The sequence below is a fragment of the Haliotis rubra genome, unplaced genomic scaffold, assembly GCF_003918875.1.
Source record: "Haliotis rubra isolate DU_JTF1 unplaced genomic scaffold, ASM391887v1 Scf419, whole genome shotgun sequence".
NCBI classification, from domain to species: Eukaryota; Metazoa; Mollusca; class Gastropoda; order Lepetellida; family Haliotidae; genus Haliotis; species Haliotis rubra.
Genome location: NW_025767101.1, coordinates 905,515 through 977,603, shown reverse-complemented (window position 1 = coordinate 977,603; position 72,089 = coordinate 905,515). Strand labels below are relative to the sequence as shown.

General features: G+C 42.5%; 1 protein-coding gene across 2 annotated transcripts; it reads right to left on the bottom strand.

The window, feature by feature from the left end:
• Window positions 1-29,705: 29,705 nt before the first annotated feature.
• LOC124288479 lies at window positions 29,706-61,361 on the bottom strand. Of its 2 annotated transcripts, none has more exons than XM_046725000.1 (4): window positions 61,305-61,361; window positions 47,609-47,931; window positions 44,248-44,603; window positions 29,706-29,778 (listed from the first exon to the last, which is right to left on the bottom strand). In XM_046725000.1, exons 2-4 carry the CDS (start codon window positions 47,919-47,921, stop codon window positions 29,740-29,742), a joined length of 708 nt encoding a protein of 235 aa, XP_046580956.1. In that variant the 5' UTR covers window positions 47,922-47,931; window positions 61,305-61,361; the 3' UTR covers window positions 29,706-29,739. The 2 variants fall into 2 exon arrangements, with proteins under 2 accessions (XP_046580956.1, XP_046580955.1); XM_046724999.1 differs by lacking the exon at window positions 61,305-61,361 and adding an exon at window positions 60,724-60,808.
• Window positions 61,362-72,089: the final 10,728 nt, after the last annotated feature.

Genomic DNA, 72,089 nt, shown 5'->3' with positions numbered 1-72,089 from the left:
GCATACTTTCTGGCATCGTTGCGCAAGCGTATTACTTTACCAAATGCCAGCCCGTATCGTCGCCACGAAATAGCAAACAATGAAGTAACGCAAAGCTGCTCCACCTGCAGAACTTCAAAGCCGCAACGACCGCATTGTCGGCCAAAAACGTAGCCGTTGTCGCGCGTACCACGCACGAGTCGCGCATGTACTACCGGGTACTTCATACAGCGCAGTCACTCGTCTCGTCCAAAATAACAGTACAGTTCATCCCGACTGGTTTTATTGCCAATTTTCAAAGTATTCAGTCATTGCCGTTTTCAGCCCAGCCGCGTTAGAAGGTTGATGGTCGAAACAGGCCGCTATTTCTAAAACGGTCCGATGCCAACCAGCGCCTTCATAACACACTAACGTCAGAGCTTTGCCGCGAAAATTTCGTTCTGAAGTACGATCTAACAGAGCCTTCGATATCGTAAACGTAATTGAAGTACCAAATTTTTGATTGCGCGTAAATAGCTCGTGAACAGTTTAGGCCTGACGGGCAGACATCTTTTGCTCAATTCCTTCGACTGCTTCATTTTAACGGTTATCAATCAAAGGTTGAACTCGTTGTCGGGAGATCACCTTTCCTTAGGAATGTTATTCGAATTATACTTCAGGCTCCAGTCGTGTTTTCCGCTACGGGACGGTACTCTGTCAACCAATATGGCTATTCGCCGGTGCCACATTAACGATGAAATTCGGCTGAGTATAAAGCATAACCGGCGTGAGTAACTCGTAAGTAACATAATACGATATCAACAGCGTACCGTTCATAGTATTTGAAGATGAACAACGAGTTCGCCACATCAATATCTTTTACAGAATGTCGTTCGAATGCGGCCAACGTTCAGAGAAAAAGTTATTAATGAAATTCCACGAATATCGCATTTGTCGCAGCTTACAGTATTTTCTGGTATGCGACCAGCCGTTAATTTAGCCGATTGTATTCGATATACTTCCACCGAAATGGTATCAATGGAAACAGCATCGTTCGTCGTTCGGTCACCATTACCCGCGACTGGCGACGATCCGTCTCCGTTACAATTTCAGGAAGATAATATGTTCAGCCAGGGTTATCAGTCCTTATGGCGTCAAAACCAATGTCGAGGCCAGTAATGGACTATATTTGCCCAGTGAGAATCCGTCACGTGTTCATGCCGAAAATAAATTCACATTGATAAAAATCTCCATATCCCCTTCCGACGGATGGTCTCTAACAATAAACGCCTCAGACTTTCACGTTTCAGGACCCGACGCGCCACTGTCAATTGTCATTACCGCAATCAATACTGTTGATTTAGCATCGCTGTTCTACTATGCTCACCACCATAGCGTTCATCGGCAGATTCGCACACTTCTCGTTAAGATACCCAACCGCTTTAAAATCGAGTATCAACATCGATCGCCGGCAACATTGTCGTTCTTAATTGTTAATAGAATGATTTCGTGTCACTTTTAAAGACAAGATATTGAAGAGGGTTTTCGTCAATGAAGCGTCGTCATTTCGACGGTATCACGTCAACAGAGGTTATTGCGCGTCAACTGTTCGGTCGTTCATATCGTATCACATAGACGCATATTGTGAAAAGCCGTTCTTTCGGAGAAATAGAAATCGGGTCACGAGCTCCCAAGTCGAGCAGCGACATGGAAAATGTTCGCCTGGCACTACGGTTGCGGAAATTCGATGAAGTCAATACTCGTCTAGTTTGGGGATCATCATCTTCAAAACATGCCCCGCCTTCTGTCAGCGCAAGAAGCCTGGCGACAAAGCGTTGCCGTCACGGCGTCGGCTCAACAATGTGTTGGCCTGATTTCGCCGCCAGACGTTGAACAGCCGTTAAAAGCCAACCGTCAGTTGCTTTCCAATAAAGCCCGAGGTCATGTAGCCGTTCGAGTTACAAATATTTACTAGCCCAGGCGTCATCACCTGGTCGAATAACTCACCCCGCCGCATTATTATCACGCCATGTTCCGCCGCTGACGGAAAGCCATATTCATGGTAGTCTAAGAGTCCGCATACTTTGCAGCAGCCATATTCGCCCTTTTCATAATATTCACGATAGAATAACATGAGACGCGCCGAAAGCGTTGGCGAGAACGGGTAATTGTGCCATGTTGTACTTATTAACTCCAACTCTTCAATACCCTTTCGTTTAGTGCGGTATTAAAATATTATCGCCGTTTTGACGTTGGTGCAGGCAATGTATTCAAAACGCTGCGACGCTGACCATATCGCGCGAAGTGCCGTTTCATTGGTGACGATGCCGTTAGACTTAAAGACCGGAGTGCAAGCGAACTGCCGCCAGTTCTATAATACCAGTAATTAAACAACGGTTTTGACGCCGGTTGAATGGACGAGGGTTTTCAACAATAAAGGCCTATCAGCGTGCGGTTTCATGCACGTTCTTTATGAATCCTACTGGTAATATTGGTGTCGAATTGTCGGGTAATTCTTCCATGAACCAGCATTTACCGCAGTTCTTTTGCGCTGACCCTTCTTTAACACCTTTCACTGAGGCGTCAAGCCAGCATCAATCTCTGTAATCATCCTCGGTCGCCAAAAGATTTACAGACAGTCGCCTTCATATCTAACTTTGTGCCGACCACGCAAGTCATTTCGGTTCAATAATTTAAATTCTTCGACTGAAAAGGTGGCAATAAATATCGCCTTGGGGAATTAACGCCATAGTGGATCGTTACGCCGTAATTACGTTGTCACGTCGGTTAATAATGTCGCTGGTTTCGATAAACCATTTAATTGGTCGAGACAGATCATCGTGCCAGGCATCTTCCATATCGTTCTTTTAGATTTCGAAATTTCATCTACGGAACATAAACATCATCGTTTCCGGACAGTAAAACATCACATACGTTAAACGTTCGCGCCGACAAATTACCGGCCTTTTACCGCTGGCCATGGTTTATGTTTAGCATGTTCGTCAAATGGTCATCGTTTCTTTTGATACCGGCAAAACGCGCATTCACGAACACGCTATAACGCATAATGTTCGTAATCACGTTGATCAACCGACAACAAAATGTCGATTGGCCGGCTTTCACATATGGTAAGTGAATAGGGTGTTCAGGCGTTGGCGGGCGAGGCTCATGCAGACGTACGCTAATCAAACGTTACGCTTCCGAGTTATGCGGTGTTTCCACAGTTCTTTCACTTTCACCCTTCGACAACAGCGGCCATCTCGAAAACCCGATACGGTAAGCATCCAACGCCAGTTGGTGGCAGACGTCATTTATCGTTCAAATGAAAATCATCGCGCCGGTCGAAGCCATCAGTCGTCGTCAGCAGGGTGCCGCCGTGTTAATGTTAGTTCAATCTTCGTGAACCGAAAGTCACAGCTCTCGATCTAATCGTCGCCGTCAGCCGAAAACGCGTCCCCATTGTGTCGGTATTGCTCCATTCTCCACGTTCTTCGTGCCAAACTGGCTTCAATGAACCAAACTGTCGGCGCAGCAAATCTTAAAGGTGGTTGCACGGGCTGCGTCTCGACTTATCTCGAAACAGCTTCGTTCAAACGCTTCGACCGTATTTACCGGAACAGCGCACAATTTACCAGTAAAGAGCGAACGAAAACGCGCAGTAAACATCGTCGTAAAGCGAGTACGAACTAAACAGACGAACACTTTCAGCCGTCCTCACAACGTTCAGCCATGTCGTCGACGCGAGCATAGAAAGCGTCAGCAGCTCTTTCGCGTTCGCTCATTAAATGAATGATGGTCGGTAGGCTTTTTATAGCGATACGGTTGCGCATCAGCATCCTATACTTTGTTCGGCAATTTCTTTATGACGCATTATACGTTTTCAGCATTCACGAGCAAGCATTCGCAAGATTCTGAATTCGCCGTCAGCGATAGTCGTCCATGTTACCGGTGCGGCATCAACACAAGCTTCTTCAACACGACAGCAGGCAAGATATGCCGCAGCTGTGCGCATGCAAGCCGAACGGTACGAGTATATACTTCAGCATATTCTCAGAATGGCAATAATAACATTGCGCGTATCGTGACGTCTTTGTTAAAACGACGTATTACTGTTTTCGTTTTCACAACCGCATTTACTACCGAAAATGCCAACACTAAAAACACGTCCTTCCCAATGCAATGACTAACCGACGCATCGCTCAAAGCATGATGCCGTTCTAATAATACACGACACCACGACACTCGCCGTCATTAGTCGTGTTCCATACTACTGCTATGGCAGAACGCCGCCAGCGGTTCAAAATTTATCACTTATCGTCATTCAATAATGCACGGTAAAGATGTGACAACATTAATCTCTTCCAGACCACAACAGAAATAACAGGCCAATGGACTACGATCCGTTCGTCATCACGCTGCTGTCGTCGACACAATACGAAGCCAGATGTCTATCTGCTCTTCCTTCCTCGTGCCGTCGCATGCTAGTTTTTCTTCGCTTGTTCTTCGTCGGTTTTCTCGGGCGCGTGGTTGCGGTACGGCTTTCGCCATCGATACCTGGAAATGTCGCCGCGAGCTTTCAGAGCCGTGTCGGTGCCTTGTTGTCGTGCCATGTCGTCGTTACGCGCGGCGTTTGGAAATTTTGTTATGGTCGTTGATCGCAATTATTTAGGTAATGGCAGGGAGCAGTGAGAAAGGTTTCATTAAAGCCAACCGCCGTGCCTTTGCAGGAGAGCGATCGTTCAGAATTGGCGAACAGCTGTGCGCCATTTCCAGCATTAAGCGAGCGGGAGAGAAGGCCGCCAGTCACGATCGCACTGAAAGGTTTATATCGGGTCGCATCATCAATGGAATGGCGTAAGATGCAGATGTAGCCGCGACATACGCAAGTGCCATTTTGGGAAAATCGATGGCGACGACCGTATTGCATATCTGATTAGCAGTTAAACAATAACGATGCACGCAGGTTATTTTCTATATCGGGTATCAGTACCCATGAAGAAAAGGTAAGACGGCGTCGATGAAACGATTGGTCAAGCGGCCAGATAGTAGCAACAATAGCGATAAGCCGCGGACATGGCGTGCAAGAGCGGAATAGGAGGTGATTACCAGCGCCTAGCGTACACAGACAGCTACGGCTGAATGTCGTCCAATTCATCTTTCATCGATAATATCACGTCGTTCGTTATCCATTGCTGAATGGTCTCTGACCATGGCGGTATAATAGCAGATAGAGGCGGCGAAGAAGAGATCGAATATCGACGATCATCAGCAGACAACGAATACGGCCCGAATTTTAAAAATCGTTCACAAAGAAATTCGGTAGCTCGTCGCCGAGAAACAACATTGTTTGGTTTACAGCCGGACCCATTCGAGGTGATTTCAACGATTTGTTAGCATAGTTCAATATTACTTCCACCAGCGTATCGACGCCATGCCGAGCCAGACGGTACCGAACTGAAAGATAGGTTTGACTATGAAAATCAGTTTAGCGACAAAGTCAGCCAGCCGTAGAATCAAACCGATTTTACTGAAGCCAACACAAATAGCAGGGTACATGCGCTTTTACCAGCCAGCACATACCGCATCGATAAAGTCATGGATAACGCCATATTGAACTCATATTCTGCCGGATAAACGAAGAAATGTTACGATGATGCGATTTGAAAACCGGTGATGGTAAAGAAGTTAATTAACGCATCATGATCATCGTAAGTCCATAGCTTTGCGCTGATTTACCTAAGTCGTCGAAACGATCAGCCAGATCATCACCCGGTTGTTCGTGGAACATCAGAAACGGCGTATACGGTATGGTTTATCAATACGAAATTGGGGACCATCTTCCATTAGGAGATTAGACGGTATGCCATATGCAACAATCATGGTCGGGCGATATCAGATATCGCCAGCAATACGATATGGCGTACAACATGATTATCTCGAGTCGGGTTTGAGATCAGCGACGAGGACGCCCAATCGAGCCGCCTTCGGGGATCATTCATTCCATACCGATCGATCAATAAACATACCAAACACATCTCGACGTCCGTCGAAGCTCTTAGTTCGTCGCCTCTCCGGACGTAACGCAGACGAGAACAATCACCACGCAGCGCTCGGGTTGGGAGCCGTTCGCCGAAAGTTTATGTCAGAAGAGCGTTCGCGTTAAGATGTCCTTCGTTGCCGTTACCCGATTCGCATGGACGAGCAGAGCGATGGAAAGAGCCGCAAATCCTTTCTTCATCGGGGCGGCATTTCAGTCGGCGATTCCGGGTCATGGTTCACAGCTTTTGGTGGTTTAACAAAATTTCGGTGAAGTATTAAAGTTCGGGTGTTTGATGTTCACCTCGCCGGTAAGATGCGTAGTTTGAACAAAGAGCGTTCAAAGAGTTGCAGTATATTTTCGATAGATCGCCCGACATCTTTGCCGTATTTCGGTGAATATTGTATTGTATGAAGCCAACTGGCGGCGTGTTATGAGCGCCTGTTATTGTTTGTTCAGTAGTTGTAGAGCAGCTTTGTTTGGCGCTGGCCTTAGATGACACCTCCTTCCGATATTTAGTTCACTAAATATGATACGAGGTGCAATTGGCACCAATTTCAGCCATCGTTTTCACATTCCATTGTAGAGAAGACGCCGTGCGATTAAGAGCACCAGTAAGATATTGCGGTTCAGTATTGCAGAGAAGCCATTACGACGTTAACAGACTTCAGTTCCCGAAACCTCAACATTATTACATTGATGACAAACCGAATGAATTTGCTTCGACGACGAAATCTCCATTTCGTTTGCGTGATCATCGGTAGCAGTCGATGTCGAATAGACAATAGCCGCGGTATTTGACGCACACGCGTCGGTATTTGATCATTCTGAAGTTTGCGATCGTTATAGGCCCGCGATCAAAGGGCAGTAGAGAATAAAAGTCATCATCGTTCGTTGCAGATCTATCGTCATTTATCAGTCAGTATATTTCGAGAGCCGAAAGTCGACGTTACGTCACCCCGTGCCGTTCATACTGAGGGCTTTTCGGTTGATTTTTCGAAACGAACATCACCAGTCCGAATAGACCATTGAAATACGCATTTTCTAAAGCCGAAAAGAAATCAAGCAATTATTCATTAAATTGTTCAACCATGCTCGAATGAAATATTACCAGTTTGCTTCGGGGAACCGCCCATTTTCGAAATAGAAAGCTGTAAACTTCACTTAACAGACTTTCGCCAGCTCATCGGGGTTAAAGATCGAGTTGAAACAAAGCCGACTTTATTGTTTGTTCCGGCAAACAGCAGCGATCCGACTAGTCAGCTCACTCGAGAGTCGGTTTCGCCGGTATCGCCGCCCCAGCGTCGCATCAGTAAAGAGACCTGATCATACGACCGATTTTATCAGCCCGAGTAAAAACGGAAGAACAAACAGAAAAGCAATAATATATTTTACGATAGTCAAAATTGTATCGTAATAATGGAGCAGAATGAAGGATGGTTTCGATCTTCGAGACTGCCGCGCCATATCATCATCCCGCGAATGAAAACAGCCGCTGCCAGTTCAATGCCCATTTTCCATCGTTAGGTTATATCGACTTTCGCAAGTTTTCTCTGCGCGATGAAAACTGTTACCGTCGCCCATCTGCGCCGAGGGGCCGGCAGAACCGCAAAATGTCGCCACTCGGCAAAATAAATATCCAAACTATCGTCCAGTTCCACCAAACAACGTCGCCTGTCGCCAGCCCAGAGCAGAAGGGAGGTTGCGGATTCGCCGATCATCCCCACGTTACGATCCCAGTTATCATGAGTTATCCATCAACGCCACATGCGATGCATTACGAAACTTCCAAGAAGGACAACAAGCGTAAGCAAGTCGTTCGTTTCGTCAGCATAGCTGGCTCATAAATGGTGTTTTTGACAGCAATAATAATAAGTTCAGACGCTCGACCTGTAAACAGAAGGACATTCAAATCTTCGTTCAATAAAAGATCGTAAAGCCGCCACGACCGTCGAGCACGCATTGTTTTCTCGATCACCCTTAGCGATCAACAAAGTCTATACAGTATTGGACTGTTTACCGTACGTAAGTCCATGTTAGCATGGTTACAATCACCATAATCACGACCGTAAGTCAATGTTAGCATGGAGTTACGATCGATCGTCATAGCTCATGCCAGCAGAGCCGTTCGATAAGTCACGACCAGGCTATAGTGTTGCCATTTTCGAAACGCCGAAATTCACGAACGCACCATTCTTTCATCATTGCCAGCGATCAGCCGTTAAATCCAGGCCACAACCGAATGAGGGCCTGTGTTCATGTTTAAACCGCATCATCGTTCATGTGAACTATGACGCAACATAATAGCGTAATAAATGTAGCACTCGAATACAGTTTCTACTAAATTGATTCAAATGCCATTAGATACGAGTTGCTTTGATATCCGGATTAGCAACAAAGAATTAGCTCTGCGCTGAAGATTCGCCATTGAGCCTTATCGGTTTACCGTGCCGTTACAGACGGTGAGTTAGTAAGTACGCTTCCGGTGAAGTTGCAGTACGTGTCAATCGTGGTCATGTTCCGGCAGGTCAGTCAGATGACGTGGTATGCTGGCATTTCACAAAGTTTGATGATAAAACAGATTTAACCAGATCATAAGAAGCCGAATTGCATTGTATCACCCATTAGCCAGCCGATCATCGAATCGTTATACGCAGCACCGATGCAGCTATTCTTTCATTCGGAGATACTTCGAGTTGTTATCCGAAGAATGCCCGATCACCAGCAGCAACCTGCGATATTTGTTCAAATGACAGGGGACTGGCAGGGTTTCAAACCGTCAACGAAGTGCAGCCGAATGGAGAAGAAGTCGACGATATTGCGACCACGGGTACAGTTAGTCAGGCAGTTGCATTAAGACTGCTAATGGGAATGCGACAGTCTTCGACACCTACCAGAGTTGCAGTCAGTTGGGCGAGAGAATAACGTTTTAACAAAGTCTTCGACCATCGGCCGTTGTTATCGCTTGATTGTCATAAAACACGCAGCCGTATCAAACAGACTGTTAGCATTCACGACTTCTGCCGTTCAAGACGAGTTCGATCGTTACCATAAGTGGTCGGCCCATCAATTTATCGGGTCAATAAACTGGCGGAGCAGACATGCCGTAACGGCGACCGCTTTATGATGTAGACACGATCGATCACCAAAGAAATGAAGCGATTAAGCAGTCCAGTGGCTGATACCGTGAACGACTACTGTTCCTGGAAGCATGACGACGCGATTTAGCGCCCACCCCACGTTTGTGTATATTGCGTGCCGATACAGTTTCGATTCATGCTCGAAGTTCACGTTGCATCAGCTCGCATTTCCAACCCTCAATATTTTGCAGTTAGAAACTTAAAGCTGATTTAACGCTCATGCCGATAAGAGGATCACATACGAAAACATCCTCGACACCGGTCAAAACAACATTGGCTTCTACGATTGCCATTTCCGCCAGCGAGCGTGTTATGGGCGACAAACAGCAGCCAGCAACACTTCAAACACGTCGAAATATCACAAGGTACCGTGAAGCTCATTGTTAAAGCCGAATATTGCCACGCAAAAGCGGCAACCGATCATAGCGACAAACAAATGCCCACGCCGTTCATACGTGTAACGTCAGAATATTAATATGACAGTAAAGAACGATATAAAACAGGATTAATATATCACGGGTCATATGTTTTAAGCTTTGAACATATGTCAATTCACTTTAGTAGCTAGTTAACGAGCTTTCAGAGCTATTTCGAAAACACCATAATTCATTGCCCGTAAGCAGACGCCCATTGCCGAATTCGCAGTGGTCCAGTTTCGCAGCAACCGAATATTCGCCGCTGAAGCCGCAACATATCAAAGCGAGGTTCTTCATTTGTTCTGAGAGGTGGCAGTCAAATGTTCACGAAATACTGCCAGTCGTGCTTCTTCAGAGTTATCGCATGATTACCGAAAGAAGAAGCGTAAAAACACGTTCATCAATACCTGCTAACGACGTTCGGTATCGTTCGCGAGCCGCCTGTCGATTTGCCGAACGGCGGCAACAAAGACGCCGTGCCATACGGCGTCAGCCATCACCATATTGTTAAGCGAAAGTACAGCCATCACGATGCTTGCTCGAGCCAGGCGATGTCATTATTCGCGACAGCAGTTTAGCTTCGGTTACCTGGGCGGGAATAAACACCAAAGCCACGATACCGCAAAACAGCACATCGTTTCACTCAACCATGCCAATCTATTATACACTGGCAGGGTGACATCAGCCATCGAAGCGCAAAGACAGTGACCGATATTAGTACCATGCTTCGAGGTACCGGTTCCATCAGGTGGTAGCCGATCGACGCATCAAAACTCAATCGATGCCACTGATCGTGTTGTTCATCCGTTCATTACGATCGCCAACAGGTGGAATAGTTGCCGAAAGCCACAAACAAACAAACGATAGCATATCAGTATCGTCTTCGAATGATTTCAGACTACCGAATCCGGAACTATTCCCTTTATTGCAGATCCATCATTGTTATTCGAAATATATTCGAGACCATAACCACCTAATAAAACATGTTCCGCCCATGGTTTTACCGTCAAGTTCCGGTCGTCATAAAGGCCTCTTGTAATCATGTTACCGCCCACCATCCATCGAGAAGCTCCAGGTAACCAAACCGGCCCGTCTTCACCTCGAAACAGATGCAGTATATCCGGTATTAGATATCAAAGAATTATGGATGATCACCCCAGTTTTGAATGGCGACGTTTCGGTGATAGATTCTCATACCGTTTTCAGCATGTTGGTCGCGGGCACACCAGCATATACGCGATAGATATGAGCACACGATGGGGAACAAAGCATCAAAGAAAGTCATTGATGATGAGCCATGATGATGATGAAATTAAGATAACGATGAATGAGATGAGCCATCATTACCCGCGAATGTTAATTAGTCAGCGTGACATAGTATTAGCGGTGAGGACGTCGTTGTAAGCAGTAAGATGAAAGAAGCCAGAGCGGGCCGAAAGGTAACGAAGTTTACGCTACGGAAATGCCGTTTCGATTGGTCATAACGGACGCAAAATGCAATTGGTTGGTTGCGATTGTCCGAATAAAGACACAGTACGCGATGAAAGTTCCTTTGACGATATTCATTATGAATGAATAGGTGAAGTCGCGAATCAACATGCCGCACGCACAATGTTCTCGAGATAACGGTCGGAAGCTTATGGCATAGACGTTCAGAAACGACCGTCGCCAGAAGTTCGGCAGGCGGAAGTAGACTACCAGAATAATCGTATTAGTCGACCAGACAACCGGGCCACGATTTGACCATCAACAGTGAAGTCAGCATCACAGTCGTCAATTCGCTTCATCAGCGAAAAGAAGAATCAATCGACCACGTATTTGCCGTACGCAGAACGTTCGTTACCGAACATCAATTCACCCAGTATCGACTGTTTACACCTCGCCCACCACCACCATCAATCATCGCTTCATGTTAACAATATGCAGCACACACACTGCGAGACATCAAAGCGAGACGAAATCATCCTTCTAATGAAGAGTTATCGAAATGGTAACATGTTATCGTATAATCGGTTATCACTTCATTTTACAGTCAGTAGCAAAGACAAATTTCAATAATATCGGCAGAGCAGTGATATCTTCATGCGGTAAAGACATGAAAGAATCCGAGAATTCTATGATAGCGTAACTTCAACGCTAATATATTCAAGCAATTTTGCAAGTATATGTTACCGGCTAACAATGATTCAAAGCCAGTTTCATTACGAAACCAAAATATCAAATGTCGTCACCGAACAATCATTAATAATGAGCCACACTAATGAGCGTAATAAACGCCGAATTACCCCATTTTCAGCCAATCGGGAAACAGGCTCCGCCAGCGTATGCGCATATATTTGCCGATGAACCTTAACGGAAAACTTTGCCGGGCCATAAACAACAGGGGATCACTCAATACCTGTATACCAGTAAGAGTTGTTCAACAAATTGAACAATATACGCTCAATTCGGTCGTTTAGCTGAATCATTACGTCGAATTCGACCAAAGTCTTCGACGTCACCGGTGATGCCGATGCCGAAGTTCGTCGATCAGCGTTTCGGAAGCAAATGCCAGTTGGAGTTATTGCATCAATTATTCCCGCTTCAATATCACTGGCACATATGGTTCGTCGAATTGCGAACAAGACAGCGCAGTTAAATTCGCGCGATTCTCCATCGCTTGACGGAACGCAGTTACGACGAAATGCCGTTAACACAGTTCCGCAATGTTGGTGGAACACGATGCCGAAATGAACCATCCTCTTTCTGTTGATTCGCCTAAGATAGTTCGTTACTCGTCACACAAATCAAAACATTCTCGACTACAACGCCTGTATACATCCCTACCGGCACCGACAGTTGCCATGTCATCGATTTACCGGTGAGCCACGTTACCTTCAATATGCAGTACAGTCCGTGTCACCTCGCCATAATCATCCGCAATAGCCGAACTTGTCACGACTTCATTTATACGAATGCTACTATCATTTACTTCAAACAGTATTGTCACCATAGAAACCGTGATACAGAAGTTTCGCGCACAATTCGAAATGCCAAATTCATCGACAAAGTTTCGGGACATAATGTTTGGGCGCTAAACCGTCTTCAATATCTCGCAGCAAAGCCAGAAAGTCAGCGTTGCCGTTCGTTAATATTCATACGCAGTACCAGCAAGCAAGACAGGTCAGTTCAAAGTTGAAAACGATCACGGGAATACCAGCGCATTGAAGCCCATGACAGTGTCATACTTTCGTTTATTCAATATGATCAGACAGATAAGAAGATGTTCATTGCGTTGAAATATTGTTGAAGCACATCCAAACACCAATCATATCGAAGAACAATACGAAATGACAGATCGGTCTCGATGACGGTTCATGGTTTGACATCCGAATGTTGTTTAACGAAATCCATCACGCTTGTCACTTCTCGCCATTTCTTCCCGAGGAGACTGCCGGTAGAACAGTCATCACGGACCGGCAACACCTCGCTCCAGTCGGTGTTTGTAAAATTTCACTTCAGCCGTATTTGTCAGATTCGTGTTAGTGAAAGCAATTATCGAACCACCGAAGCGTCAAACGACTATAACCGGACTTCATTGCCATGTATTACCGCCCCATGACGAATAGCCCCGAGAAAGAGAAGCGATTACCTTATAATCAGAAATGGCTGCTCAATGTTCAATCGCTATCATCGCGACAGTAACAGAATCCTCAATACGGCCCGAATGGTATCACGTTATCAGTTGAAATGGTCGCAGCCAGCAAGTTCGTTCGCCCACCGAGTTATCTGCCCGACCACAGGCACAATGTAGAAACCATTGATATACGATATCGCTTTTGAAGATGTTCGGCGTAACTTCAAATCACCACCTCGGCTTGAAAACACTGACCAATATCTTTCGATCACTGTTTCCCCTTCACGTATGTTTAGGAACAAGACTCCTTAACTTTGCATTGATCTCAGTAGTATGAATATCAGCGTTACCGATACTCAGCAATATACGATGCCACGATTCAGTCGTGCTTCACCGAACCGAAGCCCACCGCTAAAGTTTAACGACAAGTCAACAAGTAGCGGTAGCGTTAAACGCTCGGGTGTTATTCGCCGTAAACTGAGCACCAGTCAGCGGGCGGTAGTTCAATACCATAAAACCTTGTTCGTCGTATGATCACTGAACCGACCAGATTTTGTAGTCATATGCGCATATTGCGGCATGCATACCGAGTAAGCCGATCGCGTTGTGAAATGTTCGAGGCTTCGTTTTATGCATCTTGCCGCGCTCGACTTCCTTTGGCACAAATTGAGTACTTACTCACAGTGAGTGGCGAGTTTCACACGTCGCTTCAACAATATTCGGTTTCGGTAGTATCACCGGTATCGCTCACCATCATATTCATAGGGTACCGAAATGACTGTTGAACGCTTTAACCACTAGGCCATTCAACAGCAACACCAGTTCTTCCGTTGAGTCATTTCATTCAGTCCATTATATTCGAAGTAATTCCAGCCGCAGAAAGTCGCTCGCCACATAGAAGTTATATCCCTCTCAGGAGACGAGCCTGGTTTTCATCGCCATAAATACCGTTAACATCAGCGCGTACTGTGCCTCACCGAGCCGCAACAACCGACGACCGCCTGGCGTATTTGTCAACGTTTCAAATCAATTGTGATTGTCGCCCTTTCAGAACGACACGACGGGCCGTTTTCGCAACGGATCGTCACCGACGAAAACATACGCCAGGCGTATTGACCAAGAACGTCGAATTGCTCTCGCGCGATACTATGAAGCAAACACTTTACGTTATCAATAACGAATGAAATTATGTTCTACTGCCTGGCGCTATTTTCGAAATGTGTACCGGAAACATTATCGAACTCATGAGATCTCGGCCAGAATTTATTCGAAAACTCATGCTCAACGAAAATGTCGTTACGTCAGTCGCATTGCATGGGGACGATACCACGATCATTGATAGCGACCGACATTTTACAGACGCCATATGCCGGAAGACGAGCGCGGCGTACCAACCACCACCATTAAATGAAATTTGCGCCAACCGTTAAGTTTGGTACGCAGTATATCTATGGTTCGCGCTTTCGAATTTCTGCCGAAGTAAATGATTGAAATGTTAACGTCAGTGAAATTGCCGCCTGAAGTCATTAGTCTGGAGTACCTCATGATCGTAGTGCTGATGATTCGTCAAAGTCTATGTTGGCGGTGGAGTTACGAATCACCCAGCGCCACGACGCCTTGCGAACAGGGCGATCGCCCATTTTACGAATAAAACGAGGCCACGGCTCAAACCGGGTTAATGGGAACATCAGGCTCCAACAGTCAGCCAGATCTCAGAACACTGACCGTGATTGAATCGGCCCCGTCTCAATATCAGCACCAAACTATCGTTTCGCCGAAGTCATGCATGCTGGAATTTCGTCAGGAGCGTCGTTCTATCTCACGAACAACCAGAGCCGGGCGACGCCAGTCGTTGTATCCCCGTCTATCTTCAACGTCGAATAACAACAACGCGCAAGAAATAACTTTCATTGTCGAAATGAAGAAAACGATTACTGGCAACATATATATATAGCATAATTTTGCTTTATTCAAAATGAATTGCCAACAAGGCAGTTAACAGAGACGCCGAAATACCGTAAACAAAGCAAAACAAAAATAAACATAATATTTCAGCGTATATACCAGCGAGAACATCACCTTATATTATTTTACGCAAGCCGCATTGCACCGCGCCAGCAGCAGCCCGTAACGATACATTTTCAACCGGCTCAGATAGTCATTATCTTCGTTGGGTAGGCAAACAGGTTTGCGAGACATGCCACTGCAGATAGGTATGGTTACCAACGCCAGTTCATGACGCCCATTTTCGACATCACGTCAGCATCACGTTTTAAATTCGCTTTGGTATCCGAGCGTTTATTCGGTAATTGATCACAGCGCTCCGACGTCCTGACATGTCATTGTCGCAAGCGATCAGCAGACAGACGAACAATAATAAGATCGTATACCGGACTTCAGTATCGCATAGACTAACGCTTTCAAGTCTCAAACATACCTTTGATATAATACAGTCCATTAATTGTCGGTAAAACCTGGGAGTCACTAAAAGACTTTCAGCGTACCACACCTCCAAAATAAAATGAACGTTGGTACATGACGATGGCGTCAATATTTAACGTTCATAAAATGGAAGGTTCGCGACCGTCGGTGTCTGAAATAAGAATGAAGGAATACAACGCCTTTCGACGAAGTTAAACGTGAATATTACAGTTTCACGGGCAAGTGAGGGGATCCAGGGCCGAAGATAGTCGCTTTCGCAGCGTTTCACCCCTCTTTCGAAGAAGACGACCGTGGCGACTCGAGTTAGTTTTGAGAGATGAACTTGAACGTTAGCATCGTCGGTATTGATGCGTCGTAGCTGACTGCGGACCAGCGAAATTATCGGGGTCACACTTCATCCCCGTGCTCTGAAATGGCTTGTAGGTTCTTTGTGAGAAAGAAGACTGGATTGAAAGCAAAGTTGCATAGACTCGATTAATACCATTTTTACCGTTGCGGTATGACTGATAATGAATACACGAATGTTTACGAAATGTTTGCATCTTCGATGAGAAATGACAGTGACAAGGAACATTTACGAAAGAAATTACGATTTGCTATCGAGTTTAGCAAATTACAGAGACCAGCAACGAATAGTATCATATGGTAACCGATTAAGTTTCCATGAACTGTGTCAGCCCTATTCGTCAACGCCCGAGATTCATGTATGTTATCATACGGGTCGTTTCTCCAGAAATAGCCATCTTTCGCAGACTCCAGAACAGAATAGCATGACGAAAATCACAGCATTTATAACAGAGAAAATTATCACCACCAGTGTTCCTATTTCGATTCGATAAATCTGTTTTCCGTTGTTCCATCTTCGACCAGACGTGTTGAAATTCGTTCACGGGTAGGAACCCGAACTCATCCTGGTACCTGCTCAATTAATGTAAAATCTACCCAGCCCTCGCGTAACTCATCAGCCCAGAAACGACTGTTTGGTGTTCGGTAACGCTTTGGTGTATTGTTTTGGTGTAACTCCACTTTTCGCTGGTGTAAACACTACTCACCGGTGTAAAACTCCACTTTCATCGAATGCCGTTTTGCGTAAACTCATTCGTTTGGTAACCTCGTTCCGGTACCACTGGCGGAACATTACCTTTAGTTCGGTGTAAATGACTGGTGTTAAATCTACTGGTTTAGGTAAACCTACCAGTTTGGTGTAAAGTTCCGGTTTCTTTCACTATCACCATTCTTTCGTTTGGTGTAAAATCGGTACGTCCCGGCATAACACCGAACGAGTGAGTACCGTTTTACACAAGTGAAGGGCAAGGCTCTACAACTGCGATGAAGGTTCAGGTTTTATGCCGACGAGGGTAAGGTTTTACAATCGACGAGGAGAAGGTTTCACACCAAAACGAGGAGTGGGTTTTACATTGGGTGAAGGTTTTACACCAAACGAGGAGTAAGGTTTACACCAAAACGAGGAGTAAGGTTTAACACTGAACGAGGAGTAGTGTTTTACACCGGAACTAGTAGTAATTTTAGCACCGGACGAGGGTAAGGTTTTACACCGACGAGGAGGTTTTACACCAAAAACGAGGAGCAAGGTTTTACACCAAAACGAGGAGTAAGGTTTTACATTCGGTGAAAGAGTAAGGTTTTACACCGGAACAAGGAGTAGTGTTTTACACCGGACGACGGGTAAGGTTTTACCAAACGAGGAGCAAGGTTTTACACCAAAACGAGGAGTAAGGTTTGGCTAATCGGAACGAGGGAGTAGTGTTTTACACCAAAACGAGGGAGGTTTTACACTGAACGAGGAGTAAGGTTTTACACGGGAACAAGGAGTAAGGTTTCATTGGGTGAAGGGTAAGGTTTTCCACCAGGATGAAGGTTCAGGCTTTATGCCGGGACGAGGGGTAAGGTTTACGTCTGGTCAAGGGATAGATTTTACACCAACGAGAGTGTAAGGTTTTACATCAGGTCAGGATGTGGGTTTACTTCGGTCAAAGTGTGGATTAAAAATGAGCGCGACCTTCAATAATTTGATACCTTCTATTTTAAATAAATACTGTAGTGTTTTCGTCGCTAACGGTTCTGCCACTTTGACATTCTTAATTTGAGTCTACTGAAGGTAACATTTCTGGAGGAAAAGCGACCCATTATGAATGCCAAGTACATGAATCTCAGACGTTGACGGATTAGAAATTTGACACAAGTTCATGTCAAACCTAATCAGTTTTCCATAATTCTACTATTCGTTGCTTAGTTATATATAATTGCTAAACTCTACTACTTAAATCATGTTAAAGTGGCTACTCCACTTTCTTTTCATCATGTTTCAGTCTTATCCTTTGCCCTTTATTATTCATCCCACTAATGTCGATTTCTCTCTTATCAGTGCAAATTGTTTTGCTATTGGTAACTCTTTCACAAACCATATAAACATTCTGTTAATGTTCATTATCCAGTCATACTTCACAACGGTATTACCATTTATTTAAAACGTCGGTTTTACAGTAAAATAAAGGTATTATCCATAAATTGTGTCCCTATAGCCACGTCCTAATATCTTATGCAAGACTTTACGCTTTCTCTGCGTTATATTCCAGTCTTCAGTACTACATCCACAAGACCTACATAAGACTGTGTATTTCAAGAGCGTAGGATGAAGTGTGACCCCGGCTGCCAGTGTGTCCAGAGAATTTCTGTGGTCCACTCGCGTCCAACGTCACGACGTCCAATGTTACTACGGCCACATCCACAACCCCGGGCGGAAACTAGTCCGACTAAAAATCATCACCAACACATCGTACCTCGACCTTGTCTCGAACACGAGCTGGTCACGAATGTAGTAATCTCCTTAACGTTCCAAGTTCCGTATCTCGTCAAATCAAAACCTAACTCGAAATTCCATCTGTATCCCACAGTCGTCATCTTAGGTAACTCAGAGAATTCAAAACGCCGCAACGCCTCATTACTCGTCTCTAGATGCCTGACCACCTATCTTCTCAACCCCGAGATCCCTCCCACTGGCCACCCATCAAACAACACACATAATATTCTTCTGACTCACAACTCCATCTATGAGAACGACATGTGCATCTATTTCAAAGACCCCACATAATTCACAAACCCTTCCGACATAGTCACAGCAATTTTGTCCAAGCTTACTGCACATTGCTGTACCCAGCAACCAGGTGTTTGCACGTATTCATGTGGCCACTCATCTGGTCATATACCAACGATTCTGTGGGGTACAGGGTTGTGTACTGTACACGCCAGGAGGTGTACAACACTGAAAGAGTCTGCACAACAAAGTTGACTCCTAAGGTTTACACCCGACCAATTCTAAATAGGTTTGCCAATTACCATCAAAATTATATATATTAGAGACTGTTGCTAGTCTATGCTATAACCTTCTGCATTACCCAGAGTGTCAGAAGGGTTGTGTCTCATGCCAAGCACTCTTTCTGATCTTATTATTGCATCGCGGAACCAAGTGTCTGTCTCTGTGCACTGTCCTTTGCAGCTAACAGTAACACCTGTCGGTGCACCAGCTCTGGGATGGAGCGCTGTGTCCAAGTAATGAATTTCGGAACTAAGACCTTCTCGGATGCAAAAAACTGAATTTAAAGCATTGTCTTTGACAGTGGTCAATGTCAAATAGAAGATGGATGTCATAGAACTTTAATGATGCGTTGTAGCCGCCATCACCATTTGAGAAGCGCAACATCTGTCACATAAATTCCCATTTGGTAAATCTCTACCCATACCCAACAGAAGTGGGTAATATCTGGTAGCTTCATGAAATGTATCCATGGTTACAGACATACCTTTACTTATAAAGCAGTGCAGTGCATTTGCATAAAATAATATAAGATTGTATAGTATGATGTTTTAAAAGATTCTCACTGAATATCTCTTGCATACATTTGCTAAATATCAGATTATGTTTTATTTTTTTGTTTATGCCTTTGTTTTACAGTGCATTTCAGCGTCTCTGTTAATACCTATGACATTTAACAACAATTCTATATTTTGGAATTGAAAATTCTAATGCAAACAAAATTAATATATATATATATATATTTACCAAATGTACCTATTTATTCCGTAGTTTCTTCTTTGAAACCTTCGTATTTCTGATAATAAAAGTTAATTTCATACACGTTGTGTCTATTCATTTACGTATTTACAAATAATTAAGTGCTGAAGACGTAATAAATAGCCCATGGAATTACCGTAAGGATTCTTTTATTCTCGCATCCTTACATCTAGTTGATTTCCTATGGAGATCGAGGCGAGCATGTCCTCTGACAGAATTTCCATACATGCCCGCTGACCAGGTATGGCCTGGCGAAACACCAGTGTCTAAAATGGATTTAGACATATTCGTAATAGTTGAATTCGATCCAGTACATCACGGATCGGGTGTTCACAAGACGAGATCTGGCTGACTGGTGTTGGAGCCCCTGATATTGCCCATTAACCCAGTTTATGCTAAGTATGGCAGGTATAAAGCCCGTAAACCTTATGTTTGTGGTAAGAGATTTCGACTTTTCAAATGGGCTATGCATAAGACTCCACTGGTGATTAGCAACTCGTTGAATTCAAAGCGATCGTAGCGCTAAGATGATCGTAACTCCCATACTTTAACATAGACTTACGATAGCCGTAAAGCGCTATTGATCGCTTTGGAGGAACGGGGCCCAAGTTCCAATGACTTAGACAATGGGGATTTTGTTCCTTCCTTTGGCACGTTTAAATGGCCTTTGTGATCGGTTGCATCAACACACCCCAGCAAATGTCTCAGTAGCGTAGCGGAACCAAGGCGACATACCTCGCATTTACCAAAATTAACTGGTTGAAGCGCACATAAAATTACTCTACGATTTACAATTGGGAGGGAGGAGTTTAGTTTTAATTTTAATACTTTCGGCAATATTCCAGCTATATGGCGGTGGCGGTCTGTAAATAATCGAGTCAAGTTATTGTGAGCTTAATCCAGTGATCAACAGCATGGGCATCGATCTACGCAATACGGATACGATGACATGTGTCAACGAAGGTCAGCGAGCTCTGACTTCAATCTCGATCCCTGTTGTCGCTTTTTCGACAAGCATAGGTTACTGGAAGATCAATTCTAACCCGATCTTCATGGGTCCGATTTACAATGGTTTCCATGTTTATTTGGCTACATTTCAGAAAAAATAGCATAGACTTGTTTGAGGCATGTTCATTCTGTGTTATTATTAATATAATAAATGCTTATCTTTCTAAATTATGTACATAAGGAGTGATAAAAACAGTCCTTGGATCAATATATAAGCGGGGAAAAGTATGGTATTTTATAATGAAGTGAACACAATCTCCATTTACAAAACATATCCAAGCCCCCGTCAATCATGGTTCCTCAAAGGGGCGATGGGTAGTCTAGTGGTTGGACGTTGGCTCTGTCACGCTGAAGATCCGGTTCGAATCCCCAGATGGGTACAATGAGGTGAAGCCCATTTCTGGTGTCCCCTGCCTTGATATTGTTGCTGAATATTGCTAAAAGCGGCGTAAAACCAAACTCAGTCAGTCAGTCAGTCCTCACAAGGGGTTATAGGTTATCTCCAAGTCTCTATATGTAAACAACATTTTTCTACATCTGAATTAAGCTTTCAGGTGATATAATGGACTAGATAGGTAACTCAACAGGTAGAACTGGTGCGGTTGGATAGCCTAGTGGTTAAAAGCGTCCGCTCGTCACGCTGAAAACCAGGGTTCGATTCCCCATATGGATATAATGAGTAGAAGCCCATTTCTGGTGTCCCCCGCCGTGATATTGCTAAAATAGTGTTAAGAGCGGCGTGAAACTAAACTCCCACCGCACTCACCGTTGTAGGTAGAACTGACCTCAAGCGTTTGTGATATAGAGGAGATGGGCTGCCAGTAGATCATATAAAGCTAGCCCTCAGACTGGACACGTCGAAACATTTCACAACATGATGATCCAACACTCAGGTATGCAGCTTATACCGACAGTCCTAATATGCACACCGTTCATGCCCATGATGAACAATGAAACTACAAATACAGGTATTTCCCGGACCAGTGAGTCATAATCATATTACAGAACAGGGTTTTTTACACACACCCGGACGCTATTTGTTATAGTTTATGGAATTACACCCTGACAGTGATGGAGAACGTTCACTTGCTATTGACACTACTCTTGGTAAGTAACTTGTGTTAAACTTCATACCTGGTAGGCTCAGTTCAATTGTTAAGGCTTTGCCAAATCAGTAATGGCGTACCCTTGTTATGGTATTACTTAAAATATCAATTAACATGCAAATGTTCTCCCACTCTATTATTACTGAGATCATCAATACAAGTTAGGGAAATGCCTGTTTACCTAAAATACATACATCGAGGAACAGTGTCAGGAAGGTAGTATTGGAATCACTGTTTCCAAACCGAAGATGATAGTGAGTGAGTTGGGTTTTACGCCGCTTTTAACAATATTCCAGCGATATCACAGCGGGGTACATCGTGAAATGGTTTCACATTGTACCGCGCATGTGAGGAATCGAAAACCGATTCCTCGGAGTGACGAGCAAACGCTTTAACCACACGAGGCTACTCCAGCCCGTCCCCGAAGCTGATAACAGGTGTCCCCATGTTATGTGGGATTCCTGTTCTACTGTAGGTATATATGTGTGCAGATTGGACATTGGGCATGTATTTCTGAATTATAAAGTATCCTTCCCTCTTTCGAGAGGCTATATGTATAACACGGACATTATTCCATAACCGTAAAATGTCCAGTTATAGTCCGTTTGACTTCATTTGAGACCGATTTAATTGCTCACTAACACAAAATCTAATAAATGCAACAAAATGAAATTTTGGTAGGTACAAGATGAACTCGATATTAGGTGTGTTGATTGTAATGTGGAATTGTTGTACCCTCTGTACCGCACACGCTTGTTGGACATTTGGCTGTTCTAACCAGCAAGTGGTCCTCCTCGTAAGAAAGTTAAGCGAAAAGTGACAACAAAAATAATGATCGTTTGTTAAACAACATTTTTATTCGGATGTCTCAAAATTACATGACAAATCATCAGGAGTTGGTCTATCGATTTCATGTGGACTGTAAGTCTGGCTTAATTGACTGGATGTAAGAGATCTCCAACAAGTATTTCCAACACATGGAAACATAAGTTCTTATCCTATGTCTAAATCCACTGTAAATGAAAAAAATAAATATAAAGAAAATATATTTTCAAGTAATCATAAGGCCTAATGCATAAATATTTATGTCCGTTTTCAGCTTTGAGACTGGACTATATCTTCGCTCCACTGGAGAACCACTGCGAATATGATGGCTCCGGCGACAACAACACTGGCTTCTGCATACATGGATAAAGGAAAGTTGGAACGGACCGAAATGTGACACCCAAAACAATATGTCCAAACTGTCAATGGGGTTACTGCAACGCGGCGAGGGTGTGCCCCAGAGGCTGCTATCCTGGTTTCTATGGTGACAAGTGCAACAAGTCATGTCATGCGCATTGTATAAATAAGTGTGACTTCAGGACCGGTATTTGCTTTGATGGTTGTAAGCAGGGCTGGTACGGACCATACTGCACTAGGACATGTGGAGGTGGCTGTGTTCAAAACTCCTGTCATCGGTGGCATGGCAACTGTCAGTGCCAGTCGGGATGGTATACAGAACGTTGTAGTCAGGAATGTTTTGGTTGTCTTGACAGAGCCCAGTGACCATCTTAAGGGCAGATGTAGAAGAGGATGTAAACTCTGGTTCGACTGGCATCACGTGTTCCACCAACATTTGCAGGAACTGTGTTAATGAGCACATGTCCGTCGGGGACTTCCGGTTCGAGGTGTCATGGCTGCGTTTCCGGTTACCGTGGTCAAACGTGTGAAGAAAATGTGCAGACAACTGCGCTGTCTGTTCACAATTCGGCAACATATGTAGTGAGTGTAAACAAGGGTCATTGTGTATCACAACTCCAACAACATTTGCTTCAAACACTGTCAGCACATCCGGTGACTTCAGCATCAACATCACAGTGACGTCAGAGGTTTGGACGTCAATTCCCAGTATTGGCCGTTCAACTGTGGTCCAACATTCAGCAACCAGGGTGGAAGACATGTGAGGTTCTAAATTTGTTGGGCAAGTTTATATCTACTAATTATACTAATTGTTAGTGATCCCTGGTATTTAAATGGCCAACAAAGAAAGTTTTCCGTTAAGGTTCCCATCAACCGAAATTCATATACACGCCCACTAGCGGAGAGCTGTTTCCGATTATTGAAAATGGGTGGGCGGTGCTTCAGCTGGTTTATTACGCTCATTAGTGTAACTCATTGTGAAACATTATGTACAGTTGTTCAGTGTTAAGGCGACCTAAATATTTTAGTTTCATGAAAACACAAACTAACAAATCGCTAGGTTAGCCAGTAACATATTACTTTAAAATTGCTTTAGATATATTTGTATGAGTTTCATTATTTGTCAAAAGAAAGTTATATCATAGGAGTCTCGCTGGACTTGTTTCCACGTAACTATTTACACCGCATGGAGATCTATCCTTGCTCTACTTTTATTCATTGTATTAAATTTGTCTTACTACAATATAAATAGAAATGTCTCGGGTGACATGTTATACATTAACATATTGCTCATTTCAGTCCCTTTCTTCCGGCATTAGAAGGATGAGTTTCATTTTCGCTTGTGTCCTCTTTGGCCTTTGCAGTGTGTGTGTCACTGCATGGTGTGCCCGGGAAACGTGGTGAGGAGTGAGGAGTGGGCGGGTGTGAGTGTGTGTACAAAGGTAAGGCCATTCAACAGAACATTTCTATACGTGACAACCGTCCATACGTGAAGATCCCGTTTAGAATTGGTCTTCTTACCTCCTTGTCGTAAGTGGCGACTAATGGGATCGGATGGTCTGGCTCACTGACTTGGTGGACACATGTCATCGTATCCCAGTTGTGTAGATCGATGCTCATGTTGGTGATCACAGGATTGCCTAGTCCTGACTCGATTATTTACAGACCGCCACCATATAGCTGGAATACTACCAAACCTACTAACGACAGTCGTTTTTCTGGACATTGTTAATCCACATCCCTCACTTCCGACCGATTATATCTGTCTCTACATACATTAATCAAGGGAACATTTACCCGTACGTACGTAACATGGTAATTCACGACATATTCATTCCGCAACCCTGTCTTCCGGCCGATTACATTCCTCTGTATAGATATCAATCAAAGGAACTTTTCTCCGTAATGTATGTATACCTTTTGGTTATTCCGGACATAGTTAATCCGCATACCCTGAATTCCAACCAATTACATTTGCGTCCATTATATTAATCAAAGCAACATTTCTACATGCGTAACTTTCATTACAAATACACTCAACCCACTCTGGCTTCTCATCACCTGCCTAACTGACATTCCTCACCACTGGCTTCCCACTAATTAATCCCCACCACCTTGGCTTCTGCCTAATTAACTTTACATTCACCAATTGCCATGGTAATCCCACTCATCTCATTCATGTTATCTTAGCTCATCATCATGTCACTGTAGCTCATCATGTAACTTTCTTTGATGCTTTGTTTCCCATCATTGTTATTGTTATCGCATTATCTTATCTTGTATATATACTGGTGTACCCCACCATTCCCCATATGCTTGAAAAACGGTATAAGAATCCATACCGAAACGTCGCCATTGTCAAAATATAGAAGTTGATCATCCATAAAGTCTTGTCACATCTAAAATACACGGACTACATCCGAGTTAATGGAATACTCTACATCTGTTTCCAGGAGACAAAGGAAACCAAAACAAGAACCGGTTTGGATACCTGAGCTCTCTCAGTGGATAGTGTACCCAGGCATTCTCAATCCGGTGTAACGCAGTTACAAGAGGCTGACCTTACTATGACGGCACCAGACTTGACAGTGCAGAAACCATGACGAGGGGCGATGCCATGACAGCCCAGTTGGTTATGAGAGCCCTCAGATATATTTCAGATAACAGTGACGTGGATCTGCAAATACTGAAATAGTTCCAGTTCCGGTCATGGAGGCAGCAACAGTCCTTGAAGAATCCTTCAGGACGCTGAAGAATGTCACTGATGTACTATCGTTTGTTTGTTGTTTAATGCAGCACTCAGCAATATTCCACCTGTTGGCAGCGGTCAGTAATAATGGGTCTGGACCATACAGTCCAGTGATCAACAACATGGAGCACCGATCTATTCAATTGGGATACGATACGTGTCAGCCAAGTCAGTGAGCCTCACCACCTGACCCCGTTAGTCGCCTCTTTCGACAAGCATGGATTACTGAAGACCATTTTAACTCGGAGAGAATCACTTATGCTGCGCTATCGATTAACATTGATTGTATCACCCCTGTTTCATTGTAGATAGTGCTATAATAGATTAGCATAGTTTTGAAAGGTGAAGTGATGTGTACTTTCCCATAAGTATCGTCGGCACTTTGGTGCGATGGAGATTATTTCATTTATTCCCTTAGGTACGTAAACTAAATATATCTCTAATAATGACATCACTGTCAAGGCAAATCGGTGAGTGAGGGATTTTAGCTTTACTCCGCTTTTAGCAATATAAGTATTGTATTGTACTGTACCGTATCTTTAGCGTCTTTGCTTTGATGCCACCAGGGATCGAACCATCAACAGACAGCTCTCTGGACAATTGTTCGATGCGCTATACCACAGAGACAGTCGTTGTAGATGTGAGTGGGTGTGTGTTTTTACACGCCATCTTTTCAATAATCATGCAATATCACAGAGGGGACACCTGAAAGGCTTCACACATTGTACCTATGAGGGGAATCGAACCCGGTCTTCGGTGTGACGAGCGAACACTATAACCACTAGGCTAACCCACCGCCTCTCAAGACAAATGAAAGAACCTCAGCTTGATTATGTTACCGCGGCCAGCAGCGCAGCCATCTGTAATTCACCGAGAATGGTCAGTTTGTTGCAGAAGCTTGTGGACGAGGATCTTGATACTGCAGATTCGAGTAATGTAATACGATACGGGTCTGCCTGACAATGAATATATAGTTATTTTTCGAAAATAAATACAACTCGACGTTGTAAATACTATGGATTGACATATGTTTAAAACAACCAGTAAAGTTTATTTTCTTTAAAACATATATTGTGATATATTAGTATTCTTCTTTATATGTTCTTGCAATCATATTAATATTCTGACATTCACACGTATGTTCATATATGGACATTAGGCATTTGTTTGTCCTTATAGTGAGGAGCTTTAGCCATATACGCCGCTTTTTACGTAGCAATATTCCAGCACTATCACGGCAGGGACACCAGAAATGGGCTTCACACATTGTACCCATGGGGAATCGAACCAGGGTCTTCGGCGTGACGAGGAACGCTTTAACCACTAGGGCCAATACCCCAACGCCCCTGTTTGTCCTTATAACCACCTTTCCTTGGAACAGATGTGAAATCGTAAAACAACAATGTTGAACAGTGTGAGGATGTTATTTTGGTATGTGTCCTCTGCTTATCAACCAGACGCAGACGTTCATCAAACTATGAAAGTTTCCTAGCAAAATGTGGGGTTTGACAAAATCACGAACTGTTTGATGCAACGTGGTGGACTGAAACCATAGATCAAACTGTATCAACACACAAGAACAGTAATATACACAAACGTACATATATAGGGTAAGACATATAAGTAATCCTTCGTGTCGTCGTACCAGGACGAAATGAATCGTTCACAGTATCAACCACTGGTTTGCTAATCACAGCTTCGATTTCTTTTGGGGAGTACAGTCCACTTCCGGTCGTATGAATCAGCGTCCCCATCCTTAAAGATTCGTACCAAGCTACGACATGTCGTAATCCCCTATAGTTTGTATTGTCCTTCGAATGTCGTTGCGATACGAACGGATTCGCGACCCGGTCCTTACATAGAATTAACAATCAAACTCGCATCTGACAGCAAAGCTTAGAGGATGAATGCCTGTACAGTCGATGAAATACTGTTTCTTCTGTGAAGTCTGCTGTCACAGCTACGTCTTTATGACCCAATCAAACATTTTTCATGCTTTTAAACAGCCGATGGGCCAATGGTGAGATGCAGAGATTTTGTTAGTAAACATCGGAGCTGGGACCTGCTTCTCACCGTGATGCCCAACTGACCTTGCAACTCTGGAGTTCACTTCCACCAGATTTGTCAGGGGAAGATCGTGACTGTCCGCATTCCCGACTAGCACTTCACAGGGTCTTGATATACCAACCACCCGTTGATCTGCCCCTGTAGCTTGCATACCCATGAGGTGTGTAATAACCGATGAGGAAGTCGGCACTGTCTATGACGACCTGAACGCTTTCCAGCCTCAGCCATCTCCGTTGGCAGTTTGAACCCCTGCATACGAGTCCTTCCCATGTCGGCTTGGACAAAGAATATCTTAGGGTTTGCCTGCAAGTGATGCATTCTCTGATGTAAACTCCAGAAGTAATCTCAGATAAAGGAATAGAAACCCATCGGTGCCGTATAGCATGTCGTTGTTCCTGTGAGTCAGCAAGCAGCAAATGAAGGCATCATGTTCCGAGAAATCGGTGTGTGTTGGAAAATCACAAATTGAGCTCTTGCGTGATCTTGAAGTTAAATCTGTTTCTATCATCACCATAAATCCCAGACTGGTAAATGTAGCATGCAGTTTTTCCATGTCAATCTCTTGACCCTGACCTTGCTCGAACCTTGGGATAGAGAAGTTCTTGTTGAGGATGAGGCATATCCCACGGCCACTACCTGGCTCACGGGGTATTCTGTACCTGGCTTCACGGGGCATTCTGTAAACATTAACAGCCTGAGGGAGGAACCGATGGAAATTAGTTTGAGTGAAGATTCGGACAGCTAATAAATACATACACAAGATCCTCAATAAGAATAATTCTTTTTTGTTATAATCCGATATCAAAGTAACTCGTATCTAAAAGATAGACATTTTGAATGTATTTTTGAATTTAGTAAAATTAGAAATGTATTCAGTTGCTATACATTTTATTACCCATATTATGTTCATTCATAGTTCCACATGACTTGTGGGACGGATAGATTGCGGGTTTTGATTAAACACAGGGAACTCTGGGCCCTCATTCTCGAAACGTTCGTAGCTCCTAAGAATTTTTAACTTTGATCGTAGCCAATGTGTTAAGAATGGGCTTAAGAAGTTCGTAGGGCTACGAACGTTTCGAGAATAGTTGGGGCCCAAAGTCCCCCAAGTCTCAGAGGATCGTAATCCATAAGACGATCGTAACTCCTTTGCTTTAACATAGACTTATGACAGTCGTGGCACTTAAGGTGATCGTAACTCCCATACTTTAACATTGACTTACGACAGTCGTAGTGCTAAGGTGATTGTAACTCCCATACTTTAACATAGACTTACGACAGTCGTAGTGCTAAGGTGATCGTAACTCCCATACTTTAACATAGACTTACGACAGTCGTAGCGCTAAGGTGATCGAAACTCCCATGCATTAGCATAGACTTACGACAGTCGTAGCGCTATAATGATCGCTTTGGTGGAACGAGGTCCAGCGATGTCAACTCCCATTTTGTTGTTCCCCAAGAGTCAAACGTCTAGGACCCCAATGTGTTCTTGTGCACCAACTGTCTTAAAACACCATTTACTCAGAGTATCATTTATACTGACCAAAACAGAACGATTTGCTTACCCTTGTCTTTGACGTATCCACTCTTTGAGAGTTTCTAAATACATGCATCATCCCGCATATCAACTTCAGTTACGATGGATCTTCTGATGATGGATAACTGGATCATCCCCAACATGGGGATAGCCAGTCCACAACATCGGAATCATCCACAACCTCCCGCTCCTTCTCCCTTAGGCTCTTTGACAAGAGCATATCTTAACGACGTTGTTTGGTTTTCTTTGAACTGGTTGTAATAGTTTGATATTTATTTTTGCAGAGCTTCAATGACGTCTTCAGACTTAACGCCATTTTTACGAGTTTCTGCCCATTTGCAGTTGTTTGAGAGCCCTCGGCACAGGTCGGCATGTAGTGAAAGCTGGATTACTCCCTCCTTAGAAGAGGCTTTGCAAGTCGATGCACCTAAACATTAGGAAAATAGGCATTAGTGAGGGAGCTGATTTATAGCCGCCATAATAGTATTTTCATTTCTGGATGAATGAATATAGCGCAACAGATCTCAGAGATCAAACCATCATTCATTCTGAGAACACAACCTCCATTACATTATTACAATCCCCTGAATTTTGCCTATCATCAAACAATAAAATATATTAATACTTTCTGTTTGACCTTCCGTTTTTTATAATTTGTCAAAATCAGTCGTATGAATAAGAGTCTCTTTTACTGTCGAGCGCTTTTGCATATGAGGTGGTTTGGTGGCGAGGCGATTGTGTAGCAAGTAATCCTCAAGTGGGCTGAGCTAAAATTATGATCTTCATACTTGCAGTTTATTTCGTTTCTCCAGACAAACAAACTCAAAGTCAGGCACATTAAACAACTCGATCTGGCCCCGATTTATTGAAACAACTAAAGTCTGAGTTAAAGTTAAAGTTTTTGCTCTAATTTCAGAAAAAGCAGGAAAATGCAGTTCCCAGAATAAACTGAAATCAATATTTCATTCAAACATAGTTGACAATTTAAGTAGATAAGTTACTTGAGTTTCTTTTTCAGCTTTTTGGCTTTAGAAATGCAGCTGTTTCAAATGGTCTAACTCAGTTTGAAATTTGAGAATGTTTGTTTCGAAAAATCAGGTCCTGGGCCCCGTTTCACAAAGCTATAGTAGTATGGTAGCAGCACATTTCCGAGGTGACGTAACGTGACTCAACCTCGAAAATATGCTGCCACGACGATAGGTCTCGTGACGTCACGATCTACAAACGAAGGCAGTGACGTCACTTGATGGTGACGCAACCGCGAAAATATACTGCCACACTGACGTCACGACCTACAACGACGGTATTGACGTCACGTGGTCATTGAACCGTCACAAATAGGGGAATGGTCATCTAGTACGTGTGCGTGCATGCACGTGTGTGTGTGTGTGTGTGCGCGCGCATGTGACACCTACTGATGACGTCACACAAACAAAAATGGAGACCATAAGAATGCGTCCGTCAAGCTAAATTCTCAATTGCTCTCAGACGCGGTTTTACCTCATAAATGCAACTATGTCGTTGCCAATAATATTTGAGTTTTTGAAGGAGGCTAGGAATCTGTGCTGTCTATGTAAAGCTTTCCTACAATACTAGACCGCAAGAAATACCTAGACACTCTTAATCACACGACCGCTCCGTCTGAGTAAAGCTCTCTACAATACAAGACGGTAAGACGGTGACATTCTACATGAAACAAAATGTGAGGTAGAAAACGGTAAAGCAGCAAGAGTGGTATGAGGTTACGTTCTACCTCGTATCATAAACCCGAAAGCGGGAACAAATAATAATTTTGAAGGAGGTCTGTAAATGTCGTGCTGCCAACGTAAAGCTCTCTACAATACTAGGAAGCAAAACAAATGTAACAAGACACTCAAAAATAACACACCCTCCAGTTTATGTAAAGCTCGCTACAATACAACACGGGAAGGCGGTTATATTCTACCAAATACAACAAAGAAGATATTGAGTCGGGCAGTCTATGTAAAGCTCTCTACAATACTAGACCGCGCGAGCACCGTATCCTTCATTGTTTAAACCACACCAAAATATACCAACGAGGTAGACAACGTCAACACTTTTATATAAAACACAACAGAGGCTAGTAAAAACAAAATTTCACAAATTTTATTCGTACATATGCACAGCTACATTTCTACTCACAAAACAGTTGGGAGACCATATTTCCCGTCCACCGACAAGGTGTCTTCGTTTCCAGTGTGCGATGATGGCGATACTTCTCCCATCTTATTGAAGAAAAGTTTACATCTTTCTCCATCACTCTGCTCATTATGCGAATCGGGAACGTAGTAGCAGGACATCGTTGTACGGAGCACTCAAAATATACAACCTCGCTCTCGGGCAGACGGCTTCAACTAGCTACTGCGTGTCGGTGTGCGTGATACTCTCGTCACCATCTGCGGTTACGTCCGAAAAGAAAGGGAAGGGGGCGTGACCTAAGGGCGCCTCGTCCTGTCATTGGACGGTAAGGGGTCATGACAGTATGGTTTGTGAGTGGTCAAGTGCGTGGGCATATACACCCCAATGGTCCCGAAGCGTAATTGGGCGTGTCCTCGTTGTAGTCATAGCCGTCACAATACACGCTCGGTACGCTCAGTAGGAAGACGAAAATCGCCTCTATTATCTTACACACCATATGTCCACGGCTTATCGTATATTGCTGCTATTAGGTCTAACCATCCCTTATTACACAATTGTTGCGTGTCAACGCCATCGCCTCTACACCCCTACGTACGTTGTCAATAGGTTTAATTGCTCTAATCGTCCTCTAATACACAGCCGTGAGTGTCGATGCCGTCGTCTCGCCAGTTTTCCCCAATAACTCGCGTATTGTCACGAAAATTACCTCTACTACCATATACACCATTTCTCTCTATCGATGTCTTCCATGGTGTGCGTTGGGCGCTATAATCCTTTCAACTGCTGGCGTAAGGTGTGGTCTAACCAGCCCTTATTAAACAATCATTTCGACAACCGTGTGTGTCGACGCCGTCGTCGCTACACCTTTTCCTTCTCATAGACTTGCCTATTGTCTGGAAACTAGCCTCTACGTACATCGTTAAGTGGCTTAACTGCTCTAATCGTCCCTCAATACACAGTCGTGTGTGTCGACGCCGTCGTCTCACCAGTTTTCCCAAATAAATTCACATCGCGAAAATTACATCTACTATCTTATACAACATTTCTCTTCTAGAACATCCCGAGGATGCTTGAAAAGAGCTATCTTGTCACGAGATAGCAGAGAGTGAAGTTTAATGTAGGCATTATACACAACTATAATCATACACAGGCGTTATCGCCGTGGGTACCTAGCTGCGTAAGTGCTAAAAGCCGCACATAACACCTCTTTGTATGGTTGGCTAGTAAAATCGGTTTGGTTCGATACGGCGGCGTGGGAAACAGTGTAAACATTCCTACAGCTTTGTCACTAAGCTAATTTTTCCCTCGTCAAAAACCCTTGCTCTTGAAGTTCTTGAGTATACTCTTCTTGGTATTATCATACCATCTGAAAACCATGGAATCGTTTGCAAGCGTATTACTTTTACTGAGAGTAGGGAAATTAATGTGGTTCAGGGACTGTGAGACAGACTACTGAAATGCCTAACTATATCATCGTTAGAAATACCTCGAGATCGTTAGCTGCCGAAATATAAACAATGGTGACCGCAAGCTACCGACGACAGGCTTTGTACACGAACTCTTTTGTAGGAATAATGCAAACGACTGTATTTTGTCACAAAATCGTGAAATTCGGGCCATATTCGTGTGTAATCTATACCGTACGAGGCGTACATGTGTAATCTACCCGATTCGCTTTTTCTGTCCGTGTTGCAAATAAACAGTATAGGATATTCCAATCTCTTCACCCCACTACAGTCTATTTTATTACCACACACCTCTACCAAAGTATCTCTGCTACTTATACCGCCATAGTTGTTTTTAAGAACAGGCTCATTACGTCCAAACTGTATGGATAGCTGTTGACAGCATGGTTTGAGAGTGATATGCACCCATGGTCCTGAAAGGTAATTGGACGTGTCCTCATTCTAGCCATAGCTGTCACAATGTACGCTAGTACGCGCAGTTGAAAGACGAAAATCACCTCTATTATCTTACACACCATATGTCCACGGCTTATCATATATTGTTGCTACTAGATCTAACCATCCCTTATTACACAATCGTTTCGACCACCGTGTGTGTCGACGCCGTCGCCTCTACACCTTTTCCTTCGCATAGACTTGTCTATTGTCTCGAAAATAACCCCTACGTACATCGTTAATTGGTTTAACTGCTCTAATCGTCTCTAATACACAGTCGTGCATGTCGTCGCCATTGTCTCATCAGTTTTCCCAAATAAACTTGCGTAATATCGCGAAAACTACATCCCCCATCTTACACGCCATTTCTCTCTGGCAGTGTCTTCCATTGTGTGCATTGACGATATAAACCTTTCAATTACGGTCGTAAACCAAACAGCCTTCTCTCTCTCTCTCTCCCGCTCGCTTATCACAAAATGGCGCACAACTGTTCTGCCGTGTCCGACCGGTAGTTCGCTAGACAGTCGCTCTCCATTTTAAAAGGCACGAGCGACTACCCCAGTTTGCTTCCAGCTGTATAAGAACCTTTTCCTCACCTTGCTCCATTCACCATTACCTATAGCGTAGTACGGTCATGTCTCTACAGTCAAACGACCATATGTGTAAGAACGACGACGTGTTCCAAATCAGCACCGCACCACCACCAACAACGACGACCACAACGATGCAGACCACCCGAGCACGACCAACAAAAGGCAGCAGCACCACCGACCACAACCACGAAAAACTACTCACGGCGACAGCAACGACGACAGACCAGACATCCACGAACCGGCCGCCGAAGAAGCCGACCACGTCAACCACACGCCAAAAGAGAAAAAACTCGACGACGACGCAACGACGAAGAACAAGAAGAAGCAGAAGAAGAAAAACCCTACAGCATTACCGTCACCTATGCGCGACACCGAGGACGGCGCACATTACCCGAGGGAAGGAGAAACCAACGTCTAGATAGACATCTAGTTGTAGAAGCTCGTGGCCGAGTTGATAGGCAGTACAGCAGGCTCCGATACTAGCGCCTGAACAAGCGCACGCCCCCCTTCTCGGCGTGTGTATATGATGATTATAACAACGATGATGATAATAAAAAAAATTAAAAAATAAACGAACGGATCATGTGTTCCATTGAAAATGTATATTCTGTTATTTCTGTTGTTATTCTCGCAACCCCCGGCAGGGTATATCGGGGTCTGGATTGGGAAAGGGGGTCATGGTTGTCACATCTTTTTAGAACTACCCCGTCATACTTTTAGATCAGTTAGTCGTACATTGTGAATGACGATGGATACTTTTAGGAATAGCGTGTCGTAATTTTGGAACAGTATGTCATACCCTTGGCGTGATTATACGTTCTACCCATACTTTTTAGTAGTAAAATCTATGGAACGGGTCCACGACTAATGACACGATTTTGGAAGGGGTCTGTCATACTTTTGGAACAGTGTGTGTAATTATTAGAACAACGCATCATACTTTTGAAACGATGCGTCATACATTTGGAGCAGTTAGTCGTACATTGGGAAGGACGTGTGACACTTTTAGAATAGTGTGTCGTATTTTTTTGGGGAACAGTGTGTCATGCCTTTGGGTGTGGTTATACATTCTCCATACATTTTTCAGTAGTAAAATCTACGGACGCTAGAAAACCAAAACAGTAATACGTGTTTTAACAAAGACGTCACGGTAACGCTTTGATAAGATTATTTATACGCGCAATGTTAGCTGTTAATTTACGCCATTCCTCTGTGGAGATAGATATGCCTAAAATTGTCTCTTTGCCAGCTATAAATTGCCTGATTTTCAACGCATACACGTGCACGCAACACAAATACGGCATAAGCGTATTCCCTCCTCTTCTCGTACACTCTTACCCCCTTTATATACTGTCGTGTTGAGAGAGAGAGAAGCCCATAGTGTTGTCACCACCTCCCGAGTAAACATGGACGACTATCGCGCTGACGGGCAGAAACTTCTAGTCGACAGAATTAATTTCCAATTCCCCAAGATATTCAGACTCTTAATCGGAGGTCCTAGCGGTGCGGGTAAAACCACTTTCGTGAAGCAGATGCTAGAAAACGATATAGATGGTCCGTCGCCTTTACTACAAAAATTACCAGACGTTAAAGTATGGGTCTACAGTGAAACGCAACCCGTATACGACGCTATAAAAGCCAGCTGCGTCAGGGGAGGTATCGACATTCATTTCGCGCAGAAGATAAGTGACGACGAAGAAGGCTACTTTGACGCTTCCAAGTATAACTGGCTAGTCGTCGACGACGCGGCAGGCGATTTGACAAAGGAGGACGAGCAAGTGTTACTTAGATGGTTCGTTAAGAGATCGCATCACAGACAGACCAGTATACTATACTTACAACAGAATATTTTGCGCGAACACCGTTCCATAGAACGATCAGTTTACTAGTAAATTGTACGCACATTGTTGTGTGCAAGAATTCCCGGATAGAAGCCAGATAGACGCATTTAGCTAGACAAATATTTCCGGGTCAGTCGGGCTTTATAAGAGAGGCTTACGCCCAAGCTACGTCACAACCGCACACTTACATACTGCTAGATTTAACACTGAATACGCCCGACGAGTTTAGAGTTCGTGGAAACCAGTTTAACAGAGAACATGGAGAAATAGACGTATACCGACCTAAGCAAAAGTGAATAGAATGGATTGCCATAACGCTCAGAGTTGCGTTTCAGGGAATGAAATGCTGAGCAGACGACGGTCGTCGGGGGAAGCTATGACTCGGACCACGACGGAGGAAGACCAAGATAGCAATAGTAGCAGCAGCACCTATGACGACGACTATTCTTCGACGTCATACGACGACTACAGCGATGACTCCAGTACTAGTATAGACGATACAATGACGTCTACCACCACGAGTTCTTCTTCTTCGTTTGGGGACAGCGACGCATTGCTACATTGTCGGGACACATTATGAGATGTATTATGATGTATCGAGGGGTTTTGATTCACGGGTTGGCCTCTTAAGAAAATTATAGGAGGCTAGGGAACGAAAGGGTTTTGTCAAACCTACCCCTGCTCAGGTAATGGTTTGGTTAAAGAGACAGCCCGCTTACAGTCTACATAGGCCTCGCCCCGCCAAGCGCTTTCCTAGAACACCCTATTCCGCTACCATATGTAGAAAGGACCAGTTGTGGCAGGCTGATTTGTCGGACGTGTCGAGTATTAGCAAAGTCAACGATGGTTACAAATTTATATTATGCGTTATAGACGTGTTCAGTAGATACGCGTTTGCCGAACCGCTCAAGGATAAAAAAGGCTAAAACGGTGACCGACGGTTTCAAAAGAATTCTGAACCGTGCTAAGCCTCGTATTTTCCATAGCTTAATGACTGATAAAGGTAGTGAATTTGTCAACAGTTGTTTTAAGCATCATATTAGGAACGTTCTGGGGAAATGTTTTTATACTAGTCAGAACGATGACGTGACATGTTCCATCGTGGAAAGATTTCAGAGAACTCTAAAGACCCGGATATGGAGATACTTCAACACGGTGTCGCAACCTCGGTATGTCGGGGTATTAGTTAAAATATTGAAAGCCTACAATAACGCATACCACACTTCCATAGGACGTAAGCCTAGCGACGTGATAACTATTCTCGACGTGATAGCGGTATGGAACCACACACGCAGGCAGCAAACGCGCGTCAAAGATTCCCTCATAAAACGTTAAATTCCCCAAAACGTGAGAAATACTTATTGCCGCAAACACCAGTCAGAATTTTGACGAATACAGGGAATTTTGTTAAAGGTTACGAGGCCAATTGGACCAGGGAAATATTTTACGTGGTCAACAAAGTTAGATATAGAAACCGACTGTCTATAAAATACGCACTACAATAGAAACATTTTACGGGATGAGTTACAAGTTGTGTCTGAGCCGGAGGCGTACTGAAGTAGAAAAGGTGTTAAAGAGAAGGGTCAATAAGACTAACGGGTAAAAGAGAAATACTGGTTCGATGGAAGGGATACCCGAGCAAAGAATTCGACCAATGGCTACCAGAAAGTCACATGGTAGGGATTCCTCTAAAAGGGGTTGACGTGCATGAGGAAGCTACCACTACACACCATCCTGCTATGCGTGCTGATCGTATGCTACCTGTCGCTGAAAGGTACCACATCGTCCGATCTAGCCGAGGATATAAAGAAGGTTGAAGAACCGTTGTTTGAATTACTGAAAGTATCGCTGAACACGCGCTTGGTTCATACCCCTCCCGGTCTTTTAAGAAGTCCTAACAGCAACAACCCTCGTCTGTCACCAAACGTCAGCGTATGGGAAAACAGCACCGCACATTATGAATAACGATACGAAAGCGACAGATTTTTACATTACCCTACCAAGCGATGCCAGTCCAAAAACTCGACCGGATAATGTACAGCACACTTACACCGTAGATTTACCATACCCCCTGAAGGTAAACAGAAAGGATAATTGGAGAGTTGGAGTTAGTACTGTGCAGATACCCGTGACATGGCACAATTTACCCGTTCCTCATAACGCTTTCAGCGCGTATATGACTGTCCCTGTCCGTGAGAGAGTGTATAAGAAGGGTGTGGTGACAAAGGGGCAGATAATGCTGCTGCAAAGGAATTATACGGTTGCGAGACTCTTAGATACCATGAATATCTCCATCAACGCGCGGTTGCAAGCGTGGCATGAAGAATATCATAAACATAGTAATGCAGCGGGTGGGGTGGAAATCGATATAGAATTGATAACGCCTAAAGAGACTAGTAAATATTTGTACTCCCGAGACGATTTAGTCTACATGGCCTCAGGCTTTGTGGAAAGCGATTTCGAGGGGGTCGATCCTGAACACTGACTGACTGAGTTTAGTTTTACGCCGCTTTTAGCAATATTCCAGCAATATCACGGCGGGGAACACCAGAAATGGGCTTAACACATTGTGCCCACGTGGGGAATCGAACCCGGGCCTTCGGCATGACGAGCCAACGCTTTAACCACTAGGCTACCCCACCGCCCCCGATGCTGAAGAGGTAGGGCATGTTTTAGGAAAGTGTGGTCCTAGATTCGACAAGTGTCCTTTCTTGGCTTCCATGTTGGGTTTCACAACCGTAGTGCCCGAGGCAGGGGGCGACACCCGTGTATGCGTACTCGACCCCAGAACGACTCCCGTAGCCGATATGTGTTCTAATTTCTCCAAAGAACAACTTTTCCACAATATGTACGTCTATGCCGACATTATAGACGACCAGATAGTTGGCCACGCAATGGCGCCTCTGTTGACATTGATACCCGTCAAAAGGAAAATGTTGAAAGATGTAGTATACGTGAGCGAAAAGAACCCTCTTCAATATCTGTCTTTAAAATTTGACGAAATACGTTCTGTGACTATTCTTATAAGAGACGATCGCGGACGACCCGTATCATTTGCCAGCGGTCGGTCGGTGGTGATACTCCATTTTAAAAGCGAGGGATAAACGTGTAAGACGTCTGTAAGGGATGTACGGGAATCACATACCGGTGTACGTGGGCAGGCATTATGGTCAAGGTGGTGCTGGACTCGGGAATGTTTTAGGCGCTATAGGTAGAATAGCGATGCCCCTGCTAAAGTCAACGGGTAAAATACTATTGAGGGAGGGAGCCAAGGCTGCTGCGGGTGTTGTGGGCGACCTGGTGACGGGTAGTTCAAACGCGTCAGAAAGTCTAAAACGACGTAGACTCCCGAGCAGAAAGAAGCGTAGTAGAAAGTCTGAGAGGCGTTTGGTATTTTAGTAGAGATATAGCATCCATCACGATGTCGAGGGATATGGAACACGCGCAATGCGGTAAAAGCGAACTGGATTTATTTTCATTACCGGGCATGGTTTCCACGATGACGGATTCTCACTGGACCAAATATAGTCCCATTACAGGCCTCGGGCAGTTGGACGGCACCATAAGGTTTGATATCAATAACCCTATAAACAGCTGCGTAGACTTGGCCGAATGTTACCTGAGAATTGTATGCGAATTTAAGACGACGGATGGTCGTGCTACAGTCGCTGACAATGTGATGAGCGCTCATGGGTGACTAGACGGTGACTAGACGTAGGGACGTGTGCGCCCCCATGACAAATACTCTACATTGTCTATTTCGGGAGGTAAGAGTAATAGTGGGCTCTAATCAACTAGAATTAACAGACAGTTTGGGTACATACCCGTACAGAGCGTACATAGAAATACTACTAAGCTGCGATAAATCGCAAATAGACAACAATTTGGTAGCACAGAATTTCAGTAAAGATAAGGCAGGGTGTTTTAATAACTTTTCTCTAGGCAATGAAGATTCCAACCCCGCATTCGCGAAACGACGGCAAAAATGTGTGCCCAGCAGACCCTTAGAACTCGTTGGAAAATTACACTCTGATTTGTTCATGCAGCATAGATACCTCATAGACGGGGTACCTTTAAAAATCGTGTTGATACGTAGCCCAAATAACTTCTATATGTTACACTCCACTACGGACGAGTCCGGTACTCGCATACCCGGTTATGCTTGCCATATACTCTCAGCCGAATTTCATGTCAGACAAGTAAACGTAGCACCAGCTATTAGAGATAGCCATATTAGAGGTTTGACGCGTGGAAGTACCGTGAAATATCCCATAGCCCAGGTGAAAACTACGGCACACGATATTCCCCAAGGCCTGAGAGAATATAATTCCGAACATTTAATAAACATTCCTAAGAGAATAGTACTCAGTCTCGTTGACAACGAATCCTTTGCGGGGGTTTCGAACAAAAATCCTTTTAATTTCCAACCTTTTGGATTGACGGAAATAGCCGTTAAAGTAAACAGTCAGGAGGTAGGCAAAAGATGTCATACCGTCAATTTCGAACCCGACTCTACACGGATGTGTCAGACATACCTAGAGCTGTTTAGAAATACAGGGGGGCTGGGGAGAAATTCCACGCACACAGTGACTCTCAAAGAGTGTTTAGATGGCACTACTTTGTTTGTGTTCAATTTAACGCACGATTTGGGTGCTGACATGTCACACGTGTATCAGAAGAGCTCTGGTAAGGTCGGCATAGAATTGAAATTTTCGCAGCCAACGCCCCAAGCTCTGACGTTAGTGTGTTATAGAGAGCTGGACAGCGTAATAGAATTGGACCATTTTAGAAATGCCGCTATACACTGACGTAGACGAGGGACGAGTTACATAGCCTTCTAAAATGCTGTACGGACGAGATTTGGAATAGTTTGGACGTAATGAGCCTTTTCTTAAAAACAACTATAAGTAACAGAGATACTTTGGAAGAGGTGTGTTGTAATAAAATAGTCGGGATGAAGAGACTGAAATATCCTATACTGCTTATTTGCAACACGGACAGAAAAAGCGAACCGGGAAGTCACTGGCTCGCTTTAAGCATAGAGGCACCCGGTAGATTACACATGCACGACTCGTACGGTATAGATTACACGCGAATATGGCCCGAATTTCACGATTTTGTGACAAAATACGGTCGTTTGCATTATTCCTACAACAGAGTTCGTGTACAAAGTCTGTCGTCAGTAGCTTGCGGTCACCATTGTTTATATTTCGGCAGCTGGCGATTTCGAGGTATTTCTAACGACGATATAGTTAGGCATTTCATTAAAAGTAATACACTTGCAAACGATTGCATGGTTTTCAGATGGTATGATAATGCCAAGAAGAGTATACTCAAGAACTTTAAGAGCTATGGATTTTGACGAGGGAAAAATTAGGTTATTGATAGAGCTGTAGGAATGTTCTCAATTTTTTTTCCCACGCCCCCATCTCGTCGCAAAACCGGTCTTACTAGGCAACCATACAAAGAGGTGTTAAGCGCGGCTTTTAGCGCTTATGCTGTTAGGTACCCACGGCGATAACGTCTGTGTTTGATGTAATAGGTATAATTATGTCCAGGAAACGGGATTTGACCCCTTACCGTCCAATGGCAGGACGAGGCGCCCTTAGGTCACGCCACCTATTCTTTTTGCACGTAACCGCTGATGGTGACGAGAGTATCACGCACACCGACACGCAGTAGCTAGTTGGAAGCCGCCTGCCCGAGAGCGAGGTTGTATATTTTGAGTGCTCCGTACAACGATGTCCTGCTGCTACGTTCCCGATTCGTATAATGACCAGAGCGATGGAGAAAGATGTAAACTTTTCTTCAATAAGAAGGGAGAAGTATCGCCATCAATGGACTCTTGAAACGAAGACACCTTGTCGGTGGAAGGGAAATATGGTATCCAACGTTTCAGCGATGATAATGTGGTAACGGATTCAAAATTACCGTTTCACAACAGGGAGAGTAGAGGAGAAACGGTGAAAGACAGTTGCGGGTACACGCGGAGACACATGGGGGAACCCAGGAAGCTACTGACGGATTTAAGCCAGAATAACTGTCACGAAACAATGATCAGCGGCTACGCCAGGATGGTTTCTTTCCAGGACTGGCCTGAACAAATGGTTCAAAAGGGAAGACAGCTAGCCCGGAGAGAATTCTTTTATACGGGCGTGGCGGACAAGTTCGTGTGTGCATGGTGTGGTTTAAGACTATGCAAATGGTGTGCAGAAGACGATATAGACTTTGAACACAACAGGTTCAACCCTTCGAGCGCATTTCTCAAAATCACGTGCCCCGTCAGGTTTGATACTGACATGAGAACTGTGTTGTAAACTGAGTTGATTTGTGAGTAGATATGTAGTTGTGCATATTTACGAATAAATTTGTGAAATGTTGTTTTTACTAGTCTCTGTTGTGTTGACGTTAAAAGTGTTGACGTTGTCTACCTCGTGGGTATATTTTGGGGTGGTTTAAACAACGAAGGATACGGTGCTCGCGCGGTCTAGTATTGTAGAGAGCTTTACATAGACTGCCCGACTCAATATCTTCTTTGTTGTATTTGGTAGAATATAACCGCCTTCCCGTGTTGTATTGTAGCGAGCTTTACATAAACTGGAGGGTGTGTTATTTTTGAGTGTCTTGTTACATTTGTTTTGCTGCGTAGTATTGTAGAGAGCTTTACATTGGCAGTACGACATTTACAGACCTCCTTCAAAATTATTATTCGTTCCCGCATTGGGTTTACGATACGAGGTAAAGAACGTAACACTCCGTACTACTCTTGCTGTTTTGCCGTTTTCTACCTCACATTTTGTTTCATGTAGAATATCACCGTCTTACCGTCTTGTATTGTAGAGAGCTTTACACAGACGGGGTGGTCGTGTGATTAAGAGTGTCTAGGTATTTCTTGCGGTCTAGTATTGTAGAGAGCTTTACATAGACAGCACAGATTCCCTAGCCTCCTTCAAAAAACTCAAATATTATTGGCACGCTAATGGTGCATTTATGAGGTAAAAACGCGTCTGAGAGCAATTGAGAATTTAGCTTGACGGACGGATTCTTATGGTCTCCATTTTTGTTTGTGTGACGTCATTAGTAGGTGTAACATGCGCGCACACACACACGCGCGTACATGCACGCACACGTACTAGATGACCATTCCCCTATTTGTGACGGTTCAATGACCACGTGACGTCAATACCGTCGTTGTAGGTCGTGACGTCAGTGTGGCAGTATATTTTCGAGGTTGCGTCATCATTAAGTGACGTCACTACCTTCGTTTGTAGGTCGTGACGTCACGAGACCTATCGTCGTGACGTTATACGAGTATGACGTCAGTGTGGCAGCATATTTTCGAGGTTGCGTCACGTTACGTCACCTCGGAAATGTGCTGCTACCATACTACTGCTATGATAGTGATACGAATGTCGAAAGTGTATGCTACAGTATAGGAGGTACGGTTGCTACGAGAAAAGTTACGAGATCTTAGGTTTACGAGAGCTTTGTGAAACGGGGCCCAGGTCTCTGAACGTCTCTCCCACTGTGGTGTTATCTGCAGCCTCACATGCACAACGGATAAGAGGTGCTTAATATCAAGGAAGAAAAATGTCTCTTAAGATGTTTTCCCGGCAGCTCCATCAAGCAAAATGCTTCAGCAATGTTGGCAGAAAAATATTCGGCTAGTTTGTGAGGAAGCTGAAATCAGCTGAAAGTCATTACTTGTAGGAACGTCAGACTCCCGATGATAATATCGTTGTGGATGAGCCGACCTTGTACCAGAGCATGTTGAGATAGCGATCCTCCTGAAGAATTCCTCCTGTCTTAGATTTTGTACTGACGTGGTGTCTAATTTGGTTGTATGCGTCCCGAAACTTTATGTAATACTAACTAAATCCACATCGAACATGCTGGTGTCATGAAACAAAATGAGAAAAAACCCTCAAAATTAAAACTCGCTTTGCCGATCCATCGGCGAACAGTGGCCCATGGGCAGAATGTTTAGTTTCGCTCAGAATCCATGTATTTTGAGCAAAGGTAAATATTTTCGCCCAATTTTGTTTGTCAAGATACTTTTAAACATACTTTCATTCATTTACAACCTCCAAAACATTAAAAATGAACATGTATTTTGAGGAAAAGTAAATATTTAAAAGACAAATTGTTTTTCGCGAGATTTTTGAATAGCACTCTATTAAAAATTCATTAATTAGTCGAATTAAGTCAAAATGATTTATTATTTTTGTCGTGTTGTAATTGTTAAGTATTAACTGTAAAAGCTGCTTTATGGCGTAAGCTCATTAATAAGGATTCCTAGTATTTTACATACGACTGATTATTAACACTATGATAATAATGTAACAGAGGTAGGGTATACCCTGTAACTTTACTCCGAAGTTAAATATAAATCTATACTTACCTGTACATTACTTCTTACACTGCACGATAAGCACTGTTTTTCTTCATAGCTCTCTTCTATTTCGGACAATTTTTCTACCAATATAGTAAACAAGTGTGGATGATCTATCTCAAGTGCTGGAAGGAAGGTCTCATTGAATTCATCTGGAGATAATTTGTGACATATAATATCCACAAATTCGATATTCCTCGCACGACTAGATGTCTTTTCTCGAATGCTCCTGTCGTCAGAGTCCGACATTATGTGTTTTCCAAGTAGAATGTCAAGGAGCTGAGTTCCTAAAAGATCCAATTTGCCCACAAGGTCATATAAACATTGCTTCAGCAGTTGTCCATGGATATCGCCTCTTCCTGCAACTGAGAATTGGTTTCATCTTCAAACATAAGTGAAACACAAACTTTAGAGCTTGCAAAACATCTTAATACCTGAATAATCAAATTTATGATAAGTTATAGGACCGGATGAGCGGTATTGTGGTAAATGTCACACCTACGAGGGATGACTGAATCACCCTGAGCCATTTGGGTGTAGCAGTTAGCAGTTCGGAAGTAACTAGCACTCAATGTTCTAACGCTAAAATGTAGCGAATGGAGGCCGACAAATACTCATTGTACTTTCAAGCGCATCAAGAGTATATTGGTATCCATGATGTTATTCATCAATCATGACCCTTTTCCAAATGGCCAATGTTTCTTTACAGGTTCGTTTACACGCAGCGTTTTGGCAACGATTAAAAACGTCATGACACAACGTTAGTATAACGCTATTTTATAACGTTATGTCACAACGTTGTTACAACGTTAGTATTCACTCATTCTCAATGTAAGCGCACAATTGCAAATACGTTTTTCGAAAAAATCGAAAGTTGGAATAAGAGGTTGTAAGTTGCATGGTGCAAAGGTCACGTATTTGTATACATGTACAACGATTATGAATTTTTAAGATCTAATTCAAACGTACACTGTAATTTCTTGCTATCATGGTCCGAAAATTGTAATTTATGATTTTATTCAAATATATTATACCTGTCGTTTAAACAATTAAATGTGTAAACTTTTCGAATTGTATTCGAATAAAATTCACTGTCCTAAACATCGCCCGTAGTATAATATCTAATAAGGACGATAGTAGGTTTGATTGTATATTACGCTATGAATATTTTTTTTTACGTTATAAAAAACATTTATGTTCTTGGAAGAAACATTTGGTCTTACACGCCACTATCTTTTAGCATAGACTACACCTAAGTAACTTCCCGCCGGTAACACTCTTTGTCGGTAACGGCAAATTGCAAATGTAACGTTTACACAGCTTTAAAGATTTCCTCAAATTTCCAGGTTCATATTAGGCTATACCATCATTCATCACATGAACATCGTATCGTACTATCGTATTGTCAAGTGCGCTAACTCACTTATGTATGTAACAACCTATATTTGGCAAGTTAACCCCCTTATATAATGTATATAGCTGATCATGTATAGACAATAATTGTATAACGTAAAATACATAAAGTAAAATACAATGACGATGTTCGCTGGTAGCCAACCGATATCTTTGTCATGACTTGGCAGAATTGTCCATTTGGTGGCATCCTTAGCACCTAACCAACCCATAGTATGATTTGACGCGTGTTATTTTCTTCATTTTGCCAGAAAAGGTCATGACGTAAAATACATCCTTAACCATACGGTTATATATAAATAGAAAGTTGTTAAACTTAAGTATATAAAGACGCCATATGATATGAAGCGTTATATTTTTCTGTTATTCCACAAATAAAAACACTAACTATGCGCTAATACAGATGTTCACTGCAAGTTCGAGCTGAATTTCAGCTGAATTTTAGTCCATAACGTAGAATACATGAAAACAGCGACAGAGAACATTTCATTTTTTAAAGAAATTTAGGAAAACGCTCAACAGTTGTCTAAATTGATTTTGTGCTTCCACAACTCAGGATGTCATCTCACTAACGTAGTCGATATACCATCTCCTGTTGGCGACATTCCTATTTTCACAAGTTCCTTCTTAGCTGGGTCATTGCTCACAAATATGGATTGCAAAGTATGCCACTAACGATCATTATTATGTTCCATCTTGGACTTTAAATTAAATCAATCATATATTGTAACGTTTTAATCAAGCATTCACCGGGAAATGTATTGTATATGGCGACGACGTGAGTTTTTAGGAATTGAGCACTTATACTGAAAATGACTGATTACGTCATTTTATAACGTTATGTCACAACGTAATAACAACGTTGCACATTTACGTTGGGAAAACGTTATGCTTTGGGTTCCTCACAATGTTAAAACAACGTTTCTTATAACTTGGTGTCACGATAGAGTTTTCTGTAAAACGTTTCACTTTGAGATTCTTTCTTCACTATTCAGCTACAGGTTCAGAAAACACACGACCAAAACAACGTGCAAATTGACGGATAAACACTGAAGTGAACTTCTGCTTTGTTTCTTGCGTACTGTTCACTACTGGGGAAAAGTGTTCGACCATTAACGTTAATAGAACGTAAAGACAACGTAAAATACGTTGGTATCAAATAACTTAAACCTTGCGGCGACGTAAAAATGACGTATCACAACGTCAGGCCACAACGTTGTGACAACGTCAATGGAAGTCCACAGAATAACGTTGTAACAACGAAAGCATAACGTTGTGGCAACGTTGTGACAACGCGATAAATTGTCAGCTGCGTAGCCCTAAATTAATGACCATGCTCTAATGGCTGCAATCGCCTCAATAAATAACCATGTAGCCTATTTCTCTCAGCAGAAATGTTTAAGGTTCGTCATCTGTTATCGGAATTTACGTAGGAACATCTAATATCTAACAAGGGCTCTGTTCCACAAGCTGACAAACTGTTGGCTCTTATTTCTGGGAATCCCAAGGAAACTGGAATGCGTCAAGCAGGATAGGGGTTATTGAAAGAAAACAGCGTATTACCTAACCCACGCACATTAACTAACGTAGGTTGGACGCTTGAAGGACAATCCCTCTCACCCCGGGACAATCGCTCTCACCCCGGGACAATCGCTCTCACCACCACTCACCCCCACCCACCCCCCTCCGCCCGGGACAATCGCTCTCACCCCGGGACAATCGGTCTCAACCCGGGACAATCGGTCTCAACCCGGGTCAGCAAGGTATTCTCTCTCACCCTGACAGTATGTCACGTAGAGTGGACACTCTCACGCTGTACGGTGCAAAAGGATCTTAGTGCTAAGGTGATCGTCACTTTCTGTGACAATCGTTAACGATCCTAATTGTTTTGTACAACCCCAGCCTGTGACGCGTTCCAGTAGAATATACAGTATCCGATGGTCGTTGGATGACTTACCGATTCCCGTTTGTGTTTGACCTTCATTAAAGTTGGCGTCCACGTCGTTCTCAGCCCTTGATATCAACCTTGAGATCCGTTTGAACTGCCTGTTTTCAGAGACGTCTACACACTCTGCGTACTTGAAGAACCTTCTTTCTAGATTATTCAGAGACTTGTTCAAGGCTTTTTCCAATTTTTTTCGAATGTTCTTTTCTAACTGTTTGGCCGTCTCTTCCACGTTGACCTGAGGGCGGACGGAGGCCTTCACCTTCTCATGGATGTGCTCAAGAAGCCTCAAGGTGAGGTCCTCAACGTAATTATCACGTGCCATTGTGATGAACCTGCAACAGTGGAATTAAAAGTGAAAATGACAGTATGATAATGAAAGGGGATCATTTCCAATGATAGAATTTAAAATTAAGAGTGTGGGGAATCATATATAACACACGACGTGTAGTCAGTTTAAGTGAGTGAGTGAGTTGGGTGTATGCAATGTTGCTTTGAAAAACATTTATTTACATGTGTATCAATGCCTTTGAACTAACTGGCTAGATAAAAACAAAACTAAAATTATACTAAGACTTGAAAGTATTTTTAACTCAACTTAAAAAAACACATTTTCAGGTTGAAAAGTAAAATATATAGTCATTTCGACACTTGACTATCTTCTTCAGACATTCGTAACCAAAGTAAATAAAGATTTAAGACAGTGTTGTAACATTTGTCAAATTTGGGATTTCATTTTCTCAGTTAAGTACAGATTCAAGTACCTTTTGGATCGAGTCCCATACGGGATTCGAACCAACTCTCACAGAGTAAGGTATCTTATAAGAAACAAGTTGTAAACGTAAGTTACCTGCATTACTTCGGGATTACCTCCCACATTAAGCAGACACCCCATGATATCATAAAGTATTGTTCAAAGCGGCGTAGACCCCACCTCACTCACTCCTTCTTGAAACAACATTTACAGACTTCTTCAAGCTCTAGTTTCTAGTAAATGAGTTCTACATTTAGATCCGGTTCTCACCCAACTGACACGGAAGAGCAACAACGGATGATGGCTGTATGGTAAACATGTATTTTCATGATAATGTACACACTACTTCCATGGTGAAATACAAGCGTTGTACCTCGCATGCTCAGAAGTTGTTCGATCAACGTTACAACATTCAGGATCTCAGTAAAGGTTTCAAAAACGTTTATGCTAGACATGTGAAGGGCATTTCAAAGTTTGACACATCAGCAACAATGGCAGAAAGTGATCTCTGATGCACTTCCGACCTTTTGACTTATACCGTACGTTCCCGAACGTTCTTTCAGGTGACTAATGTTGACTAGCCTTTGTATGCATTTATGACGGGTGATACCGGTGGGGCAGGAAACGCTCACCTTTGTTCGAACTCCCGGTATCGCCACTATCTCATAGTGATTCATAAGCACATCTTTGATCTTATTTACAGATAGCTGTCATACAGCAGCAATATTGATGAGATAAACAAACAAACACATCCTCATAACATCGACAATCGACTCTTACGTTTAGCAGTGATTTCTTACGATGTAGAGAGGGTTTTGTCGCTTTTATCTATATGCGTATCGGGAACTTGTAACATGTGTCGGTATAAGGTACGCACGTGGGAACAGTCTCTTCAGTTTATAAAGTGCAAACACTGGGAATAAAAGCCCAGAAGAGTGATATTATCTTATACCGCATTTCCTCGAATAAACGCTAGCACAAATATTTCTTTCAGACACTCTTTACCCAATCCTCTGTATCTACAGAGCATGCATTTCGGTAAAGCTGCACTAATCCCTAGATCCAGTCATTATTATCGTCCTGAATACAGTTAATGGGTAGAAAGTGTCCGAATAATACATACATACACTGTATTGAGGAAGTACGGTAATTTGGGATCATCTGACAGGTCAAACGAGAAACGAAAAAGGGGAGAGGTAAGAACTTTGATAAATTGCAGTGATATCGATACTGTGGAAAGTTTAAACATGTGTACGCATTCTACAAAGTGACTGCAGATCAACACGTAACTGGTCGTGTTATTTCGCGGGTACGTGTTATGCACTTTGAACCGGGAAGAATTTTCCGAAATTATGAACTGTTATCTACACGCCTAGGTGCAGTGTCGAGGTCATCAGGTGTGCAACCAGTGCACTAAATCTGGATACATCAAATTATGTGTAGGGGAGATTTTGTATCAAGGTAGAAAATGTAAAGTGTTATAAACCACTAAGATCGCTGACCCGAGAATCGTAGTTAATGAGTAGTTAGCGTGGTCTGTGAAGTGTAGTCTCGGTGAGCAGTTACTATGGTCTCTGAAGTGTAGTCCGGGTGACCAGTTACTATGGTCTGTGAAGTGTAGTCTCGGTGAGCAGTTACTATGGTCTGTGAAGTGTAGTCCTGGTGACAGTTACTATGGTCTGTGAAGTGTAGTCTCGGTGAGCAGTTACTATGGTCTGTGAAGTGTAGTCCAGGTGAGCAGTTACTGTGGTCTGTGAAGTGTAGTCTGGGTGAGCAGTTACTATGGTCTGTGAAGTGTAGTCGAGGTGAGCAGTAACTGTGGTCTGTGAAGTGTAGTCTCGGTGAGCAGTTACTATGGTCTGTGAAGTGTAGTCCTGGTGACCAGTTACTATGATCTGTGAAGTGTAGTCTCGGTGAGCAGTTACTATGGTCTGTGAAGTGTAGTCCAGGTGAGCAGTTACTGTGGTCTGTGAAGTGTAGTCTGGGTGAGCAGTTACTATGGTCTGTGAAGTGTAGTCGAGGTGAGCAGTTACTGTGGTCTGTGAAGTGTAGTCCAGGTAAGCAGTTATTATAGTCTCTAAAGTGTAGTCTGGGTGAGCAGTTACTATGGTCAGTGAACTATAGTCCAGGTGAGCAGTTACTGTGTTCTGTAAAGTGTAGCCCAGGTGAGCAGTTACTGTGGTCTATGAAATGTAGTCCGGGTGAGCAGTTACTATGGTCTGTGAAGTGTAGTCCGGGTGAGCAGTTACTATGGTCAGTGAACTATAGACCAGGTGAGCAGTTACTGTGGTCTGTAAAGTGTAGTCCAGGTGAGCAGTTACTGTGGTCTGTGAAGTGTAGTCCAAGTTAGCAGTTACTATGGTCTGTGAAGTGTAGTCCGGGTGAGCAGTTACTATGGCCTGTGAAGTGTAGTCCGGGTGAGCAGTTACTATGGTCAGTGAACTATAGTCCAGGTGAGCAGTTACTGTGTTCTGTAAAGTGTAGCCCAGGTGAGCAGTTACTGTGGTCTATGAAGTGTAGTCCGGGTGAGCAGTTACTATGGTCTGTGAAGTGTAGTCCGGGTGAGCAGTTACTATGGTCAGTGAACTATAGACCAGGTGAACGGTTACTGTGGTCTGTAAAGTGTAGCCTGGGTGAGCAGTTACTGTGGTCTGTAAAGTGTAGTCCAGGTGAGCAGTTACTGTGGTCTGTGAAGTGTAGTCCAAGTGAGCAGTTACTATGGTCTGTGAAGTGTTGTCCAGGTGAGCGGTTACTGTGGTCTGTGAAGTGTAGTCTAGGTGAGCAGTTACTGTGGTCTGTGAAGTGTAGTCCTGGTGAGCAGTTACTATGGTCTGTGAAGTGTAGTCTCGGTTAGCAGTTACTATGGTCTGTGAAGTGTAGTCCAGGTGCGCAGTTACTATGGTCTGTGAAATGTAGTCCAGGTGAGCAGTTACTGTGGTCAGTAAAGTGTAGTCCAGGTGAGCAGTTATTATAGTCTCTAAAGTGTAGTCTGGGTGAGCAGTTACTATGGTCAGTGAACTATAGTCCAGGTGAGCAGTTACTGTGTTCTGTAAAGTGTAGCCCAGGTGAGCAGTTACTGTGGTCTGTGAAGTGTAGTCCAGGTGCGCAGTTACTATGGTCTGTGAAATGTAGTCCAGGTGCGCAGTTACTATGGTCTATGAAATGTAGTCCAGATGCGCAGTTACTATGGTCTGTGAAATGTAGTCCAGGTGAGCAGTTACTGTTGTCTGTAAAGTGTAGTCCAGGTGAGCAGTTACTGTCGTCTGTGAAGTGTAGACCAGGTGAGCAGTTACTGTGGTCTGTAAAGTGTAGTCCAGGTGCGCAGTTACTATGGTCTGTGAAGTGTAGTCCAGGTGCGCAGTTACTATGGTCTGTGAAATGTAGTCCAGGTGAGCAGTTACTGTGGTCTGTAAAGTGTAGTCCAGGTGAGCAGTTACTGTGGTCTGTAAAGTGTAGCCCAGGTGAGCAGTTACTGTGTTCTGTAAAGTGTAGTCCAGGTGAGCAGTTACTGTTGTCTGTAAAGTGTAGTCCAGGTGAGCAGTTACTATGGTCTGTGAAGTGTAGTCCAGGTGCGCAGTTACTATGGTCTGTGAAATGTAGTCCAGGTGCGCAGTTACTATGGTCTGTGAAATGTAGTCCAGGTGCGCAGTTACTATGGTCTGTGAAATGTAGTCCAGGTGCGGAGTTACTATGGTCTGTGAAATGTAGTCCAGGTGAGCGGTTACTGTGGCCTGTCTCCATATGAACAACTTTTGAAATCTACGTATCATCTGGCCGTCAGATTTAAACACGTTTAAAGGGGTGTTAAAATAAACGAACATTCAACTCTTCATTTACATGTATTTCACAGGTGTGTAAATCTGGCCATTGTTTGCATGTGTTTCCTAACGTGTGTAAAATATGTAAATTTTGTGATTGTAGGACATGCATTTCAATACCCTTGAAATCTCGTATGACCAGGGTTAGGTTTGTCATATATTTAGTACATGCGTAAATGGTTGGTAATGGGTAAATAGAGTGTTACAAGATTGACACTACTTTAACATGTATTTCAATGGTTCTGTAATATAACTCTCACATAGGGTTCGTTATCTCGTCCGACCACGCCATAATGTACTGAGATAATTAGAAACACATGGTGAAGTGATACCCATGACTGAACACCACTAATAACGTGCGTGTCTTTCTTGACATACACATGATGTCTGTTTAAAAGGTTCAAATATCAGGTCTATGGGCCAGAGCGATATGTATGTTAGGGAGTGTGTGTGTGTGTGTGTGCGAGGGAGCGGGTGTGCCATGGGGTAGGCCTAGGGTGGGGTTGTGGCGGTGGGTCGGTGTTGGGGTACTGATAAGTCTTTCTGACCAGTAGGTAATATCGTTTATACTTTTTGTAATGGAAATAACATAACAGTTTAAATAACTGACCTTAGGTACACTTCTTATATATGCTGTACAAGGAGACACTGCTAATTACAATAAAACACAGACGGATGTGTTCACACAGACATGAACCGGTAGGTCCCTAATTTTAGTGCTCACTTGTATGAGTTATCCGACTGATCATAACTGAACAAATTTCATTATCTATACTTTCATAAAAAGATGAATACAATGTATTAATGATTCCCGACGTGAATTACTGTTGTTAATGTGTGAATATGCACATACTTGGTATGACCTCTTTTTGATTCGGAATACAGGTATTATCCCATACGGACGTTTTCTCAAATTTCAGTTACACGACGGAATATACTGTAGACCTATTTTGTTTCCATCTCTTGGGCAGACCATAGAAAATTGTAGTGATTGCAATTAGCTTATAATTTTCACAATAGACCTGTTTTGTTTCCATCTCTTGGGTAGACTATAGACAAGTGTAGTGATTGCAGTTAGCTCATAACTAAGCAGTTACGATAATTATTGAAAGCTTACTACCTGACAGCATTTATGTTGCTCATTGTGAAGGGTCTTTTAATTGTAAATATGATTCAAATAGCTTAACCTAGATTTCGATATCCTCCGAATGTACATTTGGTTGAAACTGGAAAATACACATTTATCCCGAGAAAAGGACGAATGTTTATATATAATTAAAAAAATATAACAGCACTAGTATCCATTTTGTCTTTTGTCTTCTATCCGTCAGAACTAGATTAACAACTAGTCTCTGATATGAACATATTTTACAGAAAAAAAGTTCATAGTAAAACAAAATATATAATGTAATGAAAAGTAGCCCTGAGACCTTCTCCTGAAGCTGAGTGGGTTAGGCGGCTGACTTTGGGTGCTGGCGATTGGGTGCCTGACTCTGAGGGTGTGAGTTCGAATCCCGGATGGGGCTTAACTCAAAAAGCACTAGAATTTGTACTTTACTAAGAAAGTGTAATCCCAAATATAACACATGTTACATTTGACCAATTTCTAAATGGCATTGTGTAATCATGTTTAGTGTCATTCGTCACCACTCGCCCCTTTCCGTAACCTCCAAAAAGAGTGAGGGATCAGTGAGTGAGTTCAGATTTAAAGTCACATCGGCAATATTTCAGCCATATCGTGACTAAAACTAGTTCTAAATTTATAATTCATACATATCATATATAAAACCCTGTCAACGAAGGACAGTAAAACCACTAGATTATCACAGATTGAGTTAAAACTAGCTAGCATATATCTTTAAAAGTAGAAAATTATTTCCGGACAATACAATGTAAAATTGGGCTATATATTGCCAACAACTGAAGGTAGATCACAATACTAGGGACCATGGGTACTTACTGTGCCTTTGCTACCTGCATGGAACCTCCAAAAAGAAGGCATGGAGGATATTTTGTTAATGTTGTCAAATAACATGTATATTTCATCGAGTGGTCTGACAAAGTTGATATGTTCAGGAGTGGCGTAACCATTGACAACATTAACAAAATATTCCTTTATTATATTTTGATCATTGTTTAAAAATGATCGAGACATCGGTTTCGTAGTTCGCGTTTTGTAGTTCCAGGCAAAAGTGATATTCTACTCAGTGAAAATGAAAATACCATTTTCTTTTCACCAATATTTACAGTATTTCACCCTTAAGAATTTAATATAAGAAGCTATCCGGCTTGTCCCGGAACAACAGGAGTTGGTCACGAATGGTTTATTGTAACCGTTCAGGGCCGATGCGAGCGCTCGAGGGAGGCAATCGCGCGGGCGCTCGCGGTTCTGAACACGCTTCAGGTCACGGAGAATCAGTGGTTTAGAGGCCCGTATTGCAATTCTCGTGCGTTTGCCAGGCGCGTAGCAAGCCAATTGTTTCGTGTCTAAGCCCTATGGGCTGCAAAGCCTTATATTTAGGTGGTATTGAGGGCTTGCCCAACTTTCATTTTTCATGAGACCTGGAGAGTTATCGTTTGACGTTTGATGATTTCAATAGCTTCAAAATATTGTGGAAAGACTTCCGCCTGTATACCCCCTTAAATTTCATTCTAGTCAAATCATATCACCTGAATATATATTCCTCATCTGATAAGGATGAGCCTGAGTTTTAATGTGTTTTGTTAATTGTATCTGAACATACTGAAAGACATATTCTACTTCTAAAAATGCCACTCAAAGAAAGTTTTCCTCATCGTTAAAATTTAGGGGGATACTGGCGGAAGTCTTACCACCATGTAATTGAAATGTGATTTCCTCATATACAAATATGTTTGGACATAGTTTACACATGTCTGCTGCATTGATACAATACCATACACCGAGTATTTGGTGATTTTTCTAAAATAAATGATAAACAAATGAAAAATAAACAACTGCATTTCATTGAGGATTCACATATAATCATGACTGTAACAAAACATCCACATACATGTCGATGGAAAAACAATCATCACTGAAAGTTATGATATGAAGAATAACCTGTTTACTGTACATGGTAATGCTTTAATCCAAGAATACTGTAGTCAATATGATTCATAGAGGGATTTCCACTTTTTAAATGGAACGTGTTTGTAGGTATTTTTGGCAAGAATCAGAAGAGCTGTTTTTATAATGGTAGCTACGCCCCTGTTTGCATGTGTTGTTGACGCTGCATGGACGCCTTGTAACATCACTATTTGATTATGATTCACAAACACATGCCCATGATATGCTCGGAATCGTGCCAAGGATTAGCAGATATTTATCATGAAAACAGTGTTTTATGTAGGTGGCTTACAACTCGCTTTTACAAAGGCCTATAAGTTTGATCACAATACATTTCGTTTTACAGCTTCTTTTTTCTTAACATGCTCACGTCAAAACTGATTTAAATTCTAATTGCAGATTAAAGAATAACACAATAAATAGTATGCCAAATTATCGTTACCATGACAACCCTGTGATATTTCACCTTATGCAAGAGGGTAATGCAGATGATACTGTCGGCCGTAAATGTTTATAAGTTGCTTCATCGCTATCAGTAATCACTGGGTATCTATACAATTATATGTGTGATCAAAGGCCATATGATAGATTATATGGTCTCTGGTGTGATGGAGGAGAACTTGAGTCGCTAGTTTTCTCGATAATCTGAACACATGTATGTTGCGTGAAACCGGCAGATACCTTTAGAAGTAAGTGTTTGTCCTACCCGTAACAACGATGTCCCGTGTCTATAAAATGGATATAATGTTGGGATGAATGACATGTACTTTTATCTTGGCCCGTTTATTATGATACATACTGCGATCTTTCACAATAATCCCTCTGGCTATCAGATTGAGGGTACGTTTTAAACATAACCGGTATTTCTATTATTGTATTTATAAAGATCTTCGAACGTTTTCCATATACGTCCGTCAGATGCGTCACGCACTACCCTTTTCTCTTTTGATCTTCTCAAACGACTGTTACAAGTTCGAAAACTCCTGATCAAAGTAGAAAAGTCTTAAGACTATTCCCTACAATTCTGTAACTTACACATTGTACCCTAAATGGGTAAAGCGGGGGAATATCAGAAGGACAACGATACAGTTATCTCTAATGTTGTAGAAAGCACTCCACTTACTTAGGAAAACAATAACCCATGTCGGAATGATATTTTCAGCCCCTGTCAGATCTGAACTTGAACATGCGAGGTCTGCGTGTGTGTCAGGCTAAAGGCCCACAAGATGTTTAGCAAAACTGGGGCGTAATAGCCATAGACCTTCTCCAAACAAGGGAATATATATCTTGTGAAAATGACTTCTCCGAGAGGGAAATTTACAGCAATGCGACATCACAATTACTTACGTGATATTTACTCGCAATCTGAGTTTATGGATCGTAAATTTAAACAGGACAATCAAAAGGCACGGAGATCCAACATGCCTATGATATACTCAGAGAACGCACCCGCCTGTGCTATCCGGTCATAATTGCTACACGATAAACACAATTTCGCATTTCATGTCTCACAGAATATATAATTTGATATGGCATTGTTTGTTATCGTATACTTTTGCGTTAGTGAAACAAATGCGGACAACTTTAAAGTTTATGTATATCGTTATTACAGCAAAGGCTGAGCGAATGGAGAAATAACATTGTTCAAGCACTGTGAGACTATTAAGGAAGGTCACATGCAGTGCAATATATAATATTCCAATTATGTACTGTCAAAAGGACTGCCTCCGTGGTGTAGTGGTTAGAGCGTCCGCCCGGAGAGCGGAAGGTTGCGGGTTCAATCCCCAATCGCGTCATACCAAAAGACGTTAAAATATGGTACTTGTTGGTCCCTGCCTGGCGCTCGGCATTAATGGGTACAACAAGGACTGGTCGGCTCGGAGTCAGTATTATGTGTCTGAGTGGGGTATTCATGCTTCACTGCGGCATGGTATCTCACTGAGCTAGCACTATAAAACCAGCTTAAGTCTGGGCTAGTACAAGCAGCTGCACATACACATACACACGCATGCACGTCGTCATATGAGCGAAATATTCTCAAGCACGACGTTAAACCCAATTGTACCACCACTGTCAAAAGAACGTTACAGTAGTGATGCGCGAGCTGAACAGACTTAAAACATTTCGAGTTGGTACGTGTCGTGTATTTGGCTGTGATCCAAGAGAGATAAAGTGCTATTCTATTGGGACAATGGGACACTTGCGAGGACAAAGGGGCAACGCATCGCATCGCCCTTTGTTCACCACTGAACCTTTTAATCCCTCGAAACATGCACCTCACAAAGATTTGCCAACACCACAGACAAGGCGTAACTGATACTGGTAGCAAGAGCGAGTGCAGCTTAATGAGGCGTGTTAGCTTGCGTAATACTGCTTTCTTTGTCAGGCTCTTTTGGTGATAAGAATATTGAGGTCATGTGAACGTTGATTTCAAACGTACTAAAATGTGTGAAAATGAAATTACATGAACCAAGTAATTCACTTGATGGAAACATATGATCATCTTGCTTGAGCACAGGTAACATGAACTTGTATGAACCGTTCATATACATACCCCTGAAATCCGGTATGATACATAAATATCTAAGGTGTGTAAATATTTGCAAATTTGAAAATTTACATGTGTTTCCCCACCTAAGTAAATTCACATGTTTCCAACCCGAGTAAACTTAGAACGAAACCGGAAATTTCAGCACCCATTGAAATTCAAAGGAATGCATTGGAAATACTGTATGATCATGTATCTCCCGGGGTATCTGTTTTGCAAGTCATGTTTGGAAATCCCTGACAATCCGGTCAGGGCATACATGAACGAGGTGCTTGTGCATACGAAAATGTACGATGAGCATATGTTTCAAAGGTATAGATTCATATGAAATATATGCCCGAAGTTAGGAAATATCTGAAAACATACGTAAATCCGGTCATGGCATGTATTTCCTACTGTATTTACGTTTATTTCAAAGGTTTACTATCCGTCTTTTGGTCCTGTGTGTAGTGTAAGTAAGCAGTTACTGTGTTCTGTAAAGTGTAGTCCAGGTGAACAGTTACTGTGGTCTGTGAAGTGTAGTCCAGGTGAGCAGTTACTGTGGTCTGTAAAGTGTTGTCCAGGTGAGCAGTTACTGTGTTCTGTAAAGTGTAGCCCAGGTGAGCAGTTACTGTGTTCTGTAAAGTGTAGTCTAGGTGAACAGTTACTGTGGTCTGTAAAGTGTTGTCCAGGTGAGCAGTTACTGTGTTCTGTAAAGTGTAGCCCAGGTGAGCAGTTACTGTGTTCTGTAAAGTGTAGTCTAGGTGAACAGTTACTGTGGTCTGTGAAGTGTAGTCCAGGTGAGCAGTTACTGTGGTCTGTAAAGTGTAGCCCAGGTGAGCAGTTACTGTGTTCTGTAAAGTGTAGTTCAGGTTAGCAGTTACTGTGGTCTGTAAAGTGTAGTCCAGGTGAGCAGTTACTGTGGTCTGTAAAGTGTAGTTCAGGTTAGCAGTTACTGTGGTCTGTGAAGTGTAGTCCAGGTGAGCAGTTACTATGGTCTGTAAAGTGTAGTCCAGGTGAGCAGTTACTATGGTCAGTGAACTATAGCCCAGGTGAGCAGTTACTGTGTTCTGTAAAGTGTAGTTCAGGTTAGCAGTTACTGTGGTCTGTGAAGTGTAGTTCAGGTTAGCAGTTACTGTGGTCTGTAAAGTGTAGCCTGGGTGAGCAGTTACTGTGTTCTGTAAAGTGTAGTCCAGGTGAGCAGTTACTGTGGTCTGTAAAGTGTAGTCAAGGTGAGCAGTTACTGTGGTCTGTGAAGTGTAGTCCAGGTGAGCAGTTACTATGTTCTGTAAAGTGTAGTTCAGGTGAGCAGTTACTGTGGTCTGTAAAGTGTAGTCCAGGTGAGCAGTTACTGTGGTCTGTAAAGTGTAGCCCAGGTGAGCAGTTACTGTGTTCTGTAAAGTGTAGTTCAGGTTAGCAGTTACTGTGGTCTGTGAAGTGTAGTTCAGGTTAGCAGTTACTGTGGTCTGTAAAGTGTAGCCTGGGTGAGCAGTTACTGTGTTCTGTAAAGTGTAGCCCAGGTGAGCGGTTACTGTGTTCTGTAAAGTGTAGTCTAGGTGAACAGTTACTGTGGTCTGTGAAGTGTAGTCCAGGTGAGCAGTTACTGTGGTCTGTAAAGTGTAGCCCAGGTGAGCAGTTACTGTGTTCTGTAAAGTGTAGTTCAGGTTAGCAGTTACTGTGGTCTGTAAAGTGTAGTCCAGGTGAGCAGTTACTGTGGTCTGTAAAGTGTAGTTCAGGTTAGCAGTTACTGTGGTCTGTGAAGTGTAGTCCAGGTGAGCAGTTACTATGGTCTGTAAAGTGTAGTCCAGGTGAGCAGTTACTATGGTCAGTGAACTATAGCCCAGGTGAGCAGTTACTGTGTTCTGTAAAGTGTAGTTCAGGTTAGCAGTTACTGTGGTCTGTGAAGTGTAGTTCAGGTTAGCAGTTACTGTGGTCTGTAAAGTGTAGCCTGGGTGAGCAGTTACTGTGTTCTGTAAAGTGTAGTCCAGGTGAGCAGTTACTGTGGTCTGTAAAGTGTAGTCAAGGTGAGCAGTTACTGTGGTCTGTGAAGTGTAGTCCAGGTGAGCAGTTACTATGTTCTGTAAAGTGTAGTTCAGGTGAGCAGTTACTGTGGTCTGTAAAGTGTAGTCCAGGTGAGCAGTTACTGTGGTCTGTAAAGTGTAGCCCAGGTGAGCAGTTACTGTGTTCTGTAAAGTGTAGTTCAGGTTAGCAGTTACTGTGGTCTGTGAAGTGTAGTTCAGGTTAGCAGTTACTGTGGTCTGTAAAGTGTAGCCTGGGTGAGCAGTTACTGTGTTCTGTAAAGTGTAGTCCAGGTGAGCAGTTACTGTGGTCTGTGAAGTGTAGTCCAGGTGAGCAGTTACTATGTTCTGTAAAGTGTAGTTCAGGCGAGCAGTTACTGTGGTCTGTAAAGTGTAGTCCAGGTGAGCAGTTACTGTGGTCTGTAAAGTGTAGCCCAGGTGAGCAGTTACTGTGGTCTGTAAAGTGTAGTGTAGCTGAGCGGTTACTGTGTTCTGTTAAGTGTAGCCTGGGTGAGCAGTTACTGTGGTCTTTAAAGTGTCGGTGGTGTGTATCACCCAACACATCTTCAGTAAACATACAACACCAGCCTCACAAAATAATCTGCTATCCGAAAAGGCTAAAGTGCGGTAAATATGATATGATAACTCAAAATTAGTTAATGACAACCTCTGTTAGCATGTATCTCTGATGTATATACGTTTTAGAGTAACTGCATACAGTAATTCACAACGACATATTCCCGTGACTCAGCAATACCCAGCAGCGAATGACTGGTGACAGCGAACGGTCCCATTTCTATTTACTGTCATAAACACTCAATACAATGCGAGCTGAACGCCTCCGGCTTCGATAAAGCTATAGAGCCAGCACAGGCTTGCTCGCAACAACACACGTGAAATGGAACAGCATTTACATACATACCAGGTACTTGTCGCTTGTGATTAAACTGGACTGACATAAACTTTCCCAGTAAGTGCTAGATTACCGAGACCTTGGCACCACTGTATTCCGAATACGAAACTATGCATTTGATTTTCATCACCACTGAGCATGCGCATTTTGTCCGGGTCGCCGTATGTCAACGTGACATAGACTTATATTTAGATTAGCGAGAATTTCACAGTGACTATGCAGCGGATATCTTTTTTTCATTTCAATCCTAGCAGTAAATTGCGACGTGTTTATGTATTATAACAACTTGTAGTGAGTGAACACTGTACTTAATTCTTTTTAGTTTGGTCTTTGGTCACTCTATCAGTGTTGTTGAAGGCGTAAGACAAGGAGATGGTCTCCAAACCCACCCCATTAGCAGGAGATTATAGTATTCTTAAAATTAAGTGTTGCTATTTATGCCACTCAAGTATTGGTTTAACAACAGTTAACGAGGATCTGGGTTAGCTTCCCGTAATGGGTGCAGTGTGTGAAGTCCCTTTCTGGAGTCCCCCGCTTGGATATTGCATGATTATTGGAAAGATAGCGTAAAAACACACCCACTCACTCACCTCTACAACGACTGCCTCCGTGGTATAGCGCATCGAACAATTGTCCAGAGAGCTGACTGTTGATGGTTCGATAGCGAAAGACGTTAAAAGATACGCTACAGTACAATACAATACAAACGTTTTTATTCATGTCTCATCATTTGTGCAATATGTGGTACAAAACAGATACAGCAATACATGCTGTACAAAGATCACCCAAAATGAGGTACAGACGTCATGGTCACTATAATAATATAATGACTATCAGTGATAGCAAAGTATAATTTAGCCTTGTTTACTTTGCAAAAGATGTCACAATCCAATACCAACTATATATACAAACACCCATACAACATGATCACGCATCCATTCATTCATACATTCAAATATGTTGGCAGGACACCAGCTCACACGTCCACATGATAACCCAACGCCAAACCTCTGTGTACATTGTGAATAGAATAGACAGCTTGATGGTTCTTACTGAGTAACTAATTTGTGGGAAATTGCTGGTGAAAAAAATATTGCTCTCCATACAAATCAAATAGAATTTTTCTTCAACCATGGTTGGTAGTTCTGCATGTCAATATGGCGACACAATCAGTACAGAATTTGCGGTAACGATGTGATGTCTGGAGAGAAGGACTGCTAAATCTGTTCTGTCTTGGCGAGTCACGTGTCTATCAGACGAAGATTGATATTTCAATTCTCTCTTGGTAAGCCACGTGTCTATAAGACGAAGATGGATATTTCTATTCTCGCTTGGTGAGTCACGTGTCTATCAGACGAAGATTGATATTTCAATTCAGTCTTGGTGAGTCAAATGTCTATCAGACGAAGATTGATATTTCAATTGTCTTGGCGAGTCACGTGTCTATCAGACGAAGATTGATATTTCAATTCAGTCTTGGTGAGCCACCTGTCTATCAGACGAAGATTGGTATTTCAATTCTGTCTTGGTGAGCCAGCTGTCTACCAGACGAAGATTGATGTTTCAAAACGTGTTAGTTTAGAATATTATTCAGTGCACAGTTTATACTTCGGCAATGACTGTGCACCCATCTTCTTTAATCAGTAGCTCTACATTCGAGATCTTCCTTCTTTACCCTCTCACCATGAAAATATATATCTCCATTTTCAGGCAGGTTTCGGACAGGATACCTTGTTTGGAAGCTACCAAATATGTTTTCTAAAAAGGTAATTGTTTACTTTGTTCAGGTAAGTGTGAAACTCATAAAATCTCTCATGACTAATACATTGAAGGATACTTCTAAACGGAACGGAGACTTTGCGTGCCCACTTGACATAATCCTGTTGAAGTACTATTCAAAACGCCAGTCGCAAATGTATCCTACTATCGTATCAATCTCCCGTCTCAAAATCACGCTGGGCTGACACGGGATAGAACGTCAGATACTATCTACAGATCAAGGACCTGTCAATCACCTTCTGGTGCATGTGTAGCTCGCACTGCAGACATGGGCGCAAAACACGGAGCACGTAGGTGTGTAGTCTGTCTCACAGTCCCTGAACCACATTAATTTCCCTACTGCCAAGCCCTCTCTGCAGTGCTAAAGCCCTAAATAAAGCAAGTCTAGATTTCCTCCTGGTCTCCCTAGGGCTCCTTTTCAATATAAATGGGCTTGTTTGTTACTATCAAAATTATATATATTCAGAGACTAAGCCTTAGTCTAGTAGGTGTGTAGCGGAGATACGTCCAGAACCGGGATAAACAGGCCCCAGTTTGTATTTATCCCAGTTCTGGTCGCTACACAAATGGGATGGACTCCTACAGTTCGCAAATGGGAGACCGTGTCTAAGTTTTACAAGCGATTAAGTTCCCTTCAAGACCACAGACCATCAAGAAATTTTTTTATATGGGCAAATAATCATGCTTTTAAAAATAAGAAAATTGGAATTTTAGAGTCCACGTAAAATATAAAGCCCTTGGATTGAATGTTTTTATTCCAACAAAAACAACTATCACTACAGACGTATTGTCAGGGAGGTGAAAGAGGGAGTTTTTATGAAGTTCAGAGAAAAGTGGGAAAGTGTTTTAAATTAGGATAACAGTATTAGAGGCAAGGGGGTAACAAACTGCGTCTATATAACAAGTTCAAGGACGACTACAGAGTGGAATACTACCATAAACTCCCGATGTCGAGACCAAACAGAGGATCTCTAGCGGTATGTTGGGTTGCACAGATTAGGCTTGAAACTGGGCGCTATACGAACCTTCCCGTCAATGAGAGAGTGTGTTTTAACTGTACCGACTGTGTGGAAGATGAGACGCATGTTTTACTTCAATGTCCAGTTTATAATGATGTCCATAAAGATCGTTTAACTAAATGTAATGACGAGTGGCCTGATTTTATGTCATAGATGATGTTAAGCTATGTTTTATCCTGGCCAGCCCAAGTGTTGTACATGTAAGTGCCATAACCTGCAAAGCCATTTCAAATTTACGTAAGGATATTTGATATACCTAGTAGTGTTTTTACCTTTTACCTGTGTATATTATCCTTCTTGTTTTTCTCATTAGTATTATTAGTATATTTAATTTGTACTTTTTAATGCTTAGTCTCTCATAACTCCAAAAGGAGTGGCTCGTTTTAATACTTTAATATACTTCTATGTATTCATGAGGTGAGACTATAATAAACCATCTGTCTGTCTGTCGTTATGACAATAGTTGTTCGTACAGTAATCGCTCTTGAAAGATGATTGGTGTGTGTCGTGATTCCATTTTGAAACACAAAAGAAAACGATTAGAAACAAACACTAATAACTGTGTGACGCAAGATGATTGTCAAAATTAGTGGTCTACAGTGATTTATCGACCTTCTTGAAAACCGTCAAGAATGACACTCCCTGCACGTGTGTGGGGCTACTGCGTTGGGCACGTGCATTCCATGCGTTGTGATAAAGAGAAAGGTGACGCGTTCATAAGATGTCTGTATTTGAAAAGTTTGTTAACGATTATACTTCCTATCCAAATTGTGGTTTCCCCTTTTGCCATTACCCTGGAACCAAACGTATGGTTCATAACAAGCACAAATCTTCAACGGAAGATCCGCAAATATCCGAACAATCATGTCAAGATAACCATCATGATATTCAAAGAGTGAGTGAGTATGGTTTTTCGCCGCTTTTAGAAATATTCCAGCAATAGGACACCAGAAATTGTACCCATGTCGGGAATCGAACCTAGGTCTTCGCCGTGTAAAACGAACGCTGTAACCTGTTTGAGTGGCATTTTAGAAGTTGAGACGTACAATATGGAACAAGTTTTTATGGATAACAACTTCTTTATTTGGTGAGTGCGACGTGTCGATACAGATTCTTGTACCGTTGTCAAGCAAGAGTGATACATGAAGTGGAGGAGCTGCATATTTATACTGTGTATAACAATGAAACTACATACATTGTAATTGACAAAGGAAACAACATAATTGGTTAAGCAGTAAGCTGATGAAGCCAGTGAGTACACAGAGGAAAGTGAATGGAAGCCAGAGATGTATAAATACAGGAGTGGTACAATAAAGGGGATGTTTATACAATAGGTGCGATGTTTATACAACAGATTGGGCTTGGTGGAGGAGTGGATCCTGAGCTGATCCACATCGGATCAATACATCCACTACAGCTCAGAGGAGTAATGAGGTATGCGTCACTTCTCTATCATTATTTGCCGCAGCATTTTACCATAAAAATAATACGAAAAAGTGAAACGATTGAATAATATCACATTAAATCTGGTTAACGACTATCATTTTAGTTTATAGTCAGCCAACCAATAGTTACCGTAGTACAAATAAGTCTATTACGTTGTGTTTCTTTTGAAGATATCGTTCGAGTGCAAATATATTTGCCATAATGTCTTATACAAAAATGGAAGTTTGTTACAGAAAGGCACATGTGGCCTATACCCTGCTGGTGGCCAAACCATTCCCAGATTTCACTCGCTGTGGTCTCTGGGGATGGGGAAGATGCAGAAAATACCGATAGGTACGAGGGGCTATGCTCTTCAGTGATTGAGCGAGTATGGATATTTCTCCGCTTTTAGCACTATTCCAGCAATATGACGGCGGGGGACACTAGAAATTGACTTTACATATTGCACCCATGTAGGAATCGAACCCGGACCTTCAGCGTGTATAAAACGTGTGTGATATTGCATCGAGCATACTGCAAGCCATTCGTACACCCCGTGTATTCATTCATGTATTCGTTGTAATTCATGATAATGTATTTCTGGTGTTTAATCACATAGAACTATGTGTTGAGTAACAAACCGAAAGGATGACTGAAGTGACAAATATACATTGCAGTATCGGCGGACTAAAAGAAAATTCAAGATAAATGCACTTTGCATCAATATATACTCATGACAATAATGGTTGTCACCCCCTTCAATTTTTTAATTGGAGAGGGGGCGTGGGGTGAGGGTGTGAGGTGGGGGTGGGGTGGGGTGAGCAGGGGGGTGACAACCATTATTGGCATGAGTATATCAAAACAACGTGAAATACATAAGTAGTAAATATACATGTAAGACATGGGGAGAATTCATTGAATTTCGCATTGATCGGTGAAATTTGAAAGTAGAAGCCGGGTATCTGATAAGGGCTATAACGTTAATGTATAATACTGTAACGTTTTCGCCAACTGTTCTGTCGCTTTACCTATAATACAATAGGAACTAGCAGCCGTTCTTCGTGTAAGGCCGGTCTGTAATCTCGCCCGGGTTTGCGAAAAAAACTGAAGGTAATAAGGCTCTCTAGGGAGGAAATAAGGCTCTCTAGGGAGGAATTACAGCCTTTTAGCAATAATCATCCCAGTCATGCATACCTAATCCTGTTTAATTGGCTTTCTAATCATATGTCCATATATATCCAAATTGAATGAAATGTGTTCATCATTGTAAAAATCACTCTCATATGATAACATTTATGACACTGATGACATTTTGTGTGAACTACGTCGGTGAACTATGTTCACGCTTTTTGCACGCCCAAGTTATCGACAATCTTAAAAACAACACCCACTGGCGGATTAGCGTGACTTTAACAACACCTTCGACATCAAAGTTAGCCACAGGTCGACTTCGTGTCCATAGCGAAATTTCAAAAGGTCGACTTCGTGTCCATAAACCCCTCTGCCCATCGTGCTCATTCGTGACCAGTTCGTGTTATTCCGGGACAAGCTCTTCTTGGAGTTTACGGAAAGGGGCGAGTGGTGACGAATGCATCGTGCTATTACAGTATTATCTCCATTGTAACGTTATATTTGATGATGATCATCATCACCATCATCGTCGTCACAATTAGTTTATTTTAGGTTGGGTTGTCCGGGCTCCGTCAAACTTGTTAGGTTTATATTTAACTCAGACGTGTGAAGATATGGTTAGAATTGATCTTCAGTAACCCATGCTTGTCGTAAGAGACGATTAAGGGGATCGGGTGGTCAGGTTCGCTAACTTGGTTGTCACATGCCATCGTATCCCAATTGCGTAGATCGATACTCAAAGGTGTTGATCACAGGAATGTCTGGCCCACACACGATTATTTACAGACTGCCGCCATATAGCTGGAATATTGTTGGGTGCGGCGAAAAACTGAACTCACTCACTCACTCACTCATATTTAGGTCAGGTACATCTGTCCCATTTACACGCTGACCACACAGCGAATGGGCTTCTCCCAGGTAGCGCTGCCTTAAGCCGATTCGACTTTACAACTACATGAGGACTCCCTAACACTGCAGCCTTCTGCATCGTTTGAGAAGGACTGTGCTTCCGGTGGAGAACCCTGGCACACCTTTGATCTGCGTCAAGAGATACAGAGGTACCAAACCAAGGGCAACTTCTTTAACTTCTTTGAGTGGCATTTTAGAAGTTTGGAAGTACAATAATGAACAAACGTCATGGATAACAAGGGCACCCCGAACAACGGGGAACTTGACAACAGTGTACTTGGAATGTTTGTGGAAATTCATTTTTGCTCTGCGTTTCCTGAATTTTGCCAGTCACATTGCTATCAAATGGGACTGAAAATTCAATAAGATAAATGCATTTACTGGCTTTAAGGTTTGGCAAAAAGCCGGTTTGTTGATATGATTTTTTTCCTGGACCGTATATGAAACCTATTCAAAGACGTTTCGTAGGACCATTTTCCATGACGCTTTCGACATGTTCAGGGCCAAGGCGTAAAGCTCGGGGCAAAATCACAACCATTTCGAAGACGGTAATAGAAGCATTGTTTAAGATGTGCAAGAGTAGGACATCCATTGACAGTAATATTTGTAACCTTCTCTTGTGAATATCTCTCATGTTGCACGTTGTTAATGAAAGTCCTTCTCCTGCCATATGTACCATGTACCATGTTCCTGCTTGACAAGGGGCGGTGGGGTAGCCTAGTGGTTAGAGCGTTCACTCGTCACGCCGAAGACCAGGGTTCGATTCCCAACTCACAAACTATTCCTTGACAAGGCTCCATAAAGAAATGTCACTTTTCCCATAAAATAAAGAAGTTGTTGTCCATTACAGCCATTGACCTTATCAAGACCTTTAGATTTTCTTTACGTTATGTTCCAGTCAAATGTACAGCCTCTACACATACTACAAGACGATGTATTACAACACAGTAGGGATGAAGTGTAACCCGAACTGCCAGTGTCCCAATGGAATTACTTTAAGCGCACACTTTTCGCCACGTTGTTTCTTAGCGTCCAGTATTTTCAACTCCACTGCGACCTCAAGCACCACAACCCCTGGCGGAAAATAGTGCAGCCTCCGACTGAAAATCATACAAACGTAAACACACACACACACACACACACACTCTCTCTCTCTCTCTCTCTCTCTCTCTCTCTCTCTCTCTCTCTCTCTCTCTCTCTCTCTCTCTCTCTCTCTCTCTCTCTCTCTCTCTCTCTCTCTCTCTCTCTCTCTCTCTCTCTCTCTCTCTCTCTCTCTCTCTCTCTCTCTCTCTCTCTCTCTCTCTCTCTCTCTCCCTGCTTACCCTGTTGATTTGTTTTAAGTTTTAGCATTTTAACGTTGCCTTAATGAGATATTGACATCTGCTTATGCCGCTGGACGAGTATTTCAGTACATTATGAATTTCGATTCCTAAACAATGAACAATTGTGTACATTCCAACCCTCACACTCCAGTCACCTACTGACCTGGTATGAGCGACATTCTTAAGGTGGTGATGACATTCTGTCAGATGAATCGTGTCAATGCCAGGTTTTGACCAATGAATGTGCAGTGAAGGATAAGGTTGAAACATTCACCCAAGGAAATACATTCTCATCCTTGCCAGCACAGGGAAAAGACGGGTTACTTATAACAAAACTGAAACAGATTATAGCATGCTGGTCCAGGGGAATGCAATGCCATTGGGAGCGTTCATCCATGAAACTTCGCAACAGGTAGTGGGTACAGTGCGTATCTGAATTGTTAGTTAATTTTGGGAGAATTAAACGTGTTTTTAGCGTCATTGCAATGATGCTGTGTGGGCTTGATGACAAGTAATTTCGGATGAGTTTTCAATACATGGACGAGTCCCGATTTCTTTCTTGCATCTCAGCATTGATAATGCTTCATTAATATGGTTTACTGTTTTCAAATGAAGGTAAACAAGGTGAGAAAAGGGGTTTTGTTACAGATTGCTTCAAGATCACTGTTTGTCATCACTATCATGAGATTTATCAGATTCCATATCATTATCTACTTCGGTCATATCTATACTGGTTAGAATGTATTTCGTGATAGGTGTCATGAAACGTTTAATCATGATTTTAATGATCGATTGATTAGTGCTTGGATCAATATCCTTCAGACTGTCTAGTTTGGGTTGGAACAGGGGTGCCTCTGTGAAATAATTGGTAAATTCTATGACAGAGTTAAGGGAGGTTACGAACTCACTTTCCTATGTCTCTGAATGTTATCTTCCCCTAGTAAAGGTCTTCCTACACTCCTGACATGATGTGTTTTCCTGGATACTCTCACAACAGATGAAGACAACAGAAGTGCAAACTGATACACAAATGTATCATCCAAAACTGTGTTCCACAGGAGATATCGCTTGTGTGAGATCAAACGATATCTCCTAGGAGATATCGTTTTGACAGTAGATTTTGTACCATGCCCTGACAATGCTATGACGTCATGTACTTGATGACGTCCCAATGCTATGACATCACTGCACTGCAAGGCTAATGGCAGGACCATGTTTAGAGATGTACATTGTTCATTGAAAATTAATGAAGAGTGATTTTGGATGATAAATAGTATCTCACCCTCGTGTCTTCTGATATCAAATATATCAACACTCGTTGATAAAGTAAAAATATCCTCGGCAAGCCTCGGATATTTGTAACTTTATCAACTCGTGTTGATATAATTGATATCAGAAGGCACTGGGTGAGATTCTCTATATGTGCTATGGTTGTGAATAAAACACGTCAGGTGTGCTGTAGCATGAAGTCATGATGCATTGAGTCATAACATACCAAGCTAAGTGATAGATAACAAACAATCAGTTTATTATTCCAAAGATTTCTGATGCTACACAGTTTACAAAAAAAAAAAAAAAAAAAAAAAATATCATTTGAAAAGTTTTACACATAAGAATATTCATTTGTAGTAACATTTGTCTGTGGAAATCTATTTTCCAAATTAACATCTTCACAACACGTGGTTTCAAATTATTGAGCCATTCCTGTGGTTTAAACTGAGAGTCACGATAATCTTTACGCAGATAGGGTCCTAAGCGGGGGAAAAAAGCCACGCAGTACAATGATGTGTTATCTTCCAGCAGTTTCATCCAATGATCTGTCACGTGATCATCGTTCACCTCAGTTATGGCTGTGTACAAGTATTTATCCACTTGATCCTGTCCAGACATGTAACGAAAAGTATGAACCTGTTCTTCATCAAAACATACAACCAAAACATAGTTCCCTGGAAAGTCGTTGAATGATTTTAGTGCATTCACTGCATTGGCTCTAAATACATCGTCTGCGTACACAGACACTTTCCTGGAATTTGTTTGATGATCACTCGTGTATGTCTTTCCTGAAACCGTGATCCTTACATGATGACAAATTCATTGAGAGTGTGGAATCACTAGCGAGTAGGTCACTTAATTGACAGCACCTGAAACAATGAAACAACACATGTTCAGTGATGATCAGAAGAGTGTATGTTTCTGGTCTTTTCAGAGCACAAAACTTCTTCAAGAGAATATCTCACTTCCATTAATACCTTCCCTAACCAGTTTTGTCCTTTCCAGATTGATACATCTAAATGTTAAGGGTCATGGAGAGAGAGTCCAACACCTAAAGTCCAAGGACTTGCTTCGGCCATTACGTTTGGATAAGTATATAACAAGACATCTCGGAGATAGGTAGACTGAGATGACCTAACTAAAGTCATCTTTCTCTCAATGGAGTAAAAGGGGCAGTGTTCCACCCTTGTTGGTTCACACTGATTCCCAACCTTTTCTGCTCAACAGGTGATACTGACTGTAATTTTTTTCTGTGCGATTTCAATGTCATAAAACATGATAGCCTTCATGTACATGTAATATAATTAAACGTTTTGTCATCAAGTACTATCAAAGCAGGATAATGTTGACTAAATGGAGATGACGTTGTGTAAACAAATACGGACTGTTCTGTTGGTAACCTGTCTTTTTCCTGTGCTGGCAAGAATGGTTTTCCTTGGGTCAATGTTTTAACCTGATGATTCACTGCACAGTCATTGGTCGAAACCTGGTATGCAAATGACACAATGTCATCACCATCCTTCTAACGTTGCTCATCCCAGCACAGTAGGTGACTAAAATGTGTGCTCTAGAATGTGAGCTGAGGGTTGGAATGTACTCTGACATACTAGTGTTCATTGTTTAGGAACAAATGTTCCCTCGGATGACTCACGGACTCTGGAAGGTCATTGTACTCTATAAGATAGTGGAGTGGAATGGATTCGAGGCGGTTACTTGAAGGAATGCAAGGAATCCTTTTGTTCTTAGGATTTTTTTTTGTTCTTCTCAAGAATAATTGGTATTCTTTTGTCTGTGTGGTAGAATGCAATTTTCTCCTACTAATATGCACAAAATAGTGCATATAACTATGTGCATTCCCTTGCATTGTTTTTCTTGAAACAATTCTGCTATGATATTTGATAATAAAACTATGAGGATTTCATAAACGACTTGATCATTTGTTTACGAATTTGAAAGACAAATAAGTCAAAAAGTCTTGGCGTCAAAAGATAGGAGGATGTCCCTTACCAAATTCCATACTTTTCCGCTGAACAGCACGACCTGGTGAAGCAGCAATGTGTAGTTCGTAACTTTAGAGGGGATTCACAAGAAGTTGAACTGATCAAGTGCAATGAGGATCTGGCTGATTTGTGTCGGCGTGTAACGACTTGGTTGGGCCCCGATTGAAGCGGACATAAAATTACTTACGTCTCACAATAAAGGGTTTTTGTGTTTATTTGCATATTTCAGAAAATAGCAAAGATGTCTTCGGGCATTTCCATTTTTGTGTTGCTAACAATATACTAAATTGTGTTCCTTTTAATCAGTTATGTACACAAAGTGTAATAGAAGATGTCTTACATCATTATGTAAATGATAAAAGCAACAACATTTATCTAATTCAAGCTAAAAATGATTGTAAATAATTAATTTAAATATAGGAAGAAAATGCTTGCCAGTACAATATTATACAAGCGTTACGGTCAAATAATCAGCAAGTTTAAGCAATATTTAATCTACCTCCAAATACCTCTATATT

Coding starts and splice junctions, on each gene's coding strand:
- LOC124288479 (XM_046725000.1), bottom strand. CDS start 47,921: ATGGCACGTGATAATTACGTTGAGGACCTCACCTTGAGGCTTCTTGAG. Junction 44,604..47,608: donor TCAAACACAAACGGGAATCG/GTAAGTCATCCA, acceptor ACCAATTCTCAG/TTGCAGGAAGAGGCGATATC. Junction 29,779..44,247: donor GTGTAAGAAGTAATGTACAG/GTAAGTATAGAT, acceptor CCTAATGTTTAG/GTGCATCGACTTGCAAAGCC.